This window comes from Trachypithecus francoisi, unplaced genomic scaffold (genome assembly GCF_009764315.1).
Source record: "Trachypithecus francoisi isolate TF-2019V2 unplaced genomic scaffold, Tfra_2.0 Lachesis_group16, whole genome shotgun sequence".
NCBI lineage: Eukaryota > Metazoa > Chordata > Mammalia > Primates > Cercopithecidae > Trachypithecus > Trachypithecus francoisi.
In genome coordinates, this window is record NW_022681461.1 from 58,810,801 (window position 1) to 58,882,889 (window position 72,089).

The following is a 72,089-nucleotide window of genomic DNA, read 5'->3' on the forward strand; positions in this document are numbered from 1 at the left end:
ACTGAAATAGCCCACCTCTATTTCTTACAAGAGTTCACAAATGCCAGCTCTCTGGTCACTGATAGGTCATTATTCTGTAATGCATCGTCCTCTGGAAAATCACACTTCTCAAGGCCTGCTGTGCAAACACACAACAGGTAATACTCAATGGCAATCCATTTTTCTATTTGGCATTGATTGGTGGAGTTGTCATATTATCTTTTCTATCAGAGAAGCTACTGTTAACTAAATATATTCCTTTCTAATGCTACTAATAAAAAAAAAAAAGCCTTCTCCTACAAGGGCACAATAATTGCATTTTAGTCCATTTTAATCTGGTATGATACATTCTAGAGGCATATGGGAGGTGAGGACAAAGGGAAAAGTAATTCACCAGATTTAAGTTCAAAGAGTAAAGAATCCTTCTGTATCTGTATTATTTGTTTTTATATATTCCTGGCATCCTGTAGTTTTCCTAGCATGTAAATATGAGTTGAGTAAATGTTTATAGAATAGCTATTGTATTTCCATGTAAATATAAAGAAACTGAAAATACAAAAAGAAAAGCATCATTTGCTTAGGGTGTAGGTAATCTAATATTCTTTTCACTATACCAAACAGAAAGCCTGAGGTGGAGATACTGCAGACAAATAAGTATTTCTTCCTCCCTTTCTTATAGTCTATTCTATGCCTACAAAACCAAAATCTTAATTACTCACTGTCTGTCCTCACTCACATTGTCAGGATCCTGAGTCATATCGTGAAGTTTGAGCCAGAATCTGTGAAGGATCACAACTAAATGGGTTAGAAGAACTGAAATAACAGAGGGAAGTATGGACATACTTCTAGAAGTAATAGAAAAGGAAGAAAATAAGGCTACTAAAGAGGGATTTTAACGGGTAAGCTGGAACAATGCTCAGAAAAAGAATATCATATTCCAGAGTTTAATTACTCAGGGCATTTTTTATTTCCCCTCCTCATTTTGCAACAGGCCTGCCTGGGATTAACATGTGCATGACTCTCATCAAAATCAGTAAACGAAAACATTTTGAAGAAAAGCTGGTTCTAGGGGTAACATTTTTGTGTGTGCTACTAAAATGTACTTTTGCTTAATCACCAGGTAGTGATGTTGCTTAGAACAGTTGTAATAATGAAGGACTGGACCTAGGTAGATAGAGAAGTTGACACTCGTTTGTGCAAGAACAAATGAGGACTAGGGTAGTGGAATAAATCCATCCAGTACCATTTGTTTTCAGAAAATTCCGGAGCTTAATAATAATACAGTATATAAGGAGGAAAGATCTTGTACACTACAAAAACTTAACATGCACTTGGAAAACTTACATGGTGTTGTATTCGACGAGACACTTGTGTTCATTTATAACTGTATCTATACCAATCAAATACTTATACCAGATTATAGACGGCTTTTAAAAGGCTATATATAGAATAAATTCTGTGGCATCTTGTAGGATAAATCATTTACATAGTTGCTAAATGAAGAGAGCATAATTCAGAGAAAAACCTATTTCCTCAAGCAGGAAAATTTTGCTTGACTTCCCTGTCACAAATATTTATGTCAAAAAATCTAGAACAATAAATAACCCTGCAATGTCCACTTTCCAACGATGAGAAGGGAAAAAAGTGTCTTTTACCAGGTAGTTCCTTAGCAATCTCTTTCACATTTAGAATCTTTTCTTTAGTATGATTATTCCTAACACCATTGGAAGGTTTTAATAAGATAACAATACATTTTAAGTAATATTGATACATTTGAAACAACTCTTATTTACTAAGTAGTTAGTTTTGTAAATACATTCATCATTGCTTATATAAATATAACTCAATAAAAATAACACTTCTAATGATTGGCATATATTTTTAACTTCAAATTACATTGTGGAAGCACATTCATTCTTGATTCTTTAACACACTTTCTCTTTGCTTCGACAGCAAAGTCATGTTCTCCTTAGCTTGACAAATGTTTTAAATAATATCTAAATTCACTAACCATGGGTACTGCCTCTCAGGTAAATTATGTGAACTAAAACATATTTTGCACTTCTAGACCTGATGAACTATATTTGAAGTCATCTGAGCAATTTAGCAGGACTGAGTACTGGAAGGAAATGAAGATAAAGTGAAAAGATATCAAGCTACAAAAGACAGATATTTCCTTAAGACTGAATTTTTCCATAATTCAATTACCATTCAAGTAAAATAATTTTATAGAAAAGTTTCATGAAAAAGCCAGTAATTAAAGCTCCTTGTATAAATTTTAAAGCTAAAGTCTATGACTACACTACAGTGAACAGTGCCAGAGGGATTTCAGTTTGTTGCTGATAAGCTTTGCCATATTTTAAAAGTAAATGATGTTTATTGGCAAGAACATTGTTCTGATATTGATAAAGACCTGGTGAACAATTTGTTAGAAATACATACATCAATAGGTTATTTGTGTTTTCTGCATTATCACCTTGCAGAAGTAGAAAAGGTGGGCATTAAAGCTTTGGTATTTGAGAGTGAACCACACGTGTATTAGTACATTTTCATACTGCTATAGAGAATTGCCCAAGACTGGGTAATTTATAAAGGAAAGAGGTTTAATTGACTCACAGTTCTGCATGGCTGGGGAGGCCTCAGGAAACGTACAATCTTGGTGGAAGATGAAGGGGAAGTAAGGCAAATTCTTCACAAGGCGGCAGAAAGGAGAAGGGCTCAGTGAAGGTGGAAGAGCCCCTCGTAAAACCATCAGATCTCATGAGAATTCACTCTCTACCATGAGAACAGCAAGGGAGAAACTGTCACCCTTGAACACAATAACACAATGAACTCCATCTGGTCTCTCCCTTGACGTGGGATTATGGGGAGTATGAGGATTACAATTTAAGATGAGATTTGGGTGAGGACACAAAGCCTGACCATATCAACAAGTATAAACATATTGTTTGGTTATAACATGCACTGCTTGAAATAAATGCTTTTTAGGGTGAAGTAAAGTATTTTTTTCTAATTTAAGTCCTCTGATATGTAATAATATAAACTTATTCTTTCTGCCAGATAATAAAAATACAATCCTCATAGCATATGTCAAGACCTAGACAAACATATTCCTGGTTTCAGATTTCAGATAAACTTAGAATATATATATTGCTTTAAAATATCACCAGCTTGAACATTTTTAATGTTTTACTTGTTGTTTATGACATTGGGCATGAGTAGAAAGGAAATAAGGTCCTATGAGTCCTTTAATGAAAGTATCTAATTAAAAGAATCCCACTGCTTTGAGATGAGGAAAGAGGAATAGTTCATAATTTCATTGTTTGATAAATAAATAAAAGCTATTCTCTCAACAGTATCTTATTGTCATGAACCACTGATGTATATTGAATTCCCATCTGCCCAGTGACTGTTATCAAATGAACAGTGTTTCATAAATTAAGCCAAATAACTAGATAACTGAGGATATCTTATCTGATATATAATAAACAATGTAACTTCTTAACTAAGAGATGTCACTAGACAGCCCAAAGCTCTCATATGTTTTACTCTCCCAGTCCATATAGTTGATTGGAAAGAGATGGGCATCCGTAGCTTGTCAGGTTGAATTGACATGCCATGAATAGTGAAGTCTAGAATTTACACCATGGTTAATTTAGAAAAAGTAAGGTAAAGTTATTGAGGAAAATAAAAGACATAGAGGGAGAAATGGAATAACCAGAAAGAACACAAATGAGAAAACCCAAAGTTCCTTAGAAGCAAGAGAGGTGATAAAGCATCCATGTTCCTTGAAATCTTCGGAGCTCCTAACTCTTGACCCCATGGACCATGGACATATGTAATTTCTCTAAGACTAATATATTCTCACAAAATCTCTATCCTTCCTTTTATTTGCAGTAATTAGAGTAGGTTTCTATCTCTCTTAACCAAACAGCCTTCTTTGACTACCAGAATAACTTCAAAATAGAAGACAGTAGTATGTATATATTTCTATGTACAGTAGTCCCCCTTGCCCATGGTTTAACTATCTGTGGCTTAAGTTACTTAACTGTCTGTGGTCAACTGCGTTTCAAAAATATTAAAAGGAAAATTCCAGAAATAAACATCTCATAAGTTTATAGTTACACACTGTACTAAGAAGCATAACGAAATCTTGCACCATCCTGCTTCATCCTGCCTGGGACATAAATCATTCCTTTGTCCAGAGTATTCACACTGTATATGTTACCTGTCTGTTAGTCATTTAGTAGTCTTCTCATCTGACTTATCACTATGAGGTCAATAGTAGTCTAATGCTACCTCACAATACCTACATCATTCACCTCATTTTACTTTACCCATCCTACAGCCACTGCATCATCTCTCATCATCACAAGAAGAAGAGTGAATACAGTGAATGTGAGAGACATATTATATTTACATAACTTTTATTATAGTATATTGTTATAATAGTTTTATTATTAGTTATTGTTAATATCTTACTGTTCCTAATTTATAATTTAAACTTTATCGAAGGTATGTATGTACAGGGAAAAACACCGTGTATTTAAAGTTTGATATTATCTGCAGTTTCAGGTGCCCACTGTGAATCTTGGAATATATCCTTTGTGGATAATGGGCAACTACTAAACAATGTACATACACACTACCATACTCTTATAAGACTGATTGAATATGAGAAAAGAATGAATCTTGCTTACAGTTTCCAAAGTCTTTTTAAACATTATTTGAGAAAAAAAATGCATGCCAACTTATGTACATTTTAAAGTCTATGCAAATGTAGGTATAAAATAAACTATAATTAATTAGATCCCCCTCCTCTCTCACCACCAATACAGTCATTTTATCAGAATATAGGAAAGTATAGAGAAAGTGGGTTAGAATAAGGTATCTATTAAAATGCAAACATTTTGAATAGTGTACTAAAATTCCTATGAATGTAGTAATTTTCTGTGTCTCTGTTTCTTCACTGATAAAAATGAGAGTATTCTTTACCTTAAAGGAATTTCTGGCTCCAACATCTAAACATGTGTTTGATATCTGCAGGTAATCCTGAACACTGACAGGATTGGTGATAACCACCACCTCTGTGTATTCATACCTGTGCTAGACCTTTTATATTTAATAATAAACCACAGTAATATACTGTGGTTTAACTGTGGTTTAGACTATGTAAATCATCTAGGTCAAACAATTAGTAAACAACAAATGAGATATTGTAAACATGCTTGACTGATCCCAAAGCCATGGTTTTCTTTTACTCAATACTCACTCTCTGTCAGATTCCAAATAATTGAAGAAAGATTCACTTACTTGAATATACTACACCTCCTAAGATAAGAATTGGAGCAGGTATTGTAAAACTTGTTCAGAAATGAGAGCTGAAATAAAAAAGTATTCTACATTACTCTGGATTAATAAACAATCTAGACTGCTTCGATTTCTAAATATTTTGATTAATAACAATTTTACTGAATGCAGTATTATATCATTTTAATTGCATCATAAGCATGGAGATAAGTTTAAAGTATCCCCTCTAAAATGACTAAAATAATACCAGATACATTTTTAAATTATTAAAAATTATTTTAGAGATGAAAACATAGTAATTATCTGAATGAGTGATACCAGATATTATAGGATATATTATAGAAGAATATATATGACATATAATCATAGTAATTATATAATTATTATTTTCTAATCTCTAAAATACACTTGTGTATACAATGGTATATACGCTGATATATACACTTTAAAATATAGATACGCAGAGTATATATATATATATATGTATGTATGCATATTTATGTACAGGGAGAAAGAGAGAACAAATTATAGAACTAAAAAGAAAAATTATTCAATAAATACATTTGCTAGCCTAAGCCATACTGTAAACAAAGATGCTTTTAAGGAACCGAGTCATGCTACAATAAGCAGGCTTATAGGCCAGGATAAGAGAAGACAAAAGAAAGAAGATGAGAGATACTCTTCACCTCCACTCTTAAATGGACACTGATTATTTTTATTTGTATTTTAACCATAAATCCCTGAACCAAAATAATTGTAAGATAAGCTAATCAGTAACGGATTTAAAGACTGCATTAAACAAGCTGATAATGAAGAATCCCTCTAAAATCTCTAAATACAAAAATATATGATCATAAACACACTATCTTCAGCTACAAAATGCTACAGTCTGTTGTATACATGCAAAAGAGAATGAAGATAAATAAAGAAAAGAATTGCTTTACCAGTCTTACTTTAGGTAGTCATTGTCCAAGTGAGTTTTTATGTTATGCTCTATTTATTGGATTACTCAGCAAATTTCCCTATCATGAAAACTTCATATAAATATGTGACAATTAATTCTTTAGTTGAATACTACCTTAATAAAAGTAACAACTCCACCTATTCAAAATGTTTTAATATCTCAAGTGTCTTAAATGAAGTTATTTTCATGATGGGTACATAACTAGAGTGCTTATGAAGATTTTGAGTAGCAGAAAACAAGTGACATTTTGTCCAATGATTGCCCTCATGCTATGCATTCTTACAAGACCATAAGCTTCTGATAATAAATCATTTCCCCAGTGAATGCTGGAAACTCATATTTACCGAATAGCCTCAGGAGATATTTATATTGCTCATGTAAATTATCTATTACTCAATGGAATTGTACACGTGGGCAAGAAAAATAGTCAATGCATGGCTTTATAAATCCAGATAACCAGTACTAAAGATATACACCCTGCCACAGACACCATGACTATATATTGGGACTATGATGATCAATTATCTTAGCAAAAGTAGAAATCCAATATCTTTAACAATGTCATCCTTGAACAAAAAATTAATAAAAAGACAAAGGACAGGGAAACAAAACAAGAAACATGAGTCTTACTGATGAGGAAAAAGAAAATGACAAAGTTCACAGAAACAATTTTTTTTTTTGAGTCATTTTTGTTTTCTATATTTTAATTGAATACAGCTACAAGAAGATACGGGATTATTAAAGATCTAATAGACCAAAGTCTATCATCTATTTAAAAAATCTTAACCTTTAGCAGAATTCAGGCTACATTTTCCATAGGCTGCCCAATCTGTCTCTCAGTCTTTTTCATTCACACCCTCTGCCTTTTTTAGAGTTATTATTTTATTCCAAGAAAACTTGAGACTTTCCCTGATCAGTGCAACTCCAAAATTTTACTCTGATTTATTCCTATATTACATAGCAGTCACATGCCATTTTAATGGTAGAGCCTTATGGTTTCCACATTCCTAGCTATACACATAGAAGTGGAAAACCTTCAGAAGCAAACAAAACAGAATCCTTTTACCCATTCATTAACCAAAGTAGTAGAGTGAAGAAATATAACACATCAGAGCAACAGACCTTACAAATCATCTGAATAAAATATTCTATGTATTTTCTATTCAAAGTGCAGTTCCGGAATCATAGCAAAGATATCACCCGGGAGCTTGTTTAAAAAGCAGAATCTCCACCTCCTAGATCTGGTAATTCAAGTCTGCATTTCAATATGATCTCCAGGTGATTCACATGCATATTAAAGTTTAAGATGCACTGCTCTATACTATTTAAGGAACTGGGAACTCCCAAGTACTTGCCAGATTTTCAGTCAGAAAACCATAAATAAATAAAACAACCTCCACCCTCCTACTCCTCAAAACCTCACCACTGCTCTTCAAAAACAAACAGAACAGTGCTAAGAGCGGTGGCTCACGCCTGTAATCCCAGCATTTTGGGAAGCTGAGGCAGGTGGATCACAACGTCAAGAGATAGAGACCATTCTGGCCAACACAGTGAAACCCTGTCTCTACTAAAAATACAAAAATTAGCTGGGCGTGGCAGCAGGCACCTGTAGTCCTAGCTATTTAGGAGGCTGAAGCAGGAGAATCACTTGAACCCGGAGGCAGAGGTTGCTGTGAGCCAAGATTGCGCCACTGCACTCCAGCCTGGGGGACAGAACAGAACAAAACAAAACAAAACAAACATACACACACATTGATAGTTATGATTCGGAAATTCTGAACTAGACTAAGTTTATGCTACACCTCGGGGGAAACATTGAGTTAGTTCTGGGAGGCTAGTTTGTTGATCTGCAGATCAATACAAGCAAGGATAAGGTTTCCTGAGTTGAAGACACACGTTAAATGATTTTATTTTTAATTGCAGTCTCACCAGAGAAGGGGAATTGTCCTGACTCCTCCTCTTCCTAGGATAGTTTGATCATTCTGCTTTTTCTAGTCATTAACAGACTGCTACCTTTATTTTCTTTAAAATACTAGTCATGTGTTCTACGTGTTTTCTTTGACATCCAGTAAGATTTATTCTGGAAATGTAAATAGAAAACTCTAATTGTCTAAATGCTTTCTTAGGAAAGACAGAAGGACTATTTGGATATTTTATATGCATGTGGATGGTATGATACTTAAGGCAAAGGGTTAAATGTTTAACAAATTGAGGAATGATAATTTTTTTTTTTTTTTTTTTTTTTTTTTAGACGGAGTCTTGCTCTTTCGCCCGGGCTGGAGTGCAGTGGCCGGATCTCAGCTCACTGCAAGCTCCGCCTCCCGGGTTTTACGCCATTCTCCTGCCTCAGCCTCCGGAGTAGCTGGGACTACAGGCGCCCGCCACCTCGCCCGGCTAGTTTTTTGTATTTTTAGTAGAGACGGGGTTTCACCGTGTTAGCCAGGATGGTCTCGATCTCCTGACCTCGTGATCCGCCCGTCTCGGCCTCCCAAAGTGCTGGGATTACAGGCTTGAGCCACCGCGCCCGGCTTTTTTTTTTTTTTTTTTTTTTTTGAGAGGTTGTCTAGCTCTTGTAGCCCAGACTGCAGTGCAATAATGTGATCTCAGCTCACTGCAACCTCCACCTCCCAGGTTCAAGCAATTCTTCTGCCTCAACCTCCCGAGTAGCTGGAATTACAGGTGTGTGCCACCATGCCTGCCTGATTTTCATATTTTTACTACAGATGGGGTGTTGGCCAGGCTGGTCTTGATCTCCTGACCTCAGGCCCCACCACCCACCCCCAACCCTTGCCCCAGCCTTCCCATAGAGCTGGGATTACAGGCGTGAGCCACCGCAGCTGGTCAGGAATGATAAATTTCTATAGGAAAAGAAGTCTAGTTCTACCCTTAGCCAGTAAGTGTATAAAGCAAGGACTCTGTGTCTGTCTTGTTACTGTATTTCCAACATAGTCTAAGCAAATACCCTGTGCTCAATTAATTGGGATTTTTTTATAATTGGATTCAGTTGAATTAAAACAAATTCCTTCAGTATAATCATACAATAAGGCCTTTATATTCAATTTGACAGTCTTGTATTATAAAGGACAAAATATATGACAGTAGGAAGAGCCCAGAAAATAGCTGCGTTAGATTCTAGTTATACCTCCATGACAAAAATAATAATTATTACATTCCTGAAGGGGGGACATATAACAATTAAAAAATTTTCAAATTCTCATGATATCTGTGCTATAAACTGTAAATAACTAGTCTATTTCTTTATATACACATACATATCTTATATATCTTTTATATATCCACATACAGATAGATACACATATATTTTTATGTAATTTAATGATTTAAAATGTCACCAAGGTAAAATATAAAGACTATGCATCCATATTGTGGAACATGTTAATTCTTGCCCAAGTAATCAGTAGCCCTCTTTAGCATTTTGGTGAGTGCTAGTTGTTTTAAAAAATCTGTATTCTTTTTCTGCCACAGAAATTATTCTTTTCAAAAAGATCCTTACTTTCTTTTACTAACATATCAGAATGAACTGGAAGGAAACTCACGCTTATTCAGTGGTCTCAGGAGCCCTTTCTATTATTCCTATGTATCATCTATTACTGAACGGAATTATGGATATGGCCAAGAAGAATAAATAGTCAGTGTATGCCTTTATATATCTATATTGCCAGTACTAGATACACACACACAGACACACAGAAAAAAAAATCAGGAACAAAACCTGTGTGGGAATAATCATTCTATAAGGTAATCAGGAAAATAACTAAATAGTGCACAAACAAAAACCCTTAAAACTGAACCTTAAAACCCTTAACAGAGCAGTCACTGTATTTGAGGGTAAAGACTATCCACAAAATGATTTATTGATAAATTAGATATCAAAGAGGCAGAGGAAAGAGCTTCCAACAAAATATTCATTAGGAACTAGCTATAATATTCCATGCATTTGAGAACTGATAATTCTAAAAACAGAACATTACCGCTTTGATACACATAATCATTTGCTATGAATACAACTTTGAATATATGTGACCTATAAAATCTTCAAGGATGGGTGTAGCTTCAAAAGCTCTTAAAGTTGCATCTCAAAATTATTTTTAGGTGTCAGAATTTGATATTTATATTAAAACTGGTCTGACACCACAACATATGGCAAGCACAGCATATATAAATGAGAGCTTAATGACTACTTTTATGATGAAAATTAGCTAAATGGTGCACTAAATCTATTGAAATGTTCTCATTTTTCATTGTTCAACTGAAAATATGAAGGTATCAGCAATTAGCATATCTCATTAAGACAAGATCCACATCATGATTTTTATATACAAATTGATAAGAGGGAGGACATGTGTTTCTTTAAGAATAAGAGGATTCTAAATTTTAAAGAATTCCAAATTGTAAAGTATTTGAAGTGAAAAATCTATTAATCATTATAGATAAAGGGTATTCCCACAGTATTTAACTCCAAGTTGCTGTCAAACACTGGGATGCATCCAATATAATGTTGAAGTAATATCCTTTTCTGCTTGAAATATTTTTCTTTTCCAAGATGTTTGAGATATATTTAGTATCGGATGATGGTCTGCACTTCATTCTAAAATGGTGGCTGTGTGTGTATGTGAGTGTATATGTATGTGTGTTTTAAACTACACATCTTTATTTATAAATTAATTTGCTTCTAAGAGTTCAACAATGAAACATTTTAAAGGCTTAATTTACAGAAAAATAATTTAGTGGTGTATTCAAGAAATAAGCAATATAGCATAGTGTGAAGAATATTCAATCTAGTGAGAGAAATTTAAATTCACAGACCTTGGATAAACAATGAACTGCTCTAAGTTTCAGTTTATTCACTCAACAAATATTGATTAAATATCAATTTTCCAGGTATGGTTCTTTACATTGGCAATATGTAAGCAGAAAATATATTTTATCCTCAAAGAATTCATATCTATATGAATATATGTGTATATATACAGCGATGTATATGTGATATATATGTATCTATAGATATAGATACAGATATATATAGAGAGAGAAATGTCTGCAGAAATAATTCAGATGTCTTAGACCAAGATAGAAATAATGACACGGATGACACTTGTGTCCTGTGATCTCACTGATATTGGATTTATTCTTGACGTTGAACTGAAACACTTTGCCGAAAAGAAGAGAAAACAACAATGACCCAAGATTTTGATCTGAGCATCTAAAAGGGTAGAATTGCCATTAATTAACATATAAAATGCTGTGAGAAGGCTATACCTAAAGTTGGAGGATATGAGTTCAATTTTGGAAATGTTTAGTTTGATATGCCATTAGATATTTAAATAAATTCTTGAATATATGCATTTGGAGCTTAGGTGGGAGATCTTCGCTAGAGATACAAAGTTGGGATTAAAAAGTTGATGACATTTGAGAATGCAAGGCTGAATGCTATCACCAAAGGATTGATTGTAGTTAGAGAAGTAGAAATGTACAAGAGCAAAACCTGGAGTACTCAATATTTTAGGGGATATGAAGTGGGTCCAGGAGAGGAAACTGGAAGCAGTGGCCCATGAGGCAGGAGAAAAAACAGGACAATATGTGTCTTAGAAGCTCAATGAAGAGAGATTGAGGGAGCTGGCTGATAGTTCAAGTAAAAAAGAAATGAAATGATAAGTGATTGCTGGATTTAGCAACAGTGATCGTTATAAAATCAGTTTTGGTTGAGTGTAAAGGTTAACATCTGATTTTAGTGGGTTCAAGAGAAGAAATTGGAGACAGTAAGTATAGATGATTATTTCTTAGAACTTTGTTGTTAAGGGAAGGAAAGATACAGGTTGGTAGCTAAAGGGACAATTTGGGCCAGATAGATTATTTTCTTTTTAATGGTAGAAATAATAGCATGTTGCAGGTCAAAATGATGTAGTAGGATGGAAAAAAAAAAAAAAAAACTGATGATGCAAGATAAAGAGGAAACATCTGCTGAAGGAACAACCTTGAGTAGGTAAAAAGAGTGGGTTCCAGTGACACAAGTAGAGAAGTTGACCTTAGCTATTAACATGGAGATTTTGCCCACTGATACAGGAGATAAAGCAGAGCATATGAGAACTGCTGATGGCTGCTCTTCAGATGTGATGGTGAGAGAAGGTGGGATGTTTCTAATCATTTCACTTATTTTCTCATTAAAATAGGATTTCAGACCATAATTTGAAAAAGGATGTACTGATGGTTTGAGAAGAGGGAGGAAGGAAAGTATAAAATATTAATCTAAGAGAGTACAAGTGAATGGATTCACTTGAGGTTGATGAACAGAAATCTAACCTGGAACTAGTCAATTTCAACAAACAATTCTGTTTTCTTCCAGTCATGTTCAGCTGCACGGTTGCAGACACAGAACTGTTGAAAGGTGGCTTTCATCAGGGTTTGTCTGCTTGCTTCCCAAAATGAAGCAAGCAAAAGCAAGTGAATGGTACATATAAGAGAAGTTATTATAATAATGAATAAATATTGATTTTAAGCTAAATAAGAAAAATAGGACATAAACATGGGAGGTACAGGAAACATTTATATGATTAATGAGTTGTAAATAGTTAACTAGAGATCGAAAGATTGTTAAGTTTGGTGGAAAGAGAGGAGGCACTGGTGAGAAGGAGGAACAGACAAAATTGAGATCACGGAGAGTCTGCAGTTATTGGTAATCAGAAGGTATGTGGTATGATCACGAGTAGTGAGTTTGTATAATTTTATGGAGAACAAAGTAATTGGCAGAGAGAAGTCAAGACACTAAGAGACCAGGCTATCATAAAAAGAGTCCACACACTCATGAAATCACTAAGAAACATGAAGGGAGAAGTGTTAGAAAGAGTGACAATGAACCAGTATTTAAATCATCAAGAAATTAGGAGGAATGACCAGGGTGGCACTGCAGACTTCAACAAGGAGAGCTAATGGTTAGTATAATGATACAAAATTCAAAGCTGGGTGCTTTTTGAGCAAGATAGAGAAGCAATGTCTGTATTCCACCCAAGGCCAGTGATATGAAGGGGTATGAAAATGAAACAATCACTTATTGAGGAGGATGCATGGGAGGCTGTACCATCAAGGCAGAGACATCGCAAATAAACCACAACAATCAAAATTATCAAATAAATGTTTGAAAAGATTAAGTTACCCAATATTCGGTGATGAGTGAAGAAAAAGTAGCAGGGTTTTAAGAACTGAGAGGAGAGAAATCAAGTCAGGCAGGGAGTTGTGCTGAAATATATGAGGATTAGAATGCCAGAAATGGCAGTGACCTCTGTGGCCTGAGTTCCTCATGGTAATTGATAGAGATGTCCTGCATTTATAAAGTAGAAGTAGTAATTCTTACTAACTCACAGATTTGTTGTGAGGAAGATAAAAAGCATTTAGCCAGGCACAACTTAAGTGTGCCATAAGCATTAGCGATTATCTTCATCATCCTCATCACTTGGTTTAACAAGATTACTGAGTACATTAGGAATAAGCCATATAATGTTCCAGGAATCAAAAACTTCCTCCTGGAAATGCATCTCTGAAATTATAATGTAAGCTGATGAGGAAATAAGAACCATTACAAAAAAATATCATTAGCAAACAACTTTTTTTCAGAACAATGACAGTTATTTTCTTCCTTACTTTAGAACTTAGGTTTATTGACTGTTTCAAAGATTCTATGGTATTTGACATGTCGATGCTTTTGATGAAAGGAAGAGCAGAATCAAAATGACATTTTACATGTCAGCAGTGAGAAATAGAAAAGAGATTTCAGATTTGTAGCATTTTTCTAAATCAACACAGGTTCCTAGTTTCTTTTCAGTTGAAGTAACTCTTCCCATCCCACAGAAAATCAACTTGGTAGTTAGCATTTCCATGTAAAAATGTCTTCTGAGTTGAACTCGATTTTCTTTCATAAAAATGGAGAAATGTTTCTATTGTTTGGTATGGCCTACCAGGAATCACCATGTTCTGAAGTTTCAACTTATATTCCCAGTGTATTTTTTCCCCAGAGAGTCATATTCTACCTCTTTCTTAGCTATCTCTCTAGAGACTGTCCTTTTGCAAAGAATGCTGCAGTCTATTATAAGTCGGTTCTGTGTTAATTAAAATGACATCCAAATCATTTGGGGGGTCTGGCTTCCATAGATGTATTGCTCTAGTCCACTTATAATCAATTCTCTACTCAATGCTAGCAGTAGCCATATCATTGGCCATGAAGGCACTCAGAAGATTAATGAAACTGGATAAAATAGATAGAGCTGTAATTCGGAAGGATAAGCTAAACACCCCCACTAAGCACACACTGCCAAAACTAGCAGACCATAGTTCATCTCTTATTGAGCCATGACAGTAAACATTCATCAAGTGAAGGAAAATAATATGCCAGTCTGAAAATGATATCTTACTCTATGCATAGAGACAAGAATACTCTGACTCGTCTTTCTAATTAACTGTAAATAACAATGGGGTTATATTACAATGAGTATATAGTTATTTCCCAGCCAGTTCTAGTGCATGAAATGTGTCCTCAAACTGCTTGATGAGATGGAAAGCCACAAGTAAAAGCAGATGGACAGCTAATAAGCCATGCTTTAAGGTTGAGCAACATGGCATGATTGGCTAGAGATGCTACAATCCTATTGAACCTCTCTCAGAAACAGGCAGTAAATCTGAATCCTAATTACAGTGGTCCGGTTCATTTCCTATTCAGACTGCTGGATAAGAAAGGATCTCATTTTGAAGTATTAACCCTCAAATATAGTTAACAACCATGCGAGAAGCTTGAGTCTTTGGTTCCTGTCATAGTAATTATAGCTCTTGCCAATGGTGAGGCTTAGAGATTTATAAGCCAACAGCACTGCAAGGCTGTTCAAGATAGGTGGGGGCGATCTGACAGCCTCAAGGTAGTGCTTTTCACTGGACAGTTTTTGATGATCTCAGGAGAGTGTATACTGACCAAGAACTTATAAAAAATAATACCAAGAAATAATGTAGATGAAGCCTAATCATGATCCAGATTGGTAAACTATTTTTCAAGATGGCTCTGATTTTAAAGATTCTGTTCCCCAGTCTCTACTCATTTCTATCACATAAAATGATCTGACTTAGGGATGCAAAATGTGACCTCAAAATTAAGGGTAGCTAGAAATATGCAAATACTATTTATGATCACTTAATTTCAGCTACCTTAGAGTTACTCTGTGGTTCAGATCTACATTTCTTTTGTCCGCCTCACTGTGTCATCTCCAGTCGTTCACATATCTATTTCACCACGTGGTTAACTCCTTCCAGGTGGAAGCTATGTTAATCTTTTCTTTTACAAATCATTTGCTCAATTAATTGAATAAAGAAAATGTGATACACTGGAGGATAAGGGTATGTTAGAATCAACAAAAGCAGGTCCAGGGTTTTAGGGAGCTATACACTTGGTAGACGAGCCAGAAGTAGTAACAATTAAAATTAATACTACATATATACATAAAGAATATGTATTAATTTTTACAATGAAATATTACATTTGCAAAAAAATCTGGAAAATATAGTGTGCCAAAATAATTACAATTCTCACAGAAACACTGCCAAATTAAATGCTCACATATAGTTTTCATTTTTTTCTGTATATATATGATACTTTCATATTTTAACAAAAGTTATAATGGATAGCATATTTGTAACTTTTAAAATCTAATATGTTAGTCCATAACTTTTCTAATTTACCTTCTAGAATATAAATTCAAAAGCTGTATCTATCTCTTTCAATGGCATATTTCCAACAATTTGAACAATGTTTTGCATATGGTAGACATTTAGTCAGTACAAAATGATTAGTTATTCTTTTATAGTTAGATTTCTATAATTTAAAATCCAGACAGTTCTAACAGTCACAAAGGTCATCCAAAAGAAAAGTAGGGATAGATTTTTGAAAGCATGAATGGCTAGAAGAAAAATCTGAAATCTGTAAGATGAGCAGTTGTCTATAATCATTTAACAGAAATAGCTTAATTAGAACTCTGCTTTATTTTATTGCCAATAAAGGTATCCAACCAGCTTGCATTTTTCACTTTCTGCTTTGGCTTAATCTATAAAAATAAGAATATAAGTGATATTTTCAAAAATATTTGTCAGAATGGTGATAATTTCAGTGGTAAGTCTAATTTTGTCTCTAATATGGAAGAAACTATTGGCAATTAGGAAATTATGTTGGTAGCATGGAGCGTTACCTACCAGCCAACTTACTTGAGTAACAAAAAGGAATTAAAAATTAAAATATTTAAGGACATATTTTAAACTCCATTCATAGAGTTCCAATGTCCAAGACATATCTGTGTGGCAAAGGGTCAGATGCAAGGAGGGGACTTGTATCTCCTCTTCTTTCAATCTGTTGCTATCTCTTTGGGTTCTAGTTCTCTCACTGCTAAGAAGTACAATTCCCCAAACCAGAAAGCTAAAAGAGGAAAATAAGCACTTCAGGATATTGTCACCTTGTTCTCATGTCCCAGGAGTCAATGACTTCTTCTGTGTCTCCGAATTTAGGTATCATTACCTTAGAATATAAAATGTTGGAAATAGAAAGAACCTTAAAAATCAAGACTCTGGGAAACAGAAATCAGTAATAAGTATCACCAGTTCAACTAAGATCTGATTTGGTCAGTTAGAAAATTAACTAAAAATTTCAGTGCATTTAGATCTTGTATGGGGCTATGCAGATTGCATTATCAAATTTATTTTTCCTTGACAGCACACTATAAATCCTTTATTTTACTTAACTTCTAAATCAGATAAGTGGATTAGAAACAGAATTTTAAAAAATGAAATAGAATATAACACAAAAGTCAAAGTGCATCATGAGTAGAAATAATATTTTTAGGGGTATGTGTGTGTGGCGGGGTGTGTGTGTGTGTGTATGTATACTATCATGTATTTACTGAATTGTAATGTGAAATATATTGTTATTTATTCTGAATCACAGTAAACAATATTTGAAAGTCACTGTTTTCTATTTCACATTAAAAACCAGAAATGAGGATGATAATTCTGAACAAAGAGTTGACATTAAATAATTTTAAATATGATAGAAATTTTTAATACTTATATATTACTCTGTTCATTTAGAAAAACAAAAGTATACTATCAACTCATACCATGTAAAATCATGATGCTTTAACTTCCCTTAAGGGGGTTAGTGAATTTCCTAAAGTAACATGGCTCAATACCAGGCATGATAAAACTCAGAAGTTATGACATCTAATCAAATTATTTCCCCCCAGTCCAGATAATGGCATTTCCCTATAATAGCCATGTAAAAATCATAAATATTCTGTGAACAGACCATAAAAGGGACCACAATTTAATATATATGAAATTTGATGACACATGTAACCTGTGTTAATGCTAGATAAAATCAGTGTTAACTAAGGGGTAACTGACATGATGCTACCTTTAAATATTTAGTTTTTTTTTTTGTAAATTAATGTCTGTTCTCCATCTTTTCTTTAAAGAATTATAAAGGTAAGTGTGAATCTATGATTTCTGTCATCCCAATGTAACATGGTGACTAATTTATCTCAAAAACAGGCATCAAATAATATTCATATTTGAAGGCCTCCACTTAGGAATATAGTTATAGTTTAGAGAATTGAGCCTCTTGTGTTAAATTCTCTCATTGCTCTTATTCTATTTTCTTCTCTATTCGTGTCAGTTCCCAAGCCTTCCCCATCTCTGATGCTAAGACTGAAAATGTGGGCATTTGAGGAGTGAGGAGGAAAGTAAACAGAGCAGTGACTTCTTCAGATCTTTATATACACAGTTACACATGCAGCTATTGGGGCCAACGGCATCTTTGTCTCTCAGGTTGTAAGTTGATGTCCATCTGAAGGAACATTTGCAAGACACACAAACAACCTAGAAATTGCTGCAAGTGAAGTTTAGATGTTAATTAGATACTGTTGAAAGAATAATTGAGAAATACAAAGAGATGACCATTAGCCTAAATAAGTTGGGCCACTTCTCCCTTAATATTTCTAGGGGTTTAAGAAAGCTTAGTTTATTTGATTTTCAAATTCTCAGTCTGGTGTATTCTTTATTGTGTTCAGAGCAAAAAAAAAACAAAAACAAAACTGGAATAGGACAATATGATTTAATACCTTAATCAGAAGCAATTTTATTTATTGATTTTCCTTTCTTAAATAATTTGTCTATATTCTAAGGTAAAATACAGAGTCCTAAAATACAATTCTTTTCAAAGATAAGCATGCTTAAAAGTAAATCATTAAGCAGGTCAGTTTCTGGATCATTAAATCAAATCATAGCACAGCTGGAACCTCTTCCAACCAATCAGAGATCATTTTTACCATTTTTATTTTAGAAATTACAGTAACATTATTCCTAGTGCTTCCTTAAGACCAATGATACACTTAATATTCCTGTCAAGATCCAGTGCTGAATGGCCTTCAATTTTAAAACGATGACAACCGAATGTATGAAAGCACCTTAGGAAAAGGTTAAGATTTCCATGAGGACTGTTTTAAACATTCAGGCCCTATACAGTCCACGTCTTAACATGCAGGGCTATTTGTCCTTTAAATCCTGATCTGTCAACACTGGTCCCAAATCTATAGTTTGTTAATAATTGAGAGATCCCTTTGACTCTTGAGCAAATGTTAACATGTGATACTCAGGTTCTGTTAACATGGATATAGCATTCAGAAATTTGCCATTACAGTATTTTTCCTTGACACATTAGAAACATTTATATTTCTAAGGATCTTCGGCTGCTGTATACATTTCCTGCAAAGGTATACATTTCAGTATCATACAACTTATATAGTAGTGAAACAGTAAACTGCCTATCAGAGAACTGAGTTCTAGGTCTTAATTTGTCACTAAGTGGCTCTGTGGCATTACAGATGCCATCTCCTCTCGGGCAGAAGTTTGCTGCTCTGTGTCATTTTAATGGGGTGGCAAAAAACATATCTGCCACATGGCTTCTCTATATCTATCTAATTCAATGAAGATAACAGCCAGAGTTTTGCCCTGAAGATTTGGGTAGCTACAACAGATTGTTTTGTATACATATTGGCCAATTTGCAATATCTGTTTATATTAAATTTCAATCCATCCTGTGCAAATGTATTGTTTTAAGGGCATCATGGTAAAAAACACTTATTCAGTCTTCATAAATCTACTAACATGATTGGGTTAAGAAAAAGAGATGACTTTGAAACTTTCTGGAAACTGCATATCTCTAAGATTGCTGCCTGGAAGGAATTGTTGTCCCTGAACAATCCCTGTACAGTGTATATTCTACAGAACATTGAATCCTCTGGGTAATGATTAGGGTAGTTCAGGGATATTAAGACTGTGATCAAGGTCAGTATGCATGTGTTTTGGAAAAAGTACCCTGAGACTTATCTAGTCTAAACACAGAAAATTATAACATATATTTCACTTTCTCATATTATTCTATTTTTCTCGTGTGCAGATAAAAATACACAAAAGTATAAAATATCCTTGAAAATTATAACTGACAATGTTTTGCCTACAATGAAATACATACAATGTATATGAAAATGTATCTTCTTCCAATTCTTTTGGAATGATGAGATTTTCAGTTATCTCTTAGTCAATCTTCCATTTGGTTGAGGTGAAGACATGACCAGAATGCAATAATTTGCCTATGAGTAGGTGCTTATCATACAATGTCCTAATGGAGACTCAAAATTCTACTACAGATATCTCCTCCATTTCTGAATAGTTAAGTGATTTCCCAGAAATTTATGCCTGATTAATTAGCAAAATGATCTGGCAGCATTTAAAAATTAACCACAAAGATAAATGTGAATTACACATATGAGAAAAGCTGCTGCCTTTACATCCCTTGTTGCGATCTTACTGTCAAGGTCCTTTGCTCTCTGGACATTTCTAATATTATATTAAAAACTTGATTGTATCAGGGATTAAAAAACCACATTCTCATATCAGCCCCAGGCTATTAATTTTGAGAATTTTCTAAGAATCAGTTCCTATCTATAAAATGGGAAGGCAATTCGGTATTGACCTCAGACTACTCCTATAATAGAATGAATGCTAACCTTATCACCTTACTTGGTTTCCAAAGCAAATCACCTGCCCTTCTCCAGAGCTACAAAAACCAGGGCACCAGGTTTACATCAGAAAACACAACCATAGTTATCATGTATACAAGTTTCATCGAAGCCACGGTGACATAAATGATCTATAATTAAGACAATATAAAGATAACACTTTTCTTATATTCCTTAAACTAGTTTCATTTTTATGTAGTACATTGGAGCAGCAGAACCCAGTATTTCTCAACCATACTTGGCTAGCCTCCTGTAAAGTCCTTTTCCCTCAGATACTTGAATATAATCATTTCACTGTACAGTTTTATAGATGGCCATTCTAAGAAACAGTCACATTAAAATGGTTTCTACATTTACGTATAAAAGCATAATATGAGTCGCTGACTTAACATTTTCTATAGGAGGTCTCATGTGAAAAACTTATTTTAAAATCAAGAGCAAGAAAAAGTTTACCTAAGAGAACTAGTCTGCTTTCTTCTTTCTGATAAGAATTTACGTAACTCAATATGATTTCATTTTCCCTTTACTTTCAAATTTCTAAAACTAAGTTTAAGCATAGTAACTGAATTAAACCTCTTGGAGAGCATCTGGTCTTGTTTTGGTAGACCAATTTCTATCCTTGAAATAGGCATTATTTCGCCTATCTGTAACATAAGTACAATTAAGCAAAATGGCATGCATTTAAAATAGAAGCTTTAAGTAATCATTTTTAAATTGTAAAAACAAATCATTGAGAATAACATTTGCCCCATGTAAGCTTTTAGATAATTGAAACACAAAAGCAGTTTAGAAATAGTAAGAGAGTATATAGGCTAAGTTCATTTTATTATAATCACTGTGTAAAATGACAGGTTTTTTGCATAATCAGAGCATTCATAATTATCAATGTACCAATTTATTTCTCCTACTAGATTACAAGCCTTTTGTGGGTCAGAATAGTATTCATTTAATAACCTCAGTGTCTATCAAATAGTAAGATCTCAATAAATGCTAAATGAAAGAAGAAAAAAAAAATAAGAGCAAGACAAATGCAGAAATCTAACAATACAATGGTCTTACTGACCTTATTATTTATAATAATATCATTACACATTGTACAGCTTTTAGCATTACCAGTGCTTAGAATCATCATGACTAAAAAAGTGATATTGAAAATACTTCATTTTTCATCATATTGTAATTTTGAATAATTTCAGTTTTTTCTTTCAATGCTGTTTCAGCAATGCTTTAAACATTCTGCAGAACCAAAAGCTTTCACAGCTAAATGCATCAATTACACATAGTCTTGTGATGCAGTCCTGCCATGAATCTTTAGTCATTCATCCTCAGCCCACAGAATGCCATCTGCTTATTTTCAGTGTACCTTGTTACAAAGAGAAAGAGAGCAAAAGAAATCTTCAACTGATTTCATTGCCCAGAATTATGCTACTTTAAAGTATAGCTTTGTTTTCAATGACATTATTGTTTTTATGTTTTCAATGACATTATTGATTCTAAATGCTAAAGTTTCTATAAAGATATTACCTAAACATTCTGACCTTTCTGATAAATTATCTGCATGCATTCTCCTTTGTTTAGTAATAAAGTGAAACAATTATGTGAGGAAAGCTCTAGCTTTATCCATAGACACAGTCCTTATATGATTTCTCACTGGACTTACAATTTTATAGAATCCCAGTTTTGTAAGTGTGGGGTTTGGACTATTCATTCCATGTGGCAGGCTCTCTGGGATAAGGTGAAAGCTAAGTAATTTAATGGTAGAACAAGCAACCAAAAATGCATCCCATCTTTTTAGCAATAGTGACCAGACATAAAACCAGTTAAAGGAGAAATGAGATTATAATCTCACTTGGTTCTGTTCATTTTATTATCTATAAATGATGTTTTTATAATAAATATTTAAGGAAAGCTTAACAGTCTATAAATATTTCTACCATCAGCCTGAGAACTGTATATGCATCTAGAAAGCAAATTTTCTTAGGCGACAAGAACAGAGAAAAGAAAAACTAGGACTAAAACCCTGGTCATGCAGTGCCGGGAGAGGCATTGGCATCAAATCCTCATTCTGTCTTACCAGAATTTTATGCACTTATATATTTTTATCATTATAGTATAAACATTCTTTGACATATACATAGGGGGCAAAACTTTGCCTGTAGTATAAACACATCTGGCAACTAAAAGCTTTTCTTTAATTAAAACTAATAATCTTGTTTTAAAAAAATGAGAAGAAGACATTGGTCCATGGAATATTACACCAAATTTACTTAGAGAGCAATATTCACTAAAACATAATAACTTTTACATGTACCAAAGTTCTTAATAGTATTCAAAGTGTTTATGCCACTGATAGAAGGAACAAATGGTCAATTATGAGGACTGACAGAATCCTTGGCACCTGCCTGACTTTCTATCTCTACAAGTCATGTCTCTTGCCAAGGTAACACCATCTTTTTCCAGACTACTGTCATAGCCCCTGGCAAGTTTCCCTACAACCATCATTATCTCAAATCTATTATCCCTAGCACTGCCTGGGTGATCTTTTTAAAAATGCTAGGATGGCCGGGCGTGGTGGCTCATGCCTGTAATCCCAGCACTTTGGGAGGCTGAGGCAGATGGATCACGAGGTCAGGAGTTCGAAACCAGCCTGGCCAACATAGTGAAACCCTGTCTCTACTAAAAATACAAAAAAATTAGCCGAGCATCGTGGCAGGCACCTGTAATCCCAGCTACTTGGGAAGCTGAGGCAGGAGAATTGCTTGAACCCGGAAGGTGGAGGTTGCAGTGAGCCAAGATCGTGCCATTGTACTCCAGCCCGGTGACAGTGCCAGATTCGTCTCAAAAAAAAAAAAAAAAAAAAGCTTGGGTGATTATGTCATTTGCCCCTTAATTTCATGTCTTCCAATTGAGCCACTGGCTAATCTTCCCTATAGCTCATCACACTCTGGCTGTTTCGGTCTCATTTCAGTTCCTAAAACACTAAAAGATCTTCACTCCAGAGTTTCCACATCATTCTTTCTTCTGTTTAGAACACATTTCGGCTACCCTTCACCTCACACAAACATTGTGCCTTTGCTTATCATTGTTCACTATCTGCCTAAAATCTTTGCTTTGGTACCTGACTCTAATATCACGATCAGATCCTCCTATTATAATACTACATTTACTCTTGCTTATTTTGCTTGTCAGATTTAGTTCATATTAATGTTCATCATTATCTCCATGAAAGGAAAATTAAGAAACAAAAAGTTAAGCTGCTTAGGTCATTCATCCACTATATAGAACTATTTGGATATTTTGATAATGAACACTGGGATCTGAGATGTGTTTTATTTGCATGGTGAATCTACAAATTCCAGGATCTTAAAATATATTTATAAAGTCAGACAAGGATTTTAAGGATCATATCACAAAGGACAGAAATTAAAACTAAAGTATTATCTGAGCTGATTTTTAAAATTATTAAGTATCATGTACCATTTTCATTCAATCATAAAATAAAAACAAAGTTATAAAATGATTCAAAGAATATTTACAGCAAAGATTGTAAGGAGATGTCACCTTATATACAAACTTTGAGATGGGTCAGGATGGTTATGAGAACTGTGTTGAAAAAGGCTCCTGATGGAGTTCAGATTTATCAAGAAAGAATGCTGTGATTTAATGATGTTTATCCTGGGCATAAAAGCAGAGAAATATTGACTCACTTTATATTTGAATAAAAAAAAGATTAAGAGAGGTGAACTGGCTTCACCTTCCTACCAAAATGAAAAAGAGAAGCCCAGAAGTCTAGACTGTTGAGTCTTTCTCTAGGGCATCTATCACCATGTTATAAATGTTTACTGATCTCTCAGTAGTACACAAAACAGTTGAAACTTGTTTTCCTTCTGGCTTCTAGGGGCTTTTCTGTTCTCTAGTATTCTTCAATCTTAACTGGTCATCCTTGTCTCTTGGGGGTGAGTCACATCCTCTGCTTAACCTCTTATTGTATTCCTCCAGGGCTTTGTCTTTGTTCTTCACTTTCTCCTTAGGTGACTTCATTTCATTCCATAACTTTAAACATTTTATTTTTGACCACTATAGCTTCTTATTTCCAGCTGACTACTCCTTGTCACCACATAGAAATCTTATAAGTATTTCAAACTTAATTTTATTATGGACAACACAGAACTCTTGATTTTATGCAAAATCCTACTTCTATATCAGTCTTCCTCATTTTTGTAAATGGGATCATAATCTCATTATCTCAATCCAATAATATAGAGTTTTTCTTGGTTCTTCTCTTTCTCCCATCTCACATATTCAGTATCAATAAGTTCTTCTGACTCCAAATCATATCTTGAAACCATCTGCTCTTTTCTATTCCATGACCACCACCCTAGTCCCAGTCACAATTATCTCTGTTTGAATTACTTCAAGAGCCACCTATCTGGTTAATTCCCAGAATCCATTTTAGTTCCCTTGACTCCATCCATCTCTATGTGGTAACTACAGTGATTATTTTCAAAACATGAATGAAACCTTATAGTGGCCTTGCTTAAAATTATCAAATGGCTTCTTATTAAACTGGGAAGTAAACCCAAACCTCTAATCCTGAGTTTCAAAGCCCTGTATAATAATCTGTTCCCATTCATTTATGAATCTTCTTCAAACTTTTTACCCACAGTCACTTCGTTTTAGCAATACTAGCTTTTTTTCTGTTCCTCAACCAAACTATATTAATTTATACCATGGGTTTTAATGTTACTTAGAATACTTTTCCCAGTGACTGCTTTGTTATCATTCTAAATTTAGCTTAAATTTGCATTCTCTAATCATAAGTTTGCAGTTAACCATATACTCTACTGCCTTCCTTTATGACTATCTTTAATTCACTAGATAGCACTTATCATTTCCTGATAATATTGTATATTTATTCATTTGCCATTCATTCATTTATTCTTATCTGTATCTCTTTACTTGAAAATAAAATCCATGAGAGCAAGGAACTCGTTTTCCTTATTCACCCCTAGAACACAATGGGTGCATAGTAGGCATGCAATATGTATTCATTGAATAAGTAAACTCCATTTTCTGTATAGTTTTCTACATTTAATATAAAATCAATTCTTTCTGAAGTCACTGCAGCAGAGTTTTAACCTTTGGCTTTATTTTTGTGGCAAATGTGTTTGGCATCACTCTTCCTACCATCAATTAGCATATATTTAGAATTTTAAACACTTAAATAAATACATCTTTGCTAGAAAAGTAAAATGGAAGCAGAAACTAGACAGAGGAGAATGGCTACATATCAAATTTAAATAAACAAATGTTATTTGTAGTGTGAGACTATCTGGTAGTACTTACTTTCAAATAAGGACTTTCAACAAGTAAATATTTTCATTAAGAATTTCATAGATATTGCCTTTCTTCTATTAATAAATGCATCTAATTTTTTAAAAAATGAAATGCAAATATATTTATTTAAAAATCTCTCATTATGTGCAATTATTTGCTATTGTTCTGGGTAGATAATGTTTAAGCTATGCCCCACTCGCCTGAGAAATTCAGGTTTTCAACAGTATGGAACAATGTCTATGCAAATATCTATGTTTAATGGTCCAGTTGTGTATCCAATAGCAAGCCTTAGTTGCCACTAAATGCCCTAGCTACATGCACCAAGAGAAAGCAAATATTTGTATCTTCCTCTTATAAAATATCTTAAGAGATAATCTAATATACTAATTGAAACAGAAAATTCCATAGTGGAGGACTGTTTTTCTCAGAGAATGGCTTCTTCTCATGATGAGTTAAAAAATCAGGAGCAAAGTAACTGTGATGTATTTGGTTGAGATAAAAGCAAGAGAGACGTGGTCTTAAGAGCTGAGATCCTAACTCTGTTAAATTTGGAGGCAAAAAGCAAGCCTAAATGACATGATAAGGAGACAGTCTGGGCTAGGGAGAAAGGATCTGGAGCACCTGTGTCTCACTGAAAACTCTGGCTCCTGTCCTAAGCAAGTACTCCTTCCAATTCCACTATAACTGAAGTTTATGAATGATATTTCCAGTGTTTCTAAGAATTAGACATACAGCAATATAAAGTAGTATAAACAGAGTCATAAACAACTACACTGAGGCAGGCTTTGGAATTCTAGAGCCTACTGCAGTTAAAAAAAAAAAAAAAAGGAAAAATATCTAGAGTGGTTATCATCACATAGATTGTCTAAAGAGCACTCCAGATTTTGAGGTATTTCTTCATATGCTACAGTGAACATTGATGCCAAGTGAGAGGAAAATGGGATACAGTACCCACCCACCCCCCCCCACCATTTATCTGCAAGGTATATGGCTCTAAGACCCTCAGTGGATGCCTGAAACTCAGTACCAACCCTATACACGGTATGTTTTTTCTACGCATATGTACTTAACGTTTAATTCACACATTTGGCACAGTAAGAGATTAACAACTAATAAAATAGAAAAATTGTAACAATATACTGTAGTAAATTTATGTGAATGTGGTCTCTTCTCTCCGTAGCTTATTGTACTGTACTCACCTATTTTCAGACTGCAGATGACCATGGGTAATTGAAACTGAGGAAAGCAAAACTGCAAATAACAAGAGAACCACTGTAAGCCTCAATCTTCCCTCCCTCCCTCCTTCCTTCCTTCCTTCCTTCCTTCCTTCCTTCCTTCCCTCCCTCCCCCTCTCCCTCCCTCCTTCCTTCCTTCCATTATTTAATACGTATTTAATCAACATGAACATCTACTATGTTGGCAGGCACAGGAGACATAGCATTGAACTAGGCAAAAAAGGCCCCTCCCTCACAGTGATTCTGAGGACAGAGAATAAACAGACAAACAAGGTAATTATATTTTGTAATAAATGCTATAAATAAACAAATCAGAATGAAGATAAGGTACAAGTATAATAATCAAAACAGTCTACTTTAGATTAGGTAATCAAGGAGAGTCTGTGAGTTTAAACATAAAAAATAAAAAGTAGCCATGCAAAGAGTGGTTAGTGAGATATTTTCATTTAAGGGTAACAAAATGGTCTAGAAGCAGAAAAACTTCATTATGTATAAGAACCTGAAAGGTCAGTCTGATTGCAACAAAGTTACCATGGACAGCCTGATATTAAATGAAGATGTAAAAAGAAGCAGAAGACAGATTTAGAGACCAGGAAGCATATATACAATACTTACTGACAACAAGTCTAGAATTTTTATAGAGATAATTCAGCTTAAATGCATTCTTCACAAGCCTATATGGCACATGAGCTTATATATGACCAGACTCAAATCACACATGTAATAAGTCTTCAAAATAGGACTAGAAGCCTGGTGTGCTGGCTCCTGCCTGTAATCCCAGCACTTTGGGATGCCAAGGCAGACAAATGACGGGGTCAAGAGATTGAGACCACCCTGGCCAACATGGTGAAACCCTGTCTCTACTAAAAATACAAAAATTAGCTGAGCGTGGTGTTGCATGCCTGTAATCCCACCTACTTGGGGAACCGAGGCAGGAGAATCACTTGAACCCGGAGGTGGAGGTTATAGTGAGCCAAGATCATGCCACTGCACTCCAGCCTGGGCGACACAGCGAGACTCTGTCTCAAACAAACAAAAATAGGACTAGAGCCCAAGTCTTCTGATGCTGTGTCTATGTGTCTAGTGATCATTACAAACTGCCACAGTTGTCTGGTAACTCTGTCACAAAAGCCCAAACAACATGCAGAGGAAATATGAACATGGATGTAAGTACAGGGCTAATGGATATATTATAAAGACAGTTTTATAAAGAAAAACAAACTCACAAAGTCAGGAGTTTGGGGTTGTTTTTAAATCAAAACACAATTTCAGAAAAGTTGCTTGAACAATCCAGGCAATAGTTGTGTCACTTATCTTTGTCACAATAGTTGGACTTTATACGTGGTTTTCAGAATTTTTGCTTATTTTCATAAAGCAGCAAATATACTGTATTAATTATAAATAAACAATTTAGGAAAAAGAACAAGATTAAAACAGAACAGAAAAAAGTAGGCCTGCTCTACTTAAAACAGAGCAGACAGAGGGTCATTGGTCCCATGGAGAAGTCGTTAGACATTGCCAAAAACTGTAAGGCATCTCCATTCAAATTCTGTGATGATCTCAAATGTTCCTTCGGCTGTAAGACTCTATGATTCTATTATTGCCTTCTTAATATACCAAATATAGATTCTGGAGGAAAAATGAACAAGTAATATAAAAATGAAACAATATTGGGAGACTATTATAGGAGTAAAGAGGCTTTCTTGCTAAAAGCATTCAAGATTTCTCAGTATTGTACTTGGCCTACATCACATACCAGAACTGAGTAACAGGAATAAATTCAAGAAACTAGACTGAAATACTGTAGCAGCAATCTTAAACCAAAATAGGAGATTTTAAAAATGAGAATTGTAGACAAATGGAAGACAAGTAAAAACATAGTCTGAGTTAGTGCTTGTAGATCATGCTTTAATCAAACCATGAGGATAAGAACTCAGAGTTTGGGCAAATGCATTTGTCATTATAGTCGATGACTTGGGCATCATCGGGGAAGCTGGCACTAACTCATGAACTGGCTACTAGTAAGTCACAGAAATCATCCAGTTAGGCTTAGGGGCCTGGATGAAGCTAGGCTGGGTCAGCAGATCATTCTCATCTGCAGGGAATCATTCCTATCTGCCAACTCTCCTCAGCCATATTTCAACAGTGTGTCCAGCGGGTCCTGTTGTAATTTCTCCCTTATCTTCTGCTGTCTTCCTGGTCCTCTTTGGATATCTATATGTTCACCACAATACTCTAACAAATAAAGTCACCTAATTCAGATGAACAACATCACATTGGTATTTTATATGGCAAGAGCTCAATGGTCAAGCCATAATATGGTGGAAAAGGCAAGTGACTGGCATTCTGCAGAAAAGACTCTATCCTAGTGGTTTAAATCACAGGGTTTCAGTTTCTTCAAGTGAGATATTAAGACTGAAAATATCTATAAATGGTAATGTGTTACAAAGATGTAGGCATCTTATTACAGACTTTGACATATTAAATGAGAACAGTGAGAAATCTTTAGAAATTCTATATCTTCTTGATATGAGAGACTACAAATATTGCCATGTGTAAAAATGTCACAAGAACAGAGCCAGAAATGGACAGACACACCCTCCCTCCTTTTATGTTTTTCAACAACCCCCTCAACAAGTTGCATATGCATATCACTGTGCTCACATGCTGAAGATGATGCAAATGAATTACTGATATGGGCCTTGGCTTCAGGAAATGGCAATCTACTGGAAATGTCCAAGCTGTCATCTCATGAAGATATTAGACCTCCCAAAATTCCTCGTATTTGGGATACAGCAGGACTGAGATTTTTTTTTTTTTTAAACTTTTAAGTTCAGGAGCACATGTGTAGGTTTCTTACATAGGTAAACATGTGTCCTGGGGGTTGGTTGTACCAATTATTTCATCACCCAGTTATTAAGCCTAGTATCCATTAATTATTTTTCCTGCTTCTCTTCCTCTTCCCACTCTCCACTCCCTGATAAGCCCCAGTGTGTGTTGTTCCTCTCTCTGTGCTCGTGTGTTCTCATTATTTAGCTCCCACCTATAAGTAAGAACAGCAGTTTTTGGTTTTGTGTTCCTGTGTTAGTTTGTTGAAGATAATGGCATGTCCCACATAGGAGAGAGATCCATGTCCCTCAAAGAAGAGAGATTCTTTACACAGTGTAGTATCTTACACTGCCATGCTCAAGTGGGGAAATTCTTGGTGTTGGATACATGTGAACTTAGGCACAGATGATGGTACAGCAACGGAGCTACTATGAAGAAAAAAAAATGGTTAACAAAGCCACTCTTTGTTTTTAAATAGAGTTTATTACCTTGTCTTCAAAAGGTATTTGTTTCTTGTGCAAAAATCTGTTTTTGTTTTTAATCAATAAAACTCCCCAGTCCTGTTTCCCTTGAGCCACTTTCTAATCTCTTTTTAACCGCCAGTTTTCTTCCAAGTTTACACTCACAATCTCTACCTTTTGGTCTTCTTTTCAGTTTTTAATCTATTGTATTTTGTTTTCAGTCTCCAGTACTTAACTAACAATGTTCCCACAGAGTTAGATTTTATACTGAATAAACTTTTGATTTTATCAAGAACAATCTTTCTTCTTCATCTCCTCCTCCTTTTTCCCTTCTTCTTCCTCCTCCATTAACAGCATGCCATTATTTCTGCTATATATTCCTCACATTTTTCTAGTATTTGCATGCCCAATTTATCATGAGAGTAATTGTCTATGTGCATACACATGCATGCTACTAATGTAAGCATCACGATCATGTTATGGTTAACCAACAAGCTAAAAATCCTGGATGACCTGAATTATACCAATTAATAGCAGGATATAGTCTCTCAAATGTTTTGAACTAACTAGAAAATTTTCAGAATTACCTAACACTGAATGTACCTGTAACCACTAAAGTATTCCATGTCAGGGAGAAGGTGGGGTTGAATGTTGCGGCTTTATATTCCAAGGCCAGGTACCAAGATTCTTGAGCATCATTCTTTTTTTTTTTTTTTTTTTTTTTTTTTTTTTTTTTTTTTTTTGAGACGGAGTCTCGCTCTGTCGCCCAGGCTGGAGTGCAGTGGCCGGATCTCAGCTCACTGCAAGCTCCGCCTCCCGGGTTTACGCCATTCTCTCGCCTCAGCCTCCCGAGTAGCTGGGATTACAGGCGCCCGCCGTCTCGCCCGGCTAATTTTTTGTATATTTTAGTAGAGACGGGGTTTCGGGGTTTCACCGTGTTAGCCAGGATGGTCTCGATCTCCTGACCTCGTGATCCGCCCGTCTCGGCCTCCCAAAGTGCTGGGATTACAGGCTTGAGCCACCGCGCCCGGCCTTGAGCATCATTCTTAATTAATTCTGGCAGGAGAAGGAAATGCTGCACTATTCAAAAAGGCAACAGATGGAAGTTCATTTCACATCTGTAAACTAGAACAGCTAGATGTTCACATTTAAAAATCAGGCCTTGCATTGGTAGGATTTTTAAAATTCCTTGGATTTGGTGAATATGTGAACCATAGCTAAGTTTAGAAGACTCAGATGGATACAGAAAATACCCCTCACTCCACATCTGTGAAAATAATGTTTTTCAGAAGTTCTCAGGTATATCCACTTGCTGATATTTAACTAGGAAAACCATATGCAGTTCTTCTAACCCCCAACTATGTTTATTTGCTATTATATATTATTTTTATGACATATTAAAACTATCCATATGCTACTATGAAAAGTGAAAAATGCACAATTTTCCCCTTGATCTTTCTCTGTCCTTAAATAAATATAAAGAGGAAGCACGATGAGGGCATTCAGTTGGCCTTTGGAAGAATATATGATTCAACTGTTAAGAAAGTAAGATCATTACGGTGGAGATAATGGGGTTGGAAAGGAGGAGACATTTAAAAAGTATTTATGAGAGAGATACTCTACTTTCCTAGACAATTGTTTTAGAGATGGAAAGGAAAGAGGAGCTAAGAATTAGGTCAGAACTTAAACTTGGAAATATATGTAAACAAACATGCTATTCAATGAAAAGGAAGATAAAGAATGTGAAAATGTACTGGGGAGAATGAGGTCATTTGGAGCATGTTAAATTTTAGGTGGTTTTAAGACATCCACACTAAGCTCTAATGGGTTTGGCTGAAGAGCTCTGGAGCTAAGGAAAAAAAAAATGTGGATTGGAGTCCCTCTCTCTCTCTAAACGTGGACTGAAGTCTCTCTCTCTCTCTCTCACAAACACACACACACAGGCACATAAAGACACACACACATCATTTTGGGTCAAGAGCAAATTAGTGGCTGTAGAAACTCAGGAGTGACAAAATCACTCATGGAGAATACATAAAGTGAGATGGTAAGGGGCCTAGATAAGATTCCTGAATAGTGCTAATATTTAAACAATAACATGGTTAGAAAGTGTCCCTAAAACAATTCTAAAAAGCTAGAGAGAAAGCGGGATCAAATAATAAAATTGAAACTAAAGAGGAATTTTGACTCCTAATTCTCAATAGTTTCAAAGTCTATAGAAAGGCTGACTCAACTGAACTAGCAAATTTATTCCCTAGGGAAAGCCCTTTCTAATACGTAGAGAAACCAAATAACAATAGGCTGAGAAATAAGTGAAGACACACCTCACAACCCAACCAAGAAATTCAGCTGTGATAGGTGAGCAACATTCCTGAGAAGGAGCAAATAAGAAATAATTGCTCAATTATTTTTTTTATTTCTTATTATAATAGGTTTGAACAGCTTGATACACTCAAGGAAGAGTGCTGGCTGAGAGGGGGAATTTCAATATGTAGAAAAATGACAGTAATTGAGCATAGTTCAAAAGAGAGGCAAAGGAGATGGGATTTAGAGCACAGATTGTGGGGTTGCCATTATTAATATAAGAGCACTAATTTCCTAAATCTTTCTGGCTTCTGACTGAAGACATCCATTAACTCAAAAAGCTGATTTGTCTCCCTTAATCTACATACATGTTTGCCATCACCAAGGCTAACACTCAGCTCTAGAATGAAATGTAGAAAACAGAAGTCATTCTCAGAAAGATCCTAAACTGAATTTCTTCTTAAAATAGCAATTACCACCAGCACTAGTACCAATACAACAAAAATCAAAACCAAGAGTATTGTGTAAAAAATACTTTCACATAGTTTATTTCATTTGGCCTGCTCATTAATATTCCAAGCACTCTTTTATAAGACTTATTTCTAAGTGATTAATAGCATGGTAGTTAAATTATTAAAATGCATCTTACATAGGATTGCCTCTAGAAGAAGGCTGAGTGGATTAAATCACCACCTTAGTCTTGCCAATTCTTTCTCAACAGGTAACTTAATCCATTTTGTGCTGCTAGAACAGAATAGCACAGGCTGGGTGATTATAAACAATAGAAGTTTAGTTAGCTCATGGTTTTGGAGGTTAGAAAGTCTAAGATCTAGGGGCTGCATCCAGTGGGAGCCTCTTTGCTACATCGTAACATGGTGGAAGGCATCATATGGTGAAAGAGCCCTCAAGAGGCTGAGGAAAGGGAGCTCAGCCTTTTATGAGGAATCCACTTCTACCATAACTAACCTACTCCCAAGGTAACAGCGTTAATCTATTCATAAGGGTGAAGCTCTCATGATCTAATCACCTCTGTAAAGCCCCACCTCTTAACACTGTGGCATTGGAGATAAAGTTACCAACACATGAACTTTGGGGGACACATTTAAGCCACAGAAATAAGAAATCTTAAATGAAACAATTGCTTTTCTCTGGGCAATTCTGCCAGGGGCAGCAGCCTGAATCAGTGAGAAAAATGCTTGGGCAAATTCACTTATCATCACTTACCTTTTTAAACTCAATAAAAGAGTCATTGTTATTTTTTATCAACCTCATATTCTTTTTAAATCAGGAATTAAGATATTCTTTGCAATTTAGGCAAATTGTAGGTGCGAGACCCAGCTTACAATTGGACAGAAATTCCCATTTAGTATAATATTAAATAATAATCCTCATTCATAGTGGCTAATTTTACATCTGAACAACTATAATATCCATCTTTACAAGGGGTCTGTGTCTCTACTAATTTTATTCTTAAAAAATCCTCTCAGAATATTTTTGCCAAGTATCATAGCAGTTGCCTGGCAACTGCTGAGAACAAATGAAAAGAAAAGAGGTGATTTAATAAGGAACTCAGACACAATCAAAATCTTGTAAAATGAACTAGATATCTGCTTTACTCAGAAAAAATACATACTATCCCTTGATCTGATTTTAAATGCAAAATGTTAATAACTTATTGTGAATCAGTAATAGAATTAATAAAACAGAGCAAGACATAGGAACTAATGAAGAGTACCCAATGAAGCATTTAAGAATTTTTTTTTTTTTTTTTCCCAATTCCCTAATGTAGTATGTTCAGCTATTAGGTCCCACAGTTTATTAATTTACTATACTCACAGGCAACATTCTTTAGAAATCTGTCTGTGGATGTAGTGAAACAAATAAGGTAATCATATTTTATCTAGCATGGCAATATGGAAATTTTACAAGTTTGAGAATTTAACAGGTCCGTAAGTTTTGCCAAAGCACTGAAGAACCCATATGCATCAAATAAATGGAAAGTTATCATCAGTAGGAGATGCTTAGAAAAAAAGAGAAAACTTTAATACACAGTTCAGTCATTTCTGAGCTATATAAGGATTTGACTTAAGATTAAAAAAAAGGGATAGGTATACCCATTCTTTCGTATTAGCAAGAATGATTTGGCTGCAAGTAAAAGAAAGCTATCTTAACTAAGTTATGCAGAATTAAAAATTGATTGGTTGGATACTGAACTATTTCATATAACCTTGGCAGGTACAGTGACGTAACATGTCAGGAACAAAGACACAGACATTTGAATGCTTTCAGGATCTTTCCTTTCCATTCCTCATCTAAGCTTCTCAATCTGCACAGTGGCTTCCTTCTGCTAGTACGGCTTTGTCCATATGGCAGAAAGATGGCCACTAGCTGAGCCCAAGACTCACTTTTCAAAGTTTCAAAAGCAGATAACTGCTTCTCTTTTCTTCTCAAATACAGCTCAAAAAGTCTCAAGGAAGTACTCAGATTGGTCAGGCTTGAGTTAGGAGCCCTTTATAGAATCATCAAGGATGGCCAAGAGGTTGGCCCTATGACTGATTGCCCCCATTGGAAAGGAACAATTGAAAAGCAGGAAGAGGAGTTCTCCAAGAGGAGGCCAATATATTTTGGGGAAGATGAAAAAGCTTCATGCCAGACATAATGAGTAAGGAAATGAATATACTTTGACCTTTGGATTTCTGTTTTTTGGTTTGCCATTTTATGTGACATACTCACAAGTTGACTCTTAATCTCTTTATCTAGATAACTAGTTATATTTCTGTTTTAACAGGTTTCACTTCTCTAGTCATTCTTCTCATATAAGGATCAGAAAACAACAGTAAAATGGAGAAAGAGGGTTATGTGCCTATCGCCCAGTCTGACACGAATGATACTTTAGATCACAGAAAAAGTACTTTTTAGGAGTTAATCCTAACGTTTTTAAAATTTAATGATAGAACTCATACCTTTCTTCAGAACAGAACTAAGCCCTGGTTAATGTAGCTATACCTTCTCATTCTGTCCATCACACATACAGTTCATTAGTCAGATCTGAGTCAGTGCTCAGAGTATTAGGTGCTGGTCTAAAAGCAGAGGTGACCTGCTCTACATCAGATATTTCTAAAGTATGGGTCCTAGAGAGAAGCTGATAGCTCAAGAAAAATTCTGTCTTTGGAGAAAAGGGAATTTAATTAACCTACCATATTAACTTTTCCTTCTAGAGGCATTAACTCATTCTTTTTGTTTGTTTGTTTTTGAGATGAAGTCTTGCTCTTGTCACCCAGGCTGGAGTGCAATGGCACAATCTAGGCTCACTGCCTCCTGGGTTCAAGCAATTCTCCTGCCTCAGCTTCCTCGGCAGCTGGGATTACAGGTGCCCACCGCCATATCCAGCTAATTTTTGTATTTTTATTAGAGACAGAGTTTCACCATCTTGGCCAGGCTGGTCTCGAACTCCTGACCTCAGGTGATCCACCTGCCTCAGTCTCCCAAAGTGCTAGGATTACAGGCATGAATCATTGTGCCTGGCTTCAACTCATTCTTATATCAGTTTACAGGAAGTTAATTGTTTATCCTGGGAATCTGTAATTATCAGTTTTCAAGCTCAAACCTTAAGGAGATAAACTTTCTAATTTGCACTTTGAATGGCAGTGTAGAAAAGATACAGCTCTCACATTATTCACAGGGTGTAAACTATTAACAAACTAAAAAACAACAACAACAACAAAAAACTTTAAACCTGAAAAACACTCTAATTCCGAAGTGTTTTGTTTGCTTTTCTTCAAAACCAATCACATTAAATCTTTAACCATTCACAATGAGAAAGCAAACAGTTGCTAAGCACATAAATACATAGTTTTGTTGTTTTTTTTTCTACCTGAGGAAGGTTTTCAGATGATAGATCCATCTTTAGACTGCTCTCATCATTCTTTGAGAAGCCCCAAATCCTTCAGCATGACGAATTAAAGGTCCTCAGCAGCCTGTCCTCAGTCTTATCCATCAGAGCTTCCCTCCCATAATCAGGCTATCATCACAGCACACTCACCACCATTGAAAGGAGGGGATATACTTGTCAACCTCTTTGCTCTTGCTCTTGTTGATCCTCTTTCTGTTATATCCTTTCATCTAATTCTTTGCAGTCTTGGAGGCTGGCTCAAATCTCACTATTTTTGTAAAGCTTTCTCTAATCTCCACCCATCATCCCTCTTCCTCTCCCCTCCCAAGTTGGCAGCTATATCTCTTCCTCTATGCATCCAGAAGCATTTATAAAAAAAAGTTTCATTGTATAACATCTGATATGGCATATTGGCATATTCTACCACAATTCTACATGCCAAATCTTAAATTGTTTTATATTTATTTGTATGAATTTATTTTCCCTCCTAAAAAATTGTGTGAATTTATTTTCCTTGAGATCATGTCTACTTATTATGAATCCGAAGTGTCTACCGGAGTTCACTGCTCACACAGCTATTGTATTGTGGTGTTTTGTGTTTTTCACTAGACTGCAAGGGCCTAAAGAGGAAGACATGTTCTCCAACTTTGTATTACTATTACCTAATCACAGGCCGAGCAGATCATGTGGCAGAGCAGGTCATGAGGAACTACTTCCTGAATGAGGGAATAATTATAAGCATGGAATTGCCTAATTTCATCAGTAGTTCACTAAATTATCAAAAATACTAGATCTCAAAAGCCATTTCTCTCAGCTCAAGACATATAAATGCCCTGTTGAATAATTTAATGTTCCTACAAAGTCATATTCTTAAAATACTTGTTCAGAATTTATTTAATGTAGACTAAGTCTGTACCTGTGAGAATTTTGTTTTTGTTGTTGTTGTTGCTTCTTTTGAAGCTACTGTCTTCTTCCATGGAAGTGTGTACTCACTGGCTATAACTTGAGGAGTCACAAGTGTAGGTCAGAATAAACTGTTATCAAATTTGGGAATTATTTCAAAGAGGTTAGATCCACTTACAAATCAGTATTCCACATCCTTACCTCGTAGGGATATTGAAAATATTATATGATAAAATGTTTGCATAAAAATTAAGTCAGTATCTGGCACATAATATGTGTTCAATAAAAGGCAACAATATTTTTTATTATTAAAGTCGAGTCTACCTCCAATTCCCAGTGAAACTTTCTGTGATGGTGCCTATGTTCTATTACTGTGTTGTCCTATATGGCATGCAAGAGTCGCATATGGCTATTTAGCAGTTGAAATGTAGCTTGCATGTCTATGAAACTCAATTTTTATTTTAAATGATTTCAATTTAAATAGTCACCTGTAGCTAGTGGCTACCGTAGTGAACAGTGCAGGGATTGTGATCCACATGAGAATGGTGCTCTGCCTTGTTCATCATCTCACCACTAAGATTTCAATAATTCCTGCATATAGTTGGGATTCAGAAAGCTTTATGAATCAGTGAAGAAAATTTTAAATAAGGTGGAGAAATCATAAGAAAGAAATCAAAATAAATACACGGTATGCTTTCTAGTATTCAAGTTGTAGAGAAAAGAAAAACTAAGTAAATAGAGTAGATATACTTCACAGTTGTCATAAGCAGTGATGGGCCTGTCTAGTTCGGTCCAAAGTGAAAACCCTCTAGCCAAGGGCAAATGCTTATTATATTCCAACTGGATTAAACTTGATTTAGCAACTTCTCCCTTCAGTGCAGTTGCTGATCTAGTATAAAGAGCAAGACAAATATCACAGAGGAGAAATTTAGGAGAGATGGAGAGAAGAGTAGATTGGAGAAAGGGAAGTGTATTGCCTTGCTGCTGACCATTAACTCAGTTTCCAAATTCACAGTTTCCTTGTAAGTTTATGAAGTTTCCATAGCAGCTTCCTGGGCTACAGAAACCACATATCCCATTTACTGTATCTTCTACTCTTGGTAAACTCTCCTTTAACCAATGAAGGGGAGGAGCATACATATATAAGCTGCCCACCCACACCTACCACTCCTCCTCACCAAAATTCCCCACTCTCGGAATCAAATGGTCGTGTTTTGCTTTGAATAAATTAATTCTAATTTCCTGGACATTTTTAGATTATTCACCTAGGGGGATATGTACAGGGACCATGTTGATGTTAATTTATCACACATTTTAACCAGGATGTCTAATGACAGGTAAGACTAAATCTCATGAAACATTTAAAAATAGTGAAACCAGTAAGTAATATATTACCAAAATGAGTTTTTCCTGAGCATTATATGGTACTGGAATGAAATTTTCCTGACTAAGGAAAGGGCATGTGCTGGAGAAAAGATGAAAAAAGAAAAAAAAAAGAAAGCCTAAGGGCAAGATTATGGAAGTCCACGTGTGTCACACTGAGCAAGCTATTGGAGACCCTTTAGAGAATTTTCAACAGGAAAAAGATGACAAAAATGGCTTTAGAAACCTTAGGCTAATGGAATACAACATTCTAAATCTCCATTAAAATGATGAAAAAGATGCAAGCAGTATAACAGCTTTAAAAAGCAACATGTCATCTAATCCCATATATTGACGTATGTCAACCATTAGTCAAGGTCAGAAGGATGGTGACCCAGGTTTCAATTCTACCTGGAATGAAGCTCATTATATATGTCGAGGCATGAAGATTTTAAAATTGAGGGCAGGCCACTTTAAAAATAATTTGCAAAAAAACTGGCAAACATAATTCACAAATATAAACAGGAAAATATAACGGATCTCTCACTCTAAATTCAGTTGAAAGTAGCAGTCCTGGGGCCATTGTTAAGGCACAGAGTGGGCACAGAAAGTTGGAAGTGTACCCAGTTTTTACTCCCTGAGAAACAGTGGGGTTTTGGCTAATAGAGCTGTGAATATTCAGTGAAAGCCAATAATCAATTTGCCTTGAAAATAGCAGCAGTCACAGTTCCCACAGATTTACAGGCTTGCCAGGAGGGGCACCCCATACCCACACACATAGTTGGTAAAGGGTGGAGGAAACACCATCCTCATAAATGGGCCTTCAAGGCTTGCTTTTTGATGTTTCTGTCACAGGAAGGATTAACAATGCACAGCTTCTTTCACTGCTGCTTTCACAGCTAGTATTTTAACATGCCCAGCATCTCTAAGGAAGCTGTTAGTATCTAACTTAAATAAGAGCAGGCAATCCTTTACATCCATTGTTGGGAAAAATAAGTAAGTTCCTAAAACATCATGCTGGCTACATAGCCCTTGTGAACAGAGTGAGCATCACACAGGGTGCACTGACTAGGGGCATATCTTGGAGGGTCCTCCAGTTATATTTAATTCTTGTTAGACTCCGATAGAATGCTGTTGCTTCTATGAAAGCCTGCTGACACTGTGCTGCTTTGTTTCCTAGGACTTTCCAACACAAAGAGTAGGAAATAAAGGACTAAACAAAGCTGGGCTGAAAGATTATAAAAACAAATGAGCAAGGCAAGTAGCAATAATGTTCCTTCTGGTGGGATGCTCACCCCAACAAAGGTAAGTAATAGAGAAGGCCCTTAGGAATTTATTCATACAGATCACAGAAATTTGCAAAAATGAGCAAGTGATAACCTCAAACTTGGAAATAGATGCCTCCAGCTGTAGCTGCAACAGTCCTACCTCAATGCTGCCATCAAAACAGAACGTTGTGAAAAAGTATTGGGCAAACCCTGGAGTTATAGAACAATAGGCCTGGTGCTAGCTTCACAACTATAAATTACTAAACTGGGTATACTTGCCCTGGCAGCCCATACCACAGAGTAAAGAAACCATGTGTGGGGTAAGGTGCTTGGGAAGCAAAAGATGGGAGGACATTCCTATTCCTGTTCCATGATGCCCTCAGTGCTTCTTTTGCTTCCACATGAAGTATAGAGGATACAGGAAGGAGGAGTAGTTTAGAATTACCCAAGTGGTCAACGGCCAGTCAAGGTAATAACCATCCTAGAGACGTGCATAGACTGTTGGAGAGTGGGAGGCAATGCTATGCCTCTCTAAGGGGTCTTCACTGAAAGAAGGAGTCAAGGTGAACCTGGATACTGTCTCCACTAAAATCAAACCTACCATCAGCAGAGACCCAAAGCAGCGACAAAACCAGCCTGGTCAGAGCAAGACCAGAGATAATTCTAAATGACTCATAGATGGCCAAACCCTTTATTTTCTTAACTCCCAAGGCCCTTAGTCCCTCCAATTCTACTGAAGCCAAGAAGTCCCAGAAAAGGGGAAAAGAGAAGAATCTCACACCAAAGCATAGTCAACCAAAGTTAACATTCCTCTACCTCTACCTACAGGTGATGAATGGAGGCAGAATAAAAAGCAAACCATATCCTCTGCATACTTCAAGTTTCTCAAGACATAAACCTGGCCTGCACTATGAGGAAGAGGACATGCTAAACTGAGCACAATATGGAAGTTTTAACTGTCATAAATTTTTAATAACTTTAAGTAACCAGAAATGCAAGCAATGTGTGATGGTTAATACTGAGTATCAGCTTGATTGGACTGAAGGATGCAAAGTATTGATCCTGGGTATGTCTGTGAGGGTGTTGCCAAAGGAGATTAACGTTTGAGTCAATGGGCTGGGAAAGGCAGATCCGCCCTTAATATGGGTGGACACCATCTAAGCAGCTGCCAGCATGGCTAGAATATAAACTAGGCAGAAAAAAATGTGAAAAGACTAGACTGGCCTAGCCTCCCAGCCTGCATCTTTCTCCTGTGCTGTGTGCTTCCTGCCCTCAAACATCGGACTCCGAGTTCTTCAGTTTTGGGACTCCGACTGGCTCTCCTCGCTCTTCAGGTTGCAGATCGCCATTTGTAGGACCTCGAGGTTATGTGAATTAATACTTAATAAACTCCCCTTTACATATTTATCTATCCTATTAGTTCCATCCCTCTAGAGAACCCTGACTAATACATACTGAAAAAAATTAAAATCCAGAGATGGCACTGGGTATAGAAAAGGAACAGGTTGAAACAGAGCACAGTTCAAAGTAACAAGTGCATAAAAAATACACTTTTTTATGTCAATACCCAGCAGTTTTTAGACTATTAAATAAACATGTTACTATATTAACATGCTTAATTCTCACAATAGTAAGTTGGAATTGTATTGTAATCATTTGATAGAAAAGTAAATTGGAACTGAGAGAGGTAAATTTCTCAGAGTTCAGTTATTAAGTCAGGATTTGAAATCAGGTCCATTTGGCTCTATAAAACATGCTTTCTTTCTCCCCCTCATCTTATTTTTCAGGATTTCTTGATGATGGGACCTTCCTGGAGTGTGTCAAATGTTAGCAGTAGGGGGAATTATAAATAAAATGATATATTATGGCACCAACATTACAACTATGACAGTGGGCCACTAAATGGACATCTAGGCAGATGGTTCCTAGAAATCCAGAAGCAGGAAGGAGGTCAATATATTAAAAGTTTTTAAAGGTCAATATATTAAAAGGTTTTTCTGAAGATTACTATAATGTATCTCCAGACATGTAGCTCTTTTAGGACGTTGTAATTCCTCCTTCAAAAGGTAAAATCTATGGCACTACCTCTGAACCTGGGTTGGCCTTTATGACTGCTTTGATCAAAAGAGTATGGCAGAAGTGGCTCTGAGATTAGTCAAAAGAATGAATGCATTCTTGGAGCACTTGTTTTTGGAATCTATCCATCATGCTGTGAGTAAGCCTAAGATGCCTTGGAGAGGCCCATGTACAGAGGAACTAAAGCCCCAGCCCATACATAGCCCTGGATTAGCTCCCAAACGCAGCACTGAACTGTCAACCATGTGAATGACTTATCTTGAAAGTGGATTGTCAGTGTGCAAGATGAAACTTAATATCTGTAAACACTGTTTTGTTGTTATTTTTTAAAAGGCCCTCTAGTATTTGATAAGCTGTACAGTCTCACTGTTCTCAGATGTGTATGTCAACTGACTTAGGCTGAAATGTCAGGTACATATATTGACTTCAGTGTACAGCCCTTAGTAAGCTACAAAATTAAAACCTAGGTATTTAACTGGTAATCAGGAAAAACAAAAAATATACACAAACTAAACCAAACAAAGAGAAAAAAAAAAGTTGATATCACACGGAACAGAGAAAAGCAATTCCTGAAAAGTTACACTAAAATCGTAAATTTATGCAAATAGTTAGTACTTGTGATTCTCTCATGCCTGTGAAGTTTGAAGGTGGTTTGTTTCACAGTAATAACTGATAGAAGTCGTAGAAACTGGACAACAAGAACTGGACTCTAGTCTCTGGGAATATAGGGGGAGAACTTAAGGCAAAACTCTAGCTTGAAGGAATTGGATTATAAACAGAACTTCAGGAGCGTGGAACAAGATAAAACATCTGTTTCTAGACCCTGAGTAAAAAGTAGGGGCTTAGTGCTAGGAATCAAGGGATATGCCCAATTAGTAGGCACATGATTAGGGCAAGTTTAACAAGTGTGACCTGATGCTCAAGAAGTTAATCAGCCTCAGATGTGGGACAAGGAAGAGCTATCCTGAGGGACTAGAAAGTAGGCATGTCATTTTACTGAGTTTCATACCAGAGAACATGCATCACTTCAAAACTCTAGTGTCAGAATGGCAAATGAGTTTCAAGTTTCAGAAAACTCTGATTTATTAGTAGTGTTTGCCTGGAGTAATATGCAGAAAAAGGCTACTAGGCAGCATCCAGACTCAGCAGGAAAGACTGGGACAACTGATTAATGATGTCTTTCACCAGAGTAGAAAAAGCAACTTGACATGCATACCATGCCTTTCCTAGCCCTGTGTTAAATGTGACTAATTTCAACATTGGATATGTCGCTCTCATCACAAGACCCAGTATGAAAGCAAACAGAAAATACCTTTACTGCTTTGTGCAATATCAGATGTTTACCATGAGTTGAAGAAAGGATCTAGAGTCACAAGACTAGTGTTAAATCAGTAGGCTGAACTAACTTGTAGTATGACCTTAAGCAAAAACTTGATCTTCTCTTCTTTTCTTTAGTTTTCAAAGAAAATAAAATCTTCTTAATGACGTTGTTATGAGGGTGAATGAGAGAACTCCTAAGAATATGCTTTGTTAACAGTGAAGGCTGCATGCATATTAATGGTTACTCAAGCCATTATGAAGGCACTTTTCCCCATTTGGCCCAAAAGTGTAAGTCTTATTTGGTCCAACTTCTTCATTATCTATGCCTGATTCATGCAAGTGCTGTTATAAAGCACTTGCATTATAAAGCAAAAGTTCTTTCTTTTCCCGCCAATGCCTCCTATGTTTCTTTCCTACTATTATGACACTCTTCTCAAAATGGGTAGACTTTCTTGACTACGATGGATGTCTATAATTGAGTGAAGCTGCGGCTAGGAAGAAGCAAAGTTAGAACTAACAGTAGAGAAGAAATGAGTAGACAGGCCCAGAGAAAGTTAGAAACAGAGTGGTAATTGGAAGTAGTCTGTGAGTCAGGAATTCGGGTAAGTTTGGCAAGCAGGAGTCAAACTGCAGAGAGGTAAACAGGCAAGAGATACACAGCGTATATTAAGAAGCTTTCTACTAAACTCACACTGATGTCAAGAACTTCCATCTGCTTCCCCAAAGGTTGCCATCCTGAGTTTCCTGATTTCCGTAAGATCAGCTCATTTGTATCGTTTGTTTTGTTTTGTTTTAATATTACATTCTTTCAAGAAAGGGTGATTTGCTGTTAAAAACTTTAAAAGCCACCATCCTACATTAACCCTCCTGTAGGTCTACTTGCTATTTCCCAAATATTTGGTACACTTTCCCCTATCTACTTTACTTATAGCCTGCTTTCTATGCCAGCCTCAGACCCATTGTCTCAGAAGAGAGGTGAAACGTTGTAGCCCCACACTCCTTCATCCTATACTGTTCAGTTGATTGGAAAAAGGTCTTTTAGAAACTTAGAGATGTTATCTTGGAGCCATCAAAGTTACCATAAATGACTATTTTTCTGAGCAGAACTTGAAACATGTAACTGACTTCACGGCATGACCCATCCATATGATAATACTATTTTCTATGATGATTCCTCTGGCTCTCAAGTCTTAATGTTATTTTGCATAATGTCAAGGAACAAAGCTACAGGGCTGTATGATAATTTGGTTACCTTAACAGCACAAACTTTGGGCAAGTCAAGATGATATCTAAAGTATTAATGGTAAAATGGGTATTGAACCATAAGAATGACATATCAACCAATCAGAACTAACCCAGACTGTGAACCAACCCAAACATTCATGGCCAGACCAGTATATATAATCTCTGCCCATTGTTAACTTAGGAATGATTTCTCTTCATCTCCTCCAGTGTTATCAACATCACCATCATACTGGTTGTTACAGTAAGAACTTCTGTAAAATCAAAAGACTTTTGAAAAATTGAATGAGTTATTGTATGTCTTACTCTACACAGAAGAAAGATCTAATGAGAACTAAAAAGCCATATGATGAATCCTTTCCACAGTCACCGCCCCCCTGCTTTAGTGGGTCAGATTTTTCCTATACTCCTGCTGGGAGCTGGATATTGGGATCTGCAGAACTCAGGGAACAGATACGTAAAATGAGCATCACAGGCCTGCCAAAAGCCTCAGTCTTGTTGAATATGCTTCAGCATACACAAAATTGTTTAGGATCATTGCTGGCAGTGTCAGTGATAATAAAATGGGCTAGATGACCAATTTAATGCTGGCAATAAGCACTGACATCCATGTCTAGGAAGGTAGAGAAAACATGGCAGGCTAAATGATAATCAGGAAGTCACTCTGAATAAGACAATGAAGTCTGTTAATTTGACTGATGCTCCCTTTTATTTTCTATTCATTAGGATACGATGGTTGAGAGGAAGACCCAGGACAGGGTCTAATATAAAGTCAACATAGCTGCATGATTGCAGTAAAGTAAAACAATGGAACAATCATGGGTGTCAACAAGGAGGGCAATGTAAGTTTGACTCCTCCAATAGAGTTTTCCTCCATTGAAGCATTTCTGAAACCCAGTTTCAGAGTGGCATGGATGCTATAGTTATTTGTGTGGAGAAATTCACTTAAAACCATGTCCCAGTGTCTATCCATGATTAAAATTGGAATAAACCATTGGTTTTGTGAATAGTCAATTATAGTTAATAGCCCATTAATACTTTTTGAAAACAACTCATTAAAACGGTAAGAATTAGAGGCACAGCATATAGCAATCATGCTGAAAGAAAGATATAAAATTAGCTATCTGAATCAAGTCCACAGAATCCTAGAATAAAAACAGACTTAAGAGTCATCTGTCCAGTTTCTCTGATAAAGCAGGCATCTCTTTCCAATATTCATGGTAACCAGTGATAGTGAGCTTATTGATTTTTGAGATGGCTCTAATCACTCTTCCTAATACTTAGCTTAAGTCATCCTCCTTGACTGCCAAACACAGTTTCTAGTTGTATCCAATAATTTAATTTACTCTTTGATGGGTCCATCTAGGTTCACAAATAGGTAATTATGAGCTATTCAACTTAGGCAAGTTATTTAATCTCTCTATGCCTCAGTTTCCAGATCTTTCAAATGGAGATAATTGTATTTATTTCATAAGATTGCAAGAAGAATTAAATAAATAAATACATTTACAGTACTTAGAATAGTACTTGATAAATGATAAGCACTCAATACATATTTGTTGAATGACTTAAGGATAATTTGATCATTACACAAAGATGAGAATGATAACCAGTATGTTGGGAAGCATATTTGGAATTCCAGATGATTTGATTAGGTTACTATAATATAACAAAATTTACAAGATTAAAATTAGCAGTGACAAATTAAAAAGTTCTGCAGCAAAAGATATTTTATTGAAAACATTGTGCTAATGTAAATTTAAAAAAACATGGCTTAAAGATACTGGAATTGGCAAGACTTGAAAAGTTTTTTGACCATAACACTGATGTGAACTAAGAATGCAACTTTCCTACTTAAAAGTCAATGCAGAACGGGAACAGAAGCAGTATTTATAAGATAATATAGATTGCATATAACAGTATACACAATCTATATTTGTATATATGTTATATGTAGCCAATATCTTGAAAAATAACCAAAACACAATCATAATGGCTATCTTTGGGGAAGGGGCTGGAGACTTAAATGTTGCATTTTATAAACTCTTCTACTATGTGAAGCTATGAATATATTACAGATATATACATATATATGTAAGAGTTAAACCTAAGAAAATAGAGTCTAAGTCTGAATTTATGAACATAAATGTTATATTCTTAAACATATGCTTTAAATCCAACTAGACCAGGTTGTCTTATCCTTTTTCATACCGTTCGGCAATCTGGTTAAGTGTACTTACAAATAATGGTTTTAAAAGCACAAAATAAAATACAGAGGATTACGAAGGGAATTACATTAAAAATCCATTTCAAAATCTTTTAAATATTTTGATATATTCATATATGATCTAGCAGTGATACAATACACCAAAAACTGGTTTAAAAATAGTGATGAGATTATAAAAATTTCAAATACATACAACTATAATGTGATATGAAAATATTTTATTTCTATTAGTTAGAGCTACAAATCCTACTGTGGATTGTTGCCCATATTTATAGTTTAAGGAAGTGTTAAATTTGAGTTAAAGTTCAGCTTTGATAGGGGGAGTGGTAGAGGCAACTCGTTTTTTTTCCTGTCTACATTCCTACCAGACTCTAGGTTAATTAGACAAGAATTACTTGTGACTGACTAATGTTGCCCACTTCTTAGGAGAATATTAGTGAATGAGAAGTAATCTAGAGGAAGACAGGCAGAACTATGGGTCTGAAAATCATGCCAAATCCAAATGCTGATCCACAGAGGAAGGCAGTTTTCAGACTGCCTTCAAATACTAATACAGAAGTTTTACCATGGGCCAGGTGGTGTTCTCAGCAGTTGTATATTTACTTGCATCACACAGTATAGTAACAGGGACAGAAAGCAGGGAAATTCTAGGCAGAGGAGGGTGGGTCCCCAGAGAAGGCCCATCCTCAAGCCTGGAACTGTGGTCCAAAGTGAGAACATGTAATCTTACTTTCCTTGCCAAAATGATGCCTTTTCCAAAACCACCCAAGGCCCATTCCACTCCCCCATCCTGCATCCATAAAACCCCCCAGGACCAGACTAGCAGTGAGAAGAAGCGGTCAAATGTTGGAAGAAAAAGAAACAGCTGAATGTCAGAGAGAAGCAGCTTGACTTCAGAGGGACAGCTTGATGGCAGAACTTCCTAGAAGAGTCCTACCAGAGATGGCTGGATTTCAGAGGAAGAATGCTTTCCCACTCCATCCCCTTTCCAGGTCCCTTTCCCACTGAGAGCCACTTCTATTGGCAATAAAATCTTCCACTTCAATTTGTTCAAGTGGCCTGATTTTTCCCGGACAACGGACAATAACGAAGGATACAGAAGGTTGTCACACTGATCCTCTGCCCTAGCAAAAAGGCAGAGGGTCCACTGAGCTGTTAAAGACCTAAGCCATACATGGATGGCAAAGCTGAAAGAGCACTACTTGTAATATTCCTTTGGCTTCAGCAGGTCACGGGTACTTCCTAGTAGATGCTGCCATGGGGCCCACACAGAGTTTTGCTCCTGCTGGTGCACAGTGTTTGAGTTATCAAATAATGATTACTTGTACACTGCCTATTCCAGATAGATAAAATCGGCTGGATGTGGTGGCTCATGCCTTTAATCCCCGTATTTTGGGGGGCTGAGGTTAGCAGATTACCTGAGGTCAGGAATTCGAGACCCAGCCTGGTCAACATGGCAAAACTCCATCTCTAATGAAAATACAAAAAAGCTAACTGGGTGTGGTGGCAGACACCTGTAATCTCAGCTACTCAGGAGACTGAGGCAGGAGAATCGCTTAAACCCAGGAGGCAGAAGTTGCAGTACTGCACTCCAGCCTGGGCGACAAGAGAGAAACTCCATCTCAAAAAAGATAAAATGAAAGAGGCATAAAAGTAGTTGTATACATACTTCAGACATATCAGTCATACTATAAATGCTGTCATCATAAGGAATATACATTCAGAATCAAATTTAGTGAAACACTATCTGACAACAAGATAGATTTCTGGATATCAGGACTATTCTGTAAAATCCAAGATAAAAATCCCATTGCTATAATAACAATAAAAGCAGAGTGCTACAAACCCACAGATGAGGGAATGACAAATTTGGTCTGGAATAGATGAGAGAAGGCGACATTTTACTAGGCCTTATGGGGTAAGTAACATTTGAACAAATGAGCATGGAGGAAAATGCTTGCTTCCTGGGCTGATGAAAGACTGGGCAGGGACTCATGAAAGTTCATTCTGGCAATGAGGACAGTTATATGGAACTACAGCCCTGGATGAGTGGGGTGGGGGCCAGGCACAGGAGAATAATCCAGCATGCATTTGTCAAAATTGATTGGCCACAGATTGTGGATTACTTGTAATCATCTGCTAAGAAGTGTGGGTTTTATCTTAGAGCAAATAGGAGTCACTGAAGACTTTGAACACCAAAATGGAAATGAACAAGACTGTTCTGTAAAGAGCACTCTGGCCACTCAATAAAGTACAGGGTGGACAGATATGAAGATTAAAAGCAGGAAGATCTGTAAGAAGCTAATATGATAGTCCAGGTAAGAGAACCCAACTCCCTAAAAGGAGGGAATAAATGAAAGATATTTTAGTAGTAGCTCTTGTTGGATTTATAACGGGTTTTTAATTTACAATTTTATGTGATCCTAAAGCTTTACTTCTCCTGACGTCTCCTCAAAACTACCAATATATAGAAACCTTCTCTTGCCCCTACACACACACACACACACACACACACGTGTATACGTTCATATACACACACACACAAGCATGTTCACTTGCACATGCACACACACACGTGTGCACGGTCATATACACACACACACATGCATGTTCACTTGCATACATGGATTCACTTGCATACACACATGGAAAATGGTGGATTTCTTTTGGTAGGTAAGTGATTCTGCAGGCTACCCAAGTCAGAAGCCTCCTGTCACCTCATAAAAAAGAAAAGAAGCACTGAACTGACGATGTTTAGTGATTTAACACAAATATAGGAATGTGTGTTTGATACATTCCCTTCCTTGAGTTAACTATCAATTTCCTACTGAATACATATGAAGTGAGTTTACAGGGAGTTTTAATTTTCCAAGAAAAATTAAATGTACAAAGACTACTGTCATATAAGAAAATAGGGATTGTATAATAATCAAATTATCAGGAAAATTTAACAGACAAAAGGAAGGCCACATGGTAGTAAACACACCCATGCAAGGACACAAGTTATTAAGTGCTACCAACAACATTGTATTGTCCCCATTTTCTTTCTATTTTATTTTAGATGACACTGAGTAATTGAGGAGCGAGTGAGTCACTTTCTTGGTTAGTAGGCAGTAGAGAGAAGATTTAAACCCAGGTCAGCCAGAAATGCTCATCAGGAGCCTAGACTGAAATTTAGAAGGACGTCATAAATGTAGATTGGTGTAAACAGCATGGGAAATAATCAAAGATTAGTAAAAAATAAAAAAATAATAGAATGAATAAAGCAATAAAATGTGACAGGAACAGATGAATGGAAGAAAATGGATGACTCAATACAGAGAAAAAAGAAAGCTACAATTTCAATAATATAAAATTTTCGTCATGGCTTTCACCAAGTAATTCTTCCTTAACAGTGGCTGGACACGTTCCTGAAACACTTTGTTTTGTTTTGTTTTGTTTTCTGTATAAACAAATAGGGAAAGTAACCTCCAGCCTTAATGTAAACTTAATTTTATGTTTATTATTTGACTCTCCTGTTTTATATACATTGGTAAAGAATAATTAAACAATTTTGTAGCATTAGGTTTGAACAGAGAATATAAAGGAGGAGGGAGGTCTTTTATGACACTTTTTTTCCCAATTTGGCTTATTCCATCTATACGCATTTTATTTTATTTTTCTCAAGTTTAATTTCAAAATTATTTGGCTTGTTCACATTAAGAGAAAACCTTTTAGTTAATTTAAATTTGATTTTTAGCAAATTATTTTCAATTTAGTGGTAAATTAATATCAATAAAGAAAAGCAATTGGAGTTGGGAAATTGTTAAAAGGAAACCCATTCTTATTACCATTTCACTTCATATTTATCTGACTTAATGAAAATGAATGCATTGTTTCTGACAGTTACACTTCACTGCTGATGACAGTTTTATTTTCCTACATATGCTTTTATAATTTGTTATAAATACCTCATACCACTTGTGCAACTTATATTTCTTATTAAAACTTAAGGACAAATGATATGTTATATGGGACTAAGACCAGTGATTCAACTCAGTTCCATAACTCTGGAGCTGACAGAGCATACAATAATTTCTGAAGCATACATTTTGTCTTCTCTGTTCTCCAGAACTACAGAACTTCTCTGATCTGTTCTAGTGGGGTGACTTTGGAAAATATAAACACTTCCCAGGAATTTTCCACTGGCTCATGCCCTGGAAAACTTCTGGGAAGTGTTTATATCATCATACGGCTCATATGATTCAACATAATCATATGATTCAACATAAAAGAGTTAATTTTAGCCACATACACATAATTGTTAAAAAGGAAAAAACTATCAGCTTCGATATAAGAATACTGATCCAGCCATGTCTTTCCAATGTTTCTCCACATTATTCCTTCCTTGTCTACTCAGAGAACTCTAAAGAGTCAAAAGGCAGTGCCTGAGTCAACCTTTTGCTATATCCTGCTCCCAAATGAATTATATTTCCCTAAGCATTTGATTTGTGTTTTGAATAGCGTATCTATTACACTTTATTCTCATTATATATTTACAGGGCTGTCTAGTCCATCTCTGATATTCGTGGATGAAGTAGTCCATTTTTTGATATAAAAAAAAAAAATTAACCAGTAGCAAATGGACTGGTCTTTAAGCATGAAGAGTTTTTTCACATTGGAAGCATAGACTCTTATTGTTTTATGTTTATAACTAAAGTTGTGAGGAACCCAGGCCTTATCTTCCAAAGCACAGATGTGATACTTCACTCTGGACTGTGAGAGCAGGCCTGTTCTACCTAATTTTGTAAGCTAAAGCAGGCACATGACCTAGGGTGAACTTCAGTACAGTGAGCCCCTTGACTTTTGCCATATATATACCCCTCTTTCATAGTACATGGGTTCTTAATATTAGAATATGGAACTAATCATGATTCTCTAAATTCTCTATAGTACCTTTTAGAAGATATCCTTCATGATCTACTGTACTATCTCATATTCACTTAGTCTACAGAAAATCATTCAGATTGACCACTGGCTCTGATTTTAGTTTGCTACCCATTCAAGGTTACGTTTTTAACCTTGCTAGTCATCTTTAGCACTTAAAAAATTTAATGATATGTAAAAGAACCTAGGTCTAAGAGAGAAGAAAACTGGCATGTCAAACTAGTGTTTCTATCAAAATATTGTTGAATTCTCCATTATCAAAGAAAAGGCTTTATATACTTTACCAAATTCAATGGTACAGGTAGAAGTGTGTAGATTCATAAAATATATGGGCGAGAGAGCATTGACAGTCTGTGTTATTTTTTCACAGTTTTCTCGAGTTTGTAGGATTATTAAGAGGTAGACCTCTGGAAATGAATGAATAAAACCAAGCCTTAGCAACAGGATATAAAAAGAATAGAAAGAAAACATGTTTCTATTTAAGATAAGGGTACTGATAAGAAGGATATTGGTAGGTACAGGACATCAGCATCTTCAAACATTTCTTCTATCCTTCCAATCCCAGCCCAAGGTCTGCCTGATCCAATTTTCACTGGTTCTCCTTCTTTATACTGCAAGCATAGACTGCAGGTCATAATTTATGGTTCATTTTACACTTTCTTAGCCTGCACAATTCAAAGCTCCTTGATGCAGAAACTGTTTCTTGTTTCTTTTTCTGTTTTCTTGTTTGTTTTGGATCTCCTAACGTGCCTACTCTAGTACTTAGTGTATGGTAGACAACTAATTGATTAAGCAAATTTAGAGAAAACATTTCAGCACTAACAAGTTTGATCTCTTATCATAGAGTGGCTTAAATTCAGAAAGTAATTGGCAAAATGCTTGGAATCAAAGACTACACTCTGTAGCTGTTTTGGAGCCGCTCACAGCAAAGAGAAACTGAACCCAGAAACAAGGCCACTTTCAAAAATCATCATATTACATTTGTAATACTTAACACATTTAAGTGCATACATTTTGTGAAAGTTTAGAGACTCTGTTACTATGGCAATTCTTAATGTGAATTTCCACATAGAGATGCCAGGAAGATTTCAATGTTGCTATGTATCTATTTTAGAATAATATACAGAACTCCTCATATGATAATTCTATTGTATTTCCAAATCTATGTATGTTAAACTGATTTCATGTTTGTAAACCAAATCCTAATAAAAATAATACTAAGTATTTTGAAGAGTAAGGTATCCAACAACCATAATAATTAATAGAACCTGGAAGTAATGAAGCTACTTAGTCTGAGCAGATAAAAATGCTTTTAAAAAGTATAATTTTATGATTTTAGGTATTATCCTGCCTTCCACACTGACCTTATTCTTCTTCCTACTCTGCACACTAACTGGTCTTGAAGGTTTTAATTTTTTAATGTAGTGAACTTTCCCAATCTGCCATTGAAATGACAGAATACTAAATAACACTGAATTTTACATTTATTTGATTGATTGGTAATTTGAAGAATTTTGTTCAAACACAGTAAGTGAATCACTTGACTTCAGTTGTCTCATATTGGAACTAATTAGAATAAAAGAGGAAAAAACCATATCTTGCCTTGTTTACTATTGTATCTCCAGTATTTCATAAAATCCCTAATAAATAAATATATACTCAATAAAAGTCTTTTTAAATGAATGAATCAATGAATAAGGTAAGGCATAGCCAAAGAGGTAGAATTCTGCAGTAAAGGTTAAGAAAGTAAAGCAAGAGTAGTTCTGAGGCTTAGACCTGCTCTCCGTGAGGAAGGAGGTGCTGAGAATGGGCAGCAGACAACACTGGCCAGGTGAGAGTTGGCATCTCTGAAGTCATGAACTCAAAACGGCATTACATATTTGCACAGAGAACCAGATTTAGGAAACAAAGGATTCTTTATCTATCTATCTATCTATCTATCTATCTATCTATCTATCTATCTATATATCTCTGACCCAAAGCAAGAGGAATTTACAGGAATCATTTAACATCTGGTGTGGGCGCTTCTCTGAAGTTTCTCTGGAGCAAAGGATATTAAGTAGAAATTAATAACATGTGCTCTACAAGATGTTAACATATTGTCTTTCCTGATATAACTGCTTATTTCTTAATTTTGTCAAATATAGAAATAATAACAAGACTCCAAGGCTCTCTTAACTTAGTTATTCTTATTTTCCACTTGGTCCACAGATTTGTTAATTCAATTTTCCCTCCAGAAAAATATTTAGAAACCTGTTTGTATGACTAAAGAGAGAAAAATAAATGCTTATTTTAGATCCTAGTTGTTTTGACCAAAATATAAACCATATCTAACTACTTAACCTTTTTAATTTCTATGGAAATGGGGTTGAGAGCCACTGTTCAACTGAACAAGCAAGTCCTATTTTGCCTGTTCAGCTTGATAACATTTTCTTTTTCTGTTTAGAATGTCTTGGGCTTTCTCTTCTCTCCTTCTTTCTCATTTGCTAAAATCTAGCTAATACCTCAAGGTCAAACTCCAATGTTCTCTACTCCTATGGAGATGGTCTGGGTTAGAAGAGTCAGATTTTTAGACTTCTATAGTCCCCATTATCTATTACTGCACTTATCACACTCTTTGCTTTGCATTCTCTGCATCTCTTTTCTCTTTCAGCTCATTTCTTTGATTGCAGGAACCAACTCATTTTCATTTTTATATCTCCAGAACCTGGATATAGCACATACTCCAAAAATACCTGAACGAATAAGTAACTGAGTGAGTGAATGAACAGGTATGCTGGATAAAGAAGATGTCTTCTTTGCAGCAGAAGACAACGAGAAAACTGTAGCTCACTGAGCCATGGTAGAAACAATCCAACCTGCCAAGTGAAAAATTAACAAACTGAAAAACAAGCAGTCTTGAGGACCAAGATTTGTCATGTGATAAGAGTTTAATACCTGGGAATTCTCAGACAATCTCAAGCTTCTAATTTTAGCTTCATATTTAGTAACTACGTTAACAATGGTTCTCTTAACCTTTCTGACCTTACATTTTAGGATATAATCTATTTAATAAAAACAATGGTTCTCTTAACCTTTCTGATCTTATATTTTAGGATATAATCTATTTAATAAAAACAAATAATTAAGATAAAACTTACCATTTTTTTAAGTGAATAAACTTTCCTAACACATTGCAATTCTATTTAATATGCAAGAAAAATCAATTTACTAAGTAGTATCCCTAACATTGGGAAAGTTTGTATAATTCCATAATTTAATCTCAAAAGACAGGATTTCTATTACAGGCCAAAGTTATCCTTTGAGAGAAAAGTGTCCTTTGTACAGTTGTGTTTGTGAGTATGATTTTGAAGTATAAGTTCAGGCATCATAAATATATCCCTCTGTTCTTTTCCATCCTGTGCTTATTCTGTTTGTTCAAGCCAAGAGCTAAAACATAAAAGGATGCTTTATCAAAAGACTGAATATGAGAAAGTTATACGTCTAAGTGCACAGAACATCCAGTATTCCAAGATCAGGAATAAATATCTGAAAATGTAGTTTGATTTACTAGTTAATAACATTTCATAGTTTCCAGCCTATGTTCCAAGAACAGGACTGGTTCCCTAATTAGAGCAAAGTAACTATTAGAAATATTTTTAGGGCCAGGCGTGGTGGCTCACCCCTGTAATCTCAGCACTTTGGGAGGCTGAAGTGGGTGGATCATCTGAGGTCAGGAGTTTGAGACCAGCCTGACCAACATGGAGAAACACTATCTTTTCTAAAAGTACAAAAAATTATCTGGGTATGGTGGTGCATGCCTATAATCCTAGGTACTTCAGAGGCTGAGGCAGGAGAATTGCTTGAACCCGGAAGGCAGAGGTTGTGGTGAGATGAGATCGCACCATTGCACTCCAGCCGGGGCAATAAGAGCAAAACTCCATCTGAAACAAAACAAAACAAAACAAAACAAAACAAAAAACACCAATATTGTTAGGATAATGGGGGATGCCTAAGGGTGCAGTGCCTGCAAGCCTCCATGCTAAGAACTGGGCTTAGAGATAGATAGTGAAGCTTGACTCCTGTGGTCCTGCAGAACATTTCCTATCAGTCACAAAATGCCAGAGAAGGATGAGTTAGAAAAACAAAGATTTGAGGTCATGAGCTTCTATAAGCCCAGTGGAGAAGTGAAAAATATGATTTCCAGAAAAAGTAGATTTAAATTTATATGCTATTAGAAGTTCCTTTAAAGGCAATTCATCATTAACAAAAGAACAAAGTTATATCAAACTATTTCCTTCAAAGAAAGGAAGTAAAGTCAGCAAAGGAGAAAAAAATGTTTGAGAATCATCAAATATTTTGTGTCAGAGGCATTTATGTGTGGTCCAGATACCCCAGGGGTCCACAGGTCAAAACTGGCTTCATATTTATACTAAGACATTATTTCCCTTTTCACTCCCATTTTGTCCCAAGTGTACAGTGACATTTTCCAAAAGCTACATGATATTACAATAGATAAAATGCAGAAGCAGATATGAGAGTCCAACTGCCTTCTATCAAGTCGAACATTAAAGAAATTTGCCAAAAATTTAAACCAGTGCCATTCATTTCATTATTTGTCTGGCTTTAGAAAGTAAATAAGTATAGCGGTTCTCATAAAATATATTATTTCATAGGTAATCATTAGCATTATTTTAAAATATATTAATACATATTTCTAAAATTTCTCAGTTTTAATTTTGAATATGCTAAATATTGAGTAGACATTACCCATAAAAATAAAAACTTTTGAGGACCCTCAATTTCTAACATCCATAGATGTCCCAAGACCAAAAGTTTAACAACTGTTGGTTTATACAGTCTTCCCTATCTCAGCAAATTCAGTGTTTATCATTCTCTTATTTGCTCAAGCGAATAATCTGGGGGTCATCTTTCATTATCTTTCTCTCATTCTCCTATATATTCTCACAGGATCCTTGGGGTGTCACTTTGCCAGCTGGAAACCTCTGTGGTCAGTGGTGGCTTTGCCTGAGTTTTGCTTGTGCCCACTGGCTGGACTTGTTCTGCCCACATGGCAGGACAGGCTACACTCAGCTTATGTTACCAGCCCAGATCCCACGCCTGCTAAAGGTAAGACAGGCACAGAGCAGCAAGGTGTACATGACTGAGCAAGCATGGTATACAGCCGCTGTACACAGGCAGACACACCGGCTGTGGCTGGGCAGGCAGCTCCAGGCACCAGCATGGGTGCCAGCTCCCTGCAAGGCTGCAGCTGGGACCAGGCATATTGCAAGTGGCTTCCACTGCCAGGGAATGCGGTGGTACCTGGAAACTTGGAGATACCAGAAACTTTAGAGTCCCAAAGAGGGTGTCACAGTCCTGGCTTGAGGAGCTTCTAGCTCTGGGCTCCCAAAGGGCTGCAGCTCTTCTCTCTTTCTCCCTTCTCTCCTTTTCATCACCTTCAACATGGCAAGTGAGCGGTGTGTTTCAGACCTGATTGTGTTACACCTTTCAGTCCTGCTTTTCAGAGGTCCCAAGTTGTCCCACATCCAGGAAGAATGAGGCACAAGGACAACTGGAGGGTGAATAAAGTGAAGAGGTGCTTTACTGAGCAACAGTACAACTCTCAGGAGACCCAAAGTGGGCAGCTCCTATCCACAGGCATGTCATCCTAATGAGTCCAGCTCTCAGTGGAAAGGAGACCCAGAGTAGGTAGCTCCTATCTGTAGGCAGATTGTCCCATCAAGTATGCAGTTCTCAGCAGAGAGGAGACCAGAAGTGGGTAGCTCCTATTTGTAGGCAGGTCATCCCCACATCTGCTCAGCTCTCAGCACTAAGAGGAGACCCACAGTGGGTAGCTCCTCTCTGCAGGCAGGTGGTCCCAACATCTACCCCAGTCTGGCTGTGTGAAGGGGTTTTTACCTTCACACAGAGGGGAGGAAGTGTGTGCCAATTGGTCCATGGACAGCCATGGGCAGAGTCAGATAAAGCACCACAAGTTCTCATTCTGGTCTGCAGAACTGGCAGTCCGCACCCCAGGCTTTAGGCCATCCCAGGCCTAAAGGTGGATCTTCACTGAGACCTACCTCTTTTTTTCCCAGGAGGCTATCTGCCTCCTGCTGGGGTGCATGGCGCCCAGGCTGTTCATGCTGAGGGGTGCCTCCAGGCTAGCAATGAGCTTCCCTCAGCACCCCCTCATCCTCCCTCCTGTCCTCATCAGCGCCCAAAGTCTCAAGAAGGCTGAGGTTGCAGGAGGCCAGTGTGTTAACACCACCCCAAGTGTGGGCACACCCAGCTGGATTGCAGTAGCACCTGGGCTCAGCCACAACCCTGCTCTGAAATTGGAGCAGGCTCTGGGAGCAGGCAGGGGCTAGGCAGCAGGAGCAGGCACCTCTGAGCTTGCAGAGATGGGGGGCTTCCCTGAGAGCACGGAGATGCTCAGGTTGCCAGCTGTGACTCCGTGGCTGTGGCTGCACCCAAGAAGGTGGGTCTCCCGCCCCTTCAACTTGGAAGGGGGTAGGGCTTCCATCTATTTCTGGTTACTACTGGCTCTGTGGAGCGTGCAACCCCACCACACCTCCCCTGCTGCAGCCGGCATCTTTGAAGTAGCTACTCCGGATGGGTCACTGCTGCCATCAATATCAAGTACTACCAAAGTCTGTAAGTTCTACCAACAATGTATATCTCTGACTTGTGTTCTACTTTCCCTCTCTACTCCATCACCATAACTTAAGAACCGTTCTTCTTTGACACAACACATCCCCTCCACTGACTTCTTTGCTTTTGTTCTTGCCCCTCTCCAATCCATTCTTTTATTCAGCCAAACATCTTTTATCCCATAGAAGCTACAGCCTCAGTGCCCATATTCTAGGATCCTTTCAAGGATGGGACACAATTTTTGGAACTTGAAAAATAATCATTGACACTGAGAGAAAAATAACTCACCAAATAAAAGTTAATTAATGCTTATTTGAAAATCTGTAGAATGGCATATCAATTAATCAATGCAATTCAATTAGCTATAGAAAAGTTACCTTTAACTAAGGTTATGGATCCAGTTTAAGATGCATTATAAGATGGGGTGTGAGGTCTCCAGAAGGGAGAGTAATTTGGTTCATACCTATCCCTTTACCTTCATCTCATGTACTCTTCCTCTCATTTACTATGTTCTAACAACACTAATGGGGTTGTTGGTGTTAAACATGAAAAGCTCCTTCCTACCTTTGAGTTTTTTCACTTGTGGTTCCTTGAGTGAAATGTTTTTCTCCAAACACTTCTCAAGTTTTCATTCTTTTGTTTTTGCAGGATGGCTTTCCTTGGATATTCTATAAAAGTTTACTTTTTTTCTTTCTTTAAGTTACTCTGTAACCTCCAAATGTTTACTCTTTCAAGGCACTGTTTATATATTCCTATAAGTTTTTATTTGTGGGATGTTTAATTAGTGTCTATATACTACAATAAAATGCAAGTCATCCAAGGGTAGAAATCAGGGCTGACTCATACGTATACGTACATGTGGAATGGGAGAGGGAGAGATATCCAGTATCTACTCATGGCTGGACATAGAATAAGAGCTCAAAAATTATTTGAAAAGTGGATGAATAGAAGATTGGCACCTAATTTAACAGTGTATCACCTTAATAGGCCATGTTTCTGGGCCTGAAATTTATTATACTTCCTCATCCATTCATTCTAAAAATATATGCAGAAAATAATCACTATTTAAGGCATTATCCTAGGCACTGAATATTTAATGAAAAAAACAGACAAAAATCCTCACTTTTAGGGAGTTTACATCTTAGTTTGGGAAACAGACGATAAACAAGCAATTAAGTATATAGTATACCAGAAGATGACAAAGGCAATGAAAAAAATAAAGCAGAAAATTAGATGAGAAAAATCTAGGAGGTGGGTGGGCTGGGAAATGCACTTTTAAACAGGATGATCAGAGAAACTAAAAAAGATGACATTTAAGCAACGGGTATTTAGGGTTATTGAGTAGTTAGAGTTACAGGGATCAAACAAGAATGAAGCTAAAGTATATGACAATGAGTAGCCACTCAATAAATAGTTGACAGTATTTTTTGCTGAGTCCACAACCTAGATAAGAACAAAGGGCACCATACTAATATCTTGAGACCTAATAAAAACCCCTTCCTCATTTACATAATCTGTGGTATAAATGAGCTTTGGGGGTAGAAGGACATTCTATTGAATCATGAGTCTTGTGGTTTAATTATACTAAAAACACTTCCTACTTCTCATGATATTCGAGGACTCTTGTAGGCACTCCCTATGTGGACAAATGAAACTGAACTAGGAAAGTAAATGGTGATCCAGACCAACTGACAGTTTGACAGTGAAAAAATATTCCTTCCAACTCTACAAGACTAAAAAGCTGTCACTGTCCCCTAAGTTGGAACAGATTGATAACAACACCTGTGATAATAATGGCTCCACATTCTGAATGCTTGTAGGATTTATTCCTCATATTAACTCTACAAGGAAGTAATATCATTACTTCATTTTTTCACATGAGGAAACTGAGGCTTGGAAATGTAAGTGTGTAACACTAATTAGGTCTCTGTACCCACAAACATTGTGCAACAAGACTTCGTCATTATTTCACATTCCTGAACACTCATTAAGGATGAAAAAGACATCTCTGATAAAACTGTTGGAAATGAGTGGAGATTGTCATGCCTTCTTCAGGCATAGAAATGAGATCTTAAAGTCAAGGAGAAATAATGTATGGATTGTATAAAAGTGGATGTTCTAAAGTACACACCAAATGTAAGTTCACTGGTCATTCTAAGCCACTTCTAAAGCACACCAGGAATACAGATCCATAGAGAGGCTAAAAATAACGTTTTTGGGATAGTGATATGCCCTCAGATCCTCTGCTCTTTCATTTTTACTCTTCCAAATTAACACAAATGTTTACATACTTATTTGTGGTTCCTATAGTTGGTAATTATCATCTCTGAGTCTCAATAACCATTCTTCTGAAATTCTAAATCTTCAACACTAATCCCATCTCTCTGAAGGTATTTGATTTATGTTTATAAAGTTACTCTGAGATGAAATAGGGAATAATTATGAAAAAAAGTCTGTTACTGACTCTTGGATGCTTTTGGAGTTATTTTTCTCAGAAATGTGACAATTAGAAGACAGAAATTAATATTTTGCTATGTTCTTAATGATATACAATGGGTGATGTTTTTAAAGGAACATGATAAATGCTAATATGAAACTGAACTATGACAACGAATGACAGCAGGAAGACAAATTCTGATTAAAGCTATTGTACTGCAGCTTCTTGAAGTCCTATGAATATCTTTAGAAATTAAAATATATGCAGTAACTTAAAATAAGACAGCAGTCAGTAAATTATTCACAAACATTCAAGCCTAGGAAATAATACTAGTTTGAACTATTAGAAATAGTCCTTATTTGCTCTTTTTGACCTATACAAATGACAATTATTTAGTTCAACCTAAAGAGTAAAGGTTATTTTTTAAAAGTGTGTTATTTCCGATTATTCTGACCTCATATATATGGGTTTCTATATACTTATTAAAAATTATTCAATTTCCTCATTTATACTTTTCTTGTGTAGAGGCTTTAATAATCACTTAATCCTAAGGTCACAGAAATAGATAAAGACATCAGGCTTAAAATAATGGCAAAGAAAAGAAAAATAAAAAGAGATAAGGGAAGAGAAGGAGTGGCAAAGAAGGACACAAGACAGAGACATACTGAAAAATCCACACAAGGCAGAGTATTACATAAAGAAAATAGAGACTCCAGTGAATCGAGAAAGGGGAGGGTTGGAGGGAGTAGATCAATTTTTGCTCAGGAAAATTTGTCTTTCTGGGTATATGCTGACCTGCTAGCAACTGTAAGCTCTCATTAAATAGTGTGTTGTTAGCATTGTCAGTGTTGTGACTGCCTTTGTTATCATTATATTCAACCTATTAAGTAGGATAAGCATGTATTTTTTGCTTATGTTCTGTTTCCTATTGTTTCCCTGAGCTTAGTATGTAAAGGGAGACATAGAATAGTGGAATCAAAACGATTTAGGCTCACATTATTGGCTCTACTTCTTACTGACTACAGTAACTCCTTTGAGTCTTTATTGCCTACTCTTTAAAATGGAGTTAATTATCTATCTGAATCCACTATGCATGCCTCATGATAAAATATCAGTGAATTCTATGTACATGTAGCTATATCAACACCTTATACTTAAAATGAATTATTTCTGCCAAAAGAAAATGACAGGAAAGGTTGGGCACGGTGGCTCACGCCTGTAATCTCGGCATTTTGGGAGGCTGAGGTGGGTGGATCATCTGAGATCAGGAGTTCGAGACCAGTATGGCAACATGGTGAAACCCCATCTCTACTAAAAATACAAAAATTAGCCAGGCATGGCAGCGCACACCTGTAGTCCCAGCCATTCAGGAGGCTGAGGCAGGAGAATCGCTTGAACCTGGAAGGTGGAGGTTGAAGTGAGTCAAGATCATGCCACTGCACTCTAGCCTGTATGATAGAATGAGTCTCCATCTCAAGCAAAACAAAACACAACAAAAACAAAAAAGAAGGAGAGAAATAGATGTAACCCAATATGAGCACAATGATTCTGTCTAGGCATTGACTGAGGAGTGTTTTTTAAATATTGGATAAAAAGTTTATATTCTAAGTATAACAAAAGTGCATGCAGTCTTTAAAATATTAATTTTAATAACACTGTTATAAAACATTGTTCTTTCTATGTTCCATCCTGAGCTGATTTTTTGTTAATTACTACCCATCCCTACTGTCTGCTGGAAAAACTTATATCACAGGAAAGTCAAGCCCATCTGTACTTCCCAATAACAAAATTTCAATATGGGATCGGAACATCTACCATCAAGTTTGGTGCCTTTTTAGAAAGAAGTAAAGTGGACTATTGGTATTATTGATTTAATATTCATAGCTTTTATTTCAGGAGTGACCCCCAAATTCCAAGATACAAGTTTGTCATTTTGCTGAAACATGCATTATTATAATTATAAGCACTTCAAGGCTGGATGAAGCATGAATCACTGAGTTTGTGAGAGAGGGACTAAAAGATTAATCTCGACACAATTTTATTGTTCTCTTCTTTATCATTTATCCATTGTATACAGAAAATCATATGCTAAATAGGTACTTATGAATCGGCGGACTGACAAGTTCCCTGGACAAGTTCACAAAGGGTGAGAGTTTACATCAAAAAGTTATGAATATTTGAAATTCCTTGTCTCAAACAGGTCAGCCCAATGCATTATACTTCTTTAATGGACTGTTTAGGTATAGAGTGTAATCATTCATGGTAGGAAAAAAATGTAAGCCTCGGATAAGAATGAAAAGGTGTGCTAGACAGTGTGATGTGTCCAGATGCTCTTGAATTGGGAGTTGAAGAATAGTTATTATTATAATAGAATATGGAATATTTTTGGCATAAAATATTTGTTGTTTCTTAAAAAAGTCTCTGAATACTCTGCGAAAGCAATGAAATAGTAAATTCTTTAGCATCCATATTTCCTTTGGGATTGAAGCAGGAATAAAATAAGAACTGCCTTACATTAAGTGTTCCTATCATGTCTTATGAAAATTAATTACCCCTTAAACAGATCTGATGCAAAACAGTTATACATTGTATGTTCCCTATTTCCCACATAGCATCTTTTCAACAATTAATTATAGCCAATAGTTCCAATTCAAAAGGGAATAATTAAAAGCAGTGTGGAGAAGTGAAGAGGTAATGATGTCGTTTTATTTTTTATTTTTATTTTTTTTTAATTTATATATTTTTTTTTTATTATACTTTAAGTTCTAGGGTACATGTGCATAACGTTTATATCATGTATAACTCCCCAATGCAATCCCTCCCTCCTCCCCCCTTCCCCTGATAGGCCCCAGTGTGTGATGTTCCCCTTCCCGAGTCCAAGTGATCTCATTGTCCAGTTCCCACCTATGAGTGAGAACATGCGGTGTTTGGTTTTCTCTTCTTGTGATAGTTTGCTAAGAATGATGGTTTCCAGCTGCATCCATGTCCCTACAAAGGACGCAAACTCATCCTTTTTGATGGCTGCATAGTATTCCATGGTGTATATGTGCCACATTTTCTTAATCCAGTCTGTCACAGATGGACATTTGGGTTGATTCCAAGTCTTTGCTATTGTGAATAGTGCCACAATAAACATACGTGTGCATGTGTCTTTGTAGTAGAGTAATTTATAATCCTTTGGGTATATACCCAGTAGTGGGATGGCTGGGTCATATGGTACATCTAGTTCTAGATCCTTGAGGAATCGCCATACTGTTTTCCATAATGGTTGAACTAGTTTACAATCCCACCAACAGTGTAAAAGTGTTCCTATTTCTCCACATCCTCTCCAACACCTGTTGTTTCCTGACTTCTTAATGATTGCCATTCTGACTGGTGTGAGATGGTATCTCATTGTGGTTTTGATTTGCATTTCTCTGATGGCGAGTGATGACGAGCATTTTTTCATGTGTCTGTTGGCTGTATGGATGTCTTCTTTTGAGAAATGTCTGTTCATATCCTTTCCCCACTTTTGGATGGGGTTGTTTGTTTTTTTCTTGTATATTTGTTTGAGTTCTTTGTAGATTCTGGATATTAGCCCTTTGTCAGATGAGTAGGTTGCAAAAATTTTCTCCCATTCTGTAGGTTGCCTGTTCACTCTGATGGTAGTTTCTTTTGCTGTGCAAAAGCTCTTTAGTTTAATTAGATCCCATTTGTCAATTTTGGCTTTTGCTGCCGTTGCTTTTGGTGTTTTAGACATGAAGTCCTTGCCCATGCCTATGTCCTGAATGGTACTACCTAGATTTTCTTCTAGGGTTTTTATGGTATTAGGTCTAACATTTAAGTCTCTAATCCATCTTGAATTAATTTTCGTATAAGGGGTAAGGAAAGGATCCAGTTTCAGCTTTCTACTTATGGCTAGCCAATTTTCCCAGCACCATTTATTAAATAGGGAATCCTTTCCCCATTTCTTGTTTCTCTCAGGTTTGTCAAAGATCAGATGGCTGTAGATGTGTGGTATTATTTCTGAGGACTCTGTTCTGTTCCATTGGTTTATTTCTCTGTTGTGCTACCAGTACCATGCTGTTTTGGTTACTGTAGCCTTGTAGTATAGTTTGAAGTCAGGTAGCGTGACGCCTCCAGCTTTGTCCTTTTGACTTAGGATTGTCTTGGCAATGCGGGCTCTTTTTTGGTTCCATATGAACTTTAAAGCCGTTTTTTCCAATTCTGTGAAGAAAGTCATTGGTAGCTTGATGGGGATGGTATTGAATCTATAAATAACCTTGGGCAGTATGGCCATTTTCACGATATTGATTCTTCCTATCCATGAGCATGGTATGTTCTTCCATTTGTTTGTGCCCTCTTTGATTTCACTGAGCAGTGGTTTGTAGTTCTCCTTGAAGAGGTCCTTTACATCCCTTGTAAGCTGGATTCCTAGGTATTTTATTCTCTTTGAAGCAATTGTGAATGGAAGTTCATTCATGATTTGGCTCTCTGCTTCTCTGTTACTGGTGTATAAGAATGCTTGGGATTTTTGCACATTAATTTTGTATCCTGAGAGTTTGCTGAAGTTGCTTATCAGCTTAAGGAGATTTTGGGCTGAGACAATGGGGTTTTCTAAATATACAATCATGTCATCTGCAAACAGGGACAATTTGACTTCTTTTCCTAACTGGATACCCTTGATTTCTTTCTCTTGCCTGATTGCCCTAGCCAGAACTTCCAACACTATGTTGAATAGGAGTGGTGAGAGAGGGCATCCCTGTCTTGTGCCAGTTTTCAAAGGAATTTTTCCAGTTTTTGCCCATTCAGTATGATATTAGCTGTGGGTTTGTCATAAATAGCTCTTATTATTTTGAGGTACATTCCATCAGTACCGAATTTATTGAGCGTTTTTAGCATAAAGGGCTGTTGAATTTTGTCAAAAGCCTTTTCTGCATCTATTGAGATAATCATGTGGTTCTTGTCTTTGGTTCTGTTTATATGCTGGATTACGTTTATTGATTTGCGAATGTTGAACCAGCCTTGCATCCCAGGGATGAAGCCCACTTGATCATGGTGGATAAGCTTTTTGATGTGCTGCTGAATCCGGTTTGCCAGTATTTTATTGAGAATTTTTGCATCAATGTTCATCAGGGATATTGGTGTAAAATTCTCTTTTTTTGTTGTGTCTCTGCCAGGCTTTGGTATCAGGATGATGTTGGCCTCATAAAATGAGTTAGGGAGGATTCCCTCTTTTTCTATTGATTGGAATAGTTTCAGAAGGAATGGTACCAGCTCCTCCTTGTACCTCTGGTAGAATTCAGCTGTGAATCCATCTGGTCCTGGACTTTTTTTGGTGGGTAGGCTATTAATTGTTGCCTCAATTTCAGAGCCTGTTATTGGTCTATTCAGGGATTCAACTTCTTCCTGGTTCAGTCTTGGAGAGTGTAAGTGTCCAGGAAATTATCCATTTCTTCTAGATTTTCTAGTTGATTTCCGTAGAGGCATTTATAGTATTCTCTGATGGTTGTTTGTATTTCTGTGGGGTCGGTGGTGATATCCCCTTTATCATTTTTTATTGCGTCTATTTGATTCCTCTCTCTTTTCTTCTTTATTAGTCTTGCTAGCGGTCTGTCAATTTTGTTGATCTTTTCAAAAAACCAACTCCTGGATTCATTGATTTTTTGGAGGGTTTTTTGTGTCTCTATCTCCTTCAGTTCTGCTCTGATCTTAGTTATTTCTTGCCTTCTGCTAGCTTTTGAATGTGTTTGCTCTTGCCTCTCTAGTTCTTTTAATTGTGATGTTAGAGTGTCAATTTTAGATCTTTCCTGCTTTCTCTTGTGGGCATTTAGTGCTATAAATTTCCCTCTACACACTGCTTTAAATGTGTCCCAGAGATTCTGGTATGTTGTATCTTTGTTCTCATTGGTTTCAAAGAACATCTTTATTTCTGCTTTCATTTCGTTATGTACCCAGTAGTCATTCAGGAGCAGGTTGTTCAGTTTCCATGTAGTTGAGCGGTTTGGATTGAGTTTCTTAGTCCTGAGTTCTAGTTTGATTGCACTGTGGTCTGAGAGACAGTTTGTTATAATTTCTGTTCTTGTACATTTGCTGAGGAGTGCTTTACTTCCAATTATGTGGTCAATTTTGGAATAAGTGCGATGTGGTGCTGAGAAGAATGTATATTCTGTTGATTGGGGTGGAGAGTTCTATAGATGTCTATTAGGTCCGCTTGGTGCAGAGATGAGTTCAATTCCTGGATATCCTTGTTAACTTTCTGTCTCGTTGATCTGTCTAATGTTGACAGTGGAGTGTTGAAATCTTCCATTATTATTGTATGGGAGTCTAAGTCTCTTTGTAGGTCTCTAAGGACTTGCTTTATGAATCTGGGTGCTCCTGTATTGGGTGCATAGATATTTAGGAGAGTTAGCTCTTCCTGTTGAATTGATCCCTTTACCATTATGTAATGGCCTTCTTTGTCTCTTTTGATCTTTGATGGTTTAAAGTCTGTTTTATCAGAGACTAGGATTGCAACCCCTGCTTTTTTTTGTTCTCCATTTGCTTGGTAGATCTTCTTCCATCCCTTTATTTTGAGCCTATGTATGTCTCTGCATGTGAGATGGTCTCCTGAATACAGCAGACTGATGGGTCTTGACTCTTTATCCAGTTTGCCAGTCTGTGTCTTTTAATTGGAGCATTTAGTCCATTTACATTTAAGGTTAATATTGTTATGTGTGAACTGATCCTGTCATTATGATATTAACTGGTTATTTTGCTCATTAGTTGATGCAGTTTCTTCCTAGCCTTGATGGTCTTTACATTTTGGCATGTTTTTGCAATGGCTGGTACCAGTTGTTCCTTTCCATGTTTAGGGCTTCCTTCAGGGTCTCTTGTAAGGCAGGCCTGGTGGTGACAAAATCTCTAAGCATTTGCTTATCTGTAAAGGATTTTATTTCTCCTTCACTGATGAAACTTAGTTTGGCTGGATATGAAATTCTGGGTTGAAAATTCTTTTCTTTAAGAACGTTGAATATTGGCCCCCACTCTCTTCTGGCTTGTAGAGTTTCTGCCGAGAGATCTGCTGTTAGTCTGATGGGCTTCCCTTTGTGGGTAACCCGACCTTTCTCTCTGGCTGCCCTTAAGATTTTTTCCTTCATTTCAACTTTGGTGAATCTGGCAATTATGTGTCTTGGAGTTGCTCTTCTGGAGGAGTATCTTTGTGGCGTTCTCTGTATTTCCTGAATTTGAATGTTGGCCTGCCCTACTAGGTTGGGGAAGTTCTCCTGGATGATATCCTGAAGAGTGTTTTCCAACTTGGTTCCATTTTCCCCCTCACTTTCAGGCACCCCAATCAGACGTAGATTTGGTCTTTTTACATAATCCCATACTTCTTGCAGGCTTTGTTCATTTCTTTTTCTTCTTTTTTCTTTTGGTTTTCTCTTCTCGCTTCATTTCATTCATTTGATCCTCAATCGCTGATACTCTTTCTTCCAGTTGATCGAGTCGGTTACTGAAGCTTGTGCATTTGTCACGTATTTCTCGTGTCATGGTTTTCATCTCTGTCATTTCATTTATGATCTTCTCTGCATTAATTAGTCTAGCTGTCAATTCTTCCACTCTTTTTTCAAGATTTTTAGTTTCTTTGCGCTGGGTACGTAATTCCTCCTTTAGCTCTGAGAAGTTTGATGGGCTGAAGCCTTCTTCTCTCATCTCGTCAAAGTCATTCTCTGACCAGCTTTGATCCGTTGCTGGCGATGGGTTGCACTCCTTTGCAGGGGGAGATGCGCTCTTATTTTTTGAATTTCCAGCTTTTCTGCCCTGCTTCTTCCCCATCTTTGTGGTTTTATCTGTCTCTGGTCTTTGATGATGGTGACGTACTGATGGGGTTTTGGTATAGGTGTCCTTCCTGTTTGATAGTTTTCCGTCTGACAGTCAGAAGGACTGTCTGTTGGTCTGTTGGAGATTGCTTGAGGTCCACTCCAGACCCTGTTTGCCTGGGTATCAGCAGCAGAGGTTGCCGAAGATAGAATATTGCTGAACAGCGAGTGTACCTGTCTGATTCTTCCTTTGGAAGTTTCCTCTCAGGGATGACTCCACCCTGTGTGGTGTGGGGTGTCAGACTGCCCCTAGTGGGGGATGTCTCCCAGCTAGGCTACTCAGGGGTCAGGGACCCACCTGAGCAGGCAGTCTGTCCGTTCTCGGATCTCAACCTCCGCGTTGGGAGATCCACGGCTCTCCCCAAAACTGTCAGACAGAGTCGTTCGCCTCTGCACCGGCCCCCGCTGCTTTCCCTATTGGACCTCAGCTGTGGGCTGTCCCCAGAGGTGGAGTCTACAGAGACAGGCAGGTTTCCTTGAGCTGCTGTGAGCTCCACCCAGTTCGAGCTTCCCAGCGGCTTTGTTTACCTACTTAAGCCTCAGCAATGGCGGGCGCCCCTCCCCCAGCCTCGCTGCTACCTTGCGGATAGATCGCCGCAGACTGCTGTGTTAGCAGTGAGGGAGGCTCCGTGGGCGTGGGACCCTCCCGGCCAGGTGTGGGATATATTCTCCTGGTGTGCCTGTTTCCTTAAAGCGCAGTATTGGGGTGGGAGTTACCCGATTTTCCAGGTGTTATGTGTCTCAGTTCCCCTGGCTAGGAAAACGGATTTCCTTCCCCCTTGCGCTTCCAGGTGAGGCGATGCCTCACCCTGCTTCAGCTCACGCTGGTCAGGCTGCAGCAGCTGACCAGCACCGATTGTCCGGCACTCCCTAGAGAGATGACCCCAGTATCTCAGTTGAAAATGCAGAAATCACCGGTCTTCTGTGTCACTCGCGCTGGGAGTTGGAGACTGGAGCTGTTCCTATTCGGCCATCTTGCTCCGCCGAGCATGATGTCATTTTAAAATTAATTGAAGCATTTAAAATTAACAGGCCTTTCTTAGAGTTTAATTTCTGTTAATATTTAATAGTTTATATATATACAAGAGTATTCAATATTATATTAAATTTGATTTTGAATGTTACTGTCTGAGAAATAATAAATAGATAATTTCTCTTCTTTAAAACAATCTTTCAATTGGTATAAAACCAAATAAAATGTTTTAGACAGGATTTATTCAAACTGAAAACAATAAATTTTAATGTATCTATGTGCCAACTTTTGTCTGTATATGGGATCTTATTAAGTTCAGAGACAATGCCCCATTGGCACTCTCTAATTAAATTAGCCCACTGGAGGTACAATATCCCTCTAATGACTTTTGAGTTATAATGACAAAATTCTAGAAAATAAAGCTGTATCAAACACACACACACGCACGCACACACACACAACAACAACTATCAGAAATAATGACAAAACATTGGGTCATGAGTTTTGTTCTATCATAAGACATAGAAGCTCATTGTGCATTTACCTTTCTCATCCCAGTAGAGAGTCCCTCAGAGATGAATATATACAGGCAATGAGTAGCATTCTCACAATGGCTTACGTGAATTTAAGGATAAAATACAGATCTCACTCAGTGTTTTCCTGTAGTCAACATGGTTGATTCTTTTCCACTCAAAGGTCTCTTGCCTCAAGTTGCAGTGATAAACTTCTGCCCTGTTTGAGCCCATCACACCCAAAATGGGTAGTGCAGAGTTACTGGAGGCTAAGTGGGGATTAATTTATTTAGAATGCTTTTGCCATAAACCTATCTCTTCTCTAGAGCAACAACTCTTAAGATTCCTGATTTATTGCAGTTTCTGAGAATTTCCCCTTCCTGAAAGAAAATAAAATATTAGATGGAAGTGGATGTTAAATTAAAAATGACTAACTCACCTACCAGATAACACTGTAGCTAAAGACAAAGGGACAGTAGACCTTGGTAACTTCATCCCTGTTCATAGTAACTATCAAGAGTGCCACTGGATTTCTTTCCACCTTTGTTCTTATTTCCTTTTCTGTTCCAGAATTTGCACAGTTCCTGACCCAATAGTTCTAATTACCATCTCTTGTCCCAATCTCGTTCCCTATACTGCATTTCACTTCCCTGTTTCTATACTATCAATGTGAATTGCATTAGTCAGTTTTTGTTAGACTACGCTACAGTAACAATGAAAATCATTCTCAATGGCTAACAAAAAGCAAGATGGTTTCCTACTCACATTTACATATTGATTGTCAGTTAGCAGTGTTCTGCTCCTTCTACAGTCCAGAATCCACAGTGAAGGAAAAAAAAGTTCCCATATTATGCACTGCTGTTCCCATGGCAGAGGGAAAAGAACAAGGCTATACCCAGGTGATGGCTCTCAAAGCTTCTTCCTACAAGTGGCAATATCAGGCCACATATATTTCAGTAGCCCCAACAAGCTACATGGCTAAACTGAATGCTGATGAGATGGGGAACTATAATTCTCTCAATCAGAGGTGTAGATGGTTGTTGAGCAGTGATGCAAATTACTACAGACTTCCCCATTATACTCAACTCTCTGACCCATTTTTGGCCCCTAGCACTCCAATCAAAGGCCTACAGGCCTTGGTAGGCTAATAAGGAAACAGATATCTTTATTATCAATATTATACCAGCACAATTTAAGAAGAAAAACCTGAAGTTCATGCATCTCTCTCTGCCACAGAAATATGCTTTGTTTGACCCATTTTTTTTTTCAATTCAGTCAGACTTATATGTCAGATTTTTTACAGGAATCACAGGGTTTAATTTATGGCACGTCACTGCATTTAAACTGCACATGAGACTCATGGGCAGTTGTGTCAGTTCTTATCTGTCTGTTATGATCATGTCTTTTCTTCCTTCACATGCCTTTCATCCCTATGGAGCATATCCAAGCCCACAGCTCCCTTTGAAATGATTTTCTGCTTTGGAAGCAACTCTCAAGAGTCACTTGTCAAGACTAGAAAATTAAATTAAATTAAAATGAGCCCATTGCACATTATTCCTTATCCTTTCAACTTCAAATCTAGCAACTGAGCATTTACATATTGATACACTGTTATTTCCCTAATATATATAATATATAATATACATATAATACATTATATATACATATATACACACATATATATACACACACACACACATATATACCATGTGGATTTTAAGGGTAAGTTTCAGACGCAATAACTATAATTTTGAAATGTGTATCATTCAACCGAAATGGACAATGTTACTTTTCGAATGCATTTCAACTTTTCTTCTTGGTTTGCTCCTAAACAAAATGACTCATCTCAACAAGACCCTCTGCTTTTTGATGTTTTTTCAAAATCCTAGGTTATATCAAGTCAATGGGTTGAGAAAGGACTACAAAGCTTTTCCTCAA

General features: G+C 36.5%; 1 long non-coding RNA gene across 2 annotated transcripts; it reads left to right on the top strand.

Moving 5' to 3' along the window:
- Positions 1-4,322: 4,322 nt before the first annotated feature.
- LOC117098697 lies at positions 4,323-41,003 on the top strand. Of its 2 annotated transcripts, none has more exons than XR_004443546.1 (5): positions 4,323-4,377; positions 26,920-26,984; positions 34,997-35,201; positions 39,877-40,001; positions 40,793-41,003. It is a non-coding gene; the product is annotated as an uncharacterized LOC117098697 (long non-coding RNA). The 2 variants fall into 2 exon arrangements; XR_004443545.1 differs by having other exon boundaries at positions 4,335-4,377; positions 26,891-26,984.
- The last annotated feature ends 31,086 nt before the right edge of the window (positions 41,004-72,089 follow it).